This window comes from Balaenoptera acutorostrata, chromosome 14 (genome assembly GCF_949987535.1).
Source record: "Balaenoptera acutorostrata chromosome 14, mBalAcu1.1, whole genome shotgun sequence".
In the NCBI taxonomy this organism is placed as follows: domain Eukaryota; kingdom Metazoa; phylum Chordata; class Mammalia; order Artiodactyla; family Balaenopteridae; genus Balaenoptera; species Balaenoptera acutorostrata.
In genome coordinates, this window is record NC_080077.1 from 10,918,079 (window position 1) to 10,990,167 (window position 72,089).

Sequence of the window (72,089 nt, forward strand, 5' to 3'; positions counted from 1 at the left end):
GTTTTGTAAATGTTCCATGTGTTCATGAAAACATGATAGAGTCTTTTTGTGGTGTGTGGTTCTCATTACACCCATTAGATCAAATTTCTATATTCTAACTAATTTCCCTCTATGATTATAAATTTATCAATTTGTCCATTTAATTTTGCCAATTTCTGCTTTATATATTTTAAAGCTATGATAAGTACAGTAATTTCATGTTTGCTATATTCTTGTTGGATTGTGTTTTTTATTATTATATACTGTCCTAATTTAGTTGTATTAGTGCTTTTTGGACCTTAAATCTATTTGTCTTATATTAATCTTGCTATGCCAACTTTGTTTTGTCTAGTATTTGAAGGCCATATCTTTTTTTAGCCCTTCATTTTCATTCTTCTGTGTGGTTTTGTTCTAGATATGTCTCTTGCAAGCAGCATATGGTTGGATTAAAAAATCAATATGATTACCTCTTTAACTGATGAGCTTAATCTATTTACAGTCATTATGATTACTTGTATATTTGAACTTATTTCCACCATCTTATTTTGTGTTTCCTGTTTACTGTCTTTTTCCTTTGCCTCCCCTCTTCCTTCCCTGATTTTTGTTATATAGATACAGTTTTTAATATTTCATTTTCTTCAGACGATTTGGAAACTGCACAGTACATTTTTAGTGTTTGGAGGTTACTCTTAATCTTAAAGGTAGTTACTTAACCATCCTTTAAAAAAATAAAAAGAAGTCTGTAGTTATTTGGTATTTCCTTCTCCCAGTGACAACGAGGGTGTTAACACATGTACTTAACAATTGTTGTTGGCTGTTATGGTAGTTTAGAGTTATTATTTGCTATTTTTTATAGTCAATATTTAATTAAATTATTAACTTTTAACAAAGTTCTCTGTTTGTCTCAAGCTCCACATCTTCTGTGTTCTCTTTTTTCTTGCTGAATTCCTGTTTAAAAAAAAAAAAACAAGGTCCTTGGCTGGTACATTCCCTCAGTCTTTATATGCCTTGAAGTGTCTTTATGTTGTCTTTACTCAAATGATAATTTGGATGAGTATCAATTTCTTGGTTGTCAATTTCTTGGTTTCCCTCAACATGTTGAAGATACCATTTTGCTGCCTTTGCCATCTACTTTTAGAAAAAAGTCTAAATTTGTTTCCTTAGTTAAGTGGTGAATCTCCCCAGTAGCTAAGTTGACAATTTTGAATAGTGAAATAGGTTGGATTTGCAAAGTAAGCCCCGCTAGGGTCCACCACAGTTCCCCCCTGAGTATCTTGTCCTTGGCACCTTGTTAACAGATCTTTCCAGCAAGTGCCAAGATGGATTGTCACAGGAATGTGTGAGACTCAAAGAGTTGGTCATGTATATCCATAATTTTTTCCCCCAAATAAACTTCTATTTAAAAATATTTAGAACACTGCACACATACACATTGGATACATTTATATATTCATAATAGAGGAAAATAGGAACTGGAACAAGATATGAAGAAATACCTTTGTGAGCAGAGTTGTTATAGGGAAAACATTAGAAAGGATTTAGAAGCACTGACTGTTAATTCTGGTTCTACCTGCATGACTCTGGGCAGGTCACTGAATATCTCTGTCTCTCTGTCTCTCTTCCTCCCCCTCTCTTTCTCTCTATGTTCATTTATAAAGAGAAAGTGTGGGACCAGATGAATGGTTTTCAAGCTATGTTCTATGCAGTCAGTGTGTGGCTTGTTGATTTCGTTGGGGCCAGGTGGATGAGTGCTGGTCCTTCCGTTCTTCCCTGGATTGTTCTCCTTTTCTTTTCCATTAGTGACCTGTCATGCTCTCCTGCAAAAGATTTCTTCTGAAGAAAGTATTCTGGTAGCCAAAATAATCAAATCACTAAACCATGTAATCTGAAAGCCCACATCTAGCTCTATGACCGTTTTCACACAGGTACATAAGCATGACCACTAACCCATCTTGTGCATTATTAATTACTGCTTGACTTAGTCAAGGTTAAACTCCAATTTTAAACTTTTATCCACCTGCAGAGTTTCCAGACATCATAAAGCAATTATTATGTCAATTTTTCTAGAGCTTCACATGCTTCTGGAGTTTTAGTATGAAAGCCTTGAAGATACTTTACTCGGGTTTTATTAGAGCCAAAGTGACAGCCCATACTTCTTTGATCCCATCTTCACACAGGAGTTAAGGGGCACCTGCCTTATTCCTTCTCCAGTAAGTTCTTCCCAGGGGCTTGATTTGCTGCTCTCTTTTTACCCTGTGGTCAGCAATGGAAGCCCTACAATATGAGCTGAGGGAAGTCATGGCTTTTCCTTCCCTGTTCCTCTCCCTTCTTTGTGCCTTCTACTTAGGACATTTTACCTGGATGATTAAGTTGTAGACCCAGGAGATTTTTACTTTCTTCCATTGTGATTCATAGAGTATTAGCTTCCAATGATGTATCTCAAGGCTTCGTTCCTAGGGTTTTCCAAATTTCTGCTTGGAAAATCTATATAAAAAATAGATGATTATGTATACAGACTTTAAAAAAGGATTCAACTTTTTCATCGTGCTTAAGGTAACAGTTTTTGCGCATAATTCTTTTTTATACCAAGAAAGATAATCTTTCTTCTAGTCTGGATGATCTTGACTTGGTGTGAGGTGCCAATGCTACCCTGGCACCTTCCATTTGTAGAACCCAAAGTTGCAAGTTGCTGCCATTTAGAGAAAGCAGTTGAAGGAAAGGATGTGGTAAAAGTTAAGAAGTGCTGGAGTGCTTCCCTTGCTTGTGTGCATATTTAAAATAAAATATTTCACTACTTCTAAAAATTCAGAAGATGTCCCAGTACCAAGATTTTTGTTGTTTATAAACCCTCTATAGTATGAATAGATAGGATTCATTTGCATTATAAATATTTCTTCATCATATGGATTAGTATTTACAGTCTAGTCCTTGAAAATTCTCAACAGTAAAGTTTCATGTGTACAACTAACTTTTATTCAAATAGGTGATGTGTTTTATAAATGGATATGGCAACTTTTATGGATTTCTTCTATGTTTACTTCAAGTGGTCAAGTTCTTAACTTTTCTGGGTTAATTCTTCTTTCCTTCCTTGATAATTAAATATATACCAATTTCCTCTCTTTGTGGGTTTGCTGTGTCCCTTTTCATGGGATATATTGGATTTAGAAGTCTTTCTTAAAACTTCCTCTGGTGTCATAATCCAGTGCTGAGATGAGCTATCTGTCACATCAGCTCCAAGATTTCACTGCAGTCCATCTGGAATGCAATACGTTTCTTAACTGTAATCAAGGAACATTCCACATGTTTGCAGAAGCGTGGAAATACAAGAGAAAAACAAGCAAGCAGATCTCTCAATGTAGTCTAATCAGACCTTCCTGTTCGTGTTATTGCTGTGGTTTAGCCTACATACAGAACTTATTTTTCTGTTTGGGTCTCTATTCTGGAAATTCTTTTTTTGTACTGTTTAATTTTGGAAATAGTATTGAACTAGCAGCAGGTGGTAACAATGTATATTTTGCTTGGTGTTTTTACATAGAAAAGGAAATAATAACATCATATTTGGGAATATAATTTAAAAACAGAATTTTAGTTTAAATCTAAATTAATAATCCTTCCCCTAAGGGGGTGTTTATAATTATCAATAGCATAGATTCTATTCAAGTATTGGGGCAGAGTGAGTTCTTCAATATCTATGTATACTCTGGTGTTGTCATATCCCTCAAACAGTTAATCAAGGAATGTAAATCGATTTTAATATTATCCAAATCAGGACATAAGCTTGGAGATACTCCAAATATGCTATAGAACACTTTCTACCCACAGGCATCTTGGGGAACACTCATGCCCCTAGTGTTGTTTTATGTGAATATATAGCCTCATTTGGCATAACTGTGGGGAAATGGGTCCCCTTCAACCTTTTGGTGTGACAATTAGTCAATATATCTCAAAATCCTTGAAGTTCATATCTTTTGAATTACTTCATGGAATATATCATAAGGCATTGTGCAATACTTATGTTCAAGAATGTCATTACAGAGCCATTTAAAAATAACAATAAATTGAAAAAAACCCTCTGTTATGGACTGAATGTTTGTGTCCTCCCAAAATTCATACACTGAATTTTCGTGGAGGTGGAGCCCTCATGAATGGGATTAGTGCCCTTATAAAAGGGACCCCAGAGAGCTCTCTCATTTTCTCTGCCATGTGAGGACACAATGAGAAAATGGCCGTCTTCAGCCCAGAAGAGGGATCTCACCAGAACCAGATGATGCTAGCACTCTGATATCCAAGCCTCCAGAACTGTGAGACATGAATTTCCGTTGTTTATAAGCCACACAGCCTATGGAGGCCCCTTTGATGGGGTTGACTGGAGGAGAGCGGTGGCATAAAAGGAGGCAAAATTTCTTTTCACTCTTCTCTATATTATACAAATTTTATCTAATAAACAAGTAGAGACAGCGTTTAGTTTAACAATATTTAGATGTAGGCCAACTTAAAATTATTTGCTGACATAAGTATAGGGAACAAACAGAGCAGGAAAAAGAAAATTCAGCAAGGAAAGAGGTATCAAAGAATGCATGTAATTTGCTGTGATTACTTTTTTTGGTGTTAATGGATAGACAATTTTTTGAAAAAGAAAATCAGATCATATAATACAGGTTGATGAGCAACCTGTTTTTAATTTACTGTAAAATAGATCATGAGTATTTTCTCAAGTCACCAAATATGCTTGTAAAACATACTTTTATAGCTGTATAGTATCTTGTTCTATGTTATACAATATTTTATTTAATTAATTATTAGTCACTGAGGTTATTTTCAATTTGTTCTCTATTATAAAGAGATAGCAATGACCACTATTAGAGCTCTCTCTTTGAATGTATCTGTAATAATTTACTTAAGATGAATTATTGGAAATGGAATTGTTCTTCCACAAGTACTTAGTCTCTTTTCCTTCGCTTGAATTCTTTCACATTATATTAATATTGGGGTCCTGCTTTTACTCTTACTATTATTATTTTACTTTGCCTGTTACTTCTTTCTCTATTCTTTGACTTTTTTGGAGGACATTTTGCTTTATGTTACCTTCTCTCTTTCCTTCTTCCTTCCTTTCTCTTTTCTCTTTCTCTCTCTTCATCTTCCTTAACCTGCCAATTCTCAGCTCATTAGAGAGTTTAATCCATTAAAATTTATTATTATATGCAATGTATTTTATTTTCTGTTACTTTGTGCTCCCTTTGCTGCTTTCTTTGATTTTTATATTTTGGACATGAACTATGTTTTCATTTCTTGAAAAGTTTTGGAAGGTTCATATCTTTCTAGTTCATGCTTAGCACAATGCCTGACATCAGAGCAAACACAGAAACAGATTCTGCTTATAGTTCTACTAGTGTTTTCTGTTTCTATTGAAGTTTTCAGAAGCGTTATCTGACCTGTTCCTGTAAGTGTCATAGTCAAAGGTGAAGCATCCTCTTCTGCTTGTCTCCTCCCCTTCAAGACAAGGTGTACATTAGCCTTTTCTCCTTTTATCTCTGTAAGCTTTTGTTCCACTTATTTTATTATGTTCTAAGCATTATGATTCCTCTTTTTGGTATTACTCTTTATTGTACATAGAAGCCTATTTTATTTGTACTCTATTAGTGAAGAAGAATTTTCTAAAAATTTTCAGAATTCTGTAGTAGATCATTTTCAAAGCATTACTCTTCTGCTGAGTGTCTTGGGTGTGGATGTTTTCTTTCTTTACTCATCTTCCAATGGTATCCAAACCCTGTTTTTGTCCACAGACAGGAGCCTGGATGGTGCTGGGTCTCCTCTTTGCCTTCATGAGTGATATTTGAACCCTCTTTTCAGAGCCATACCTAAAGGGATGGCTGTGCATCTCTCAGTCTGATTTTCAGTGGGCAACAGACTTCCATGCACAGCACCTCTGCTCTGCCCAGGGGGATTTTTCTCCTCCACTTTACTCCTGCTCTTAGGCATTCAACTTAGCAGGTAGAAGCAGTAATTACAAGAAGGCACTACCAAACCTCTTTATATACCTGCCCTTGTCTATGCTATTTGATAGCTGAGACATTGCCTACCAGAGTGCACTGTGTCACAGGTGCACTCATTGATTCTTACTCATTGGTTTTCTGGGAATCTGGAAAGAATGAAGGGAGTGTGTGTGTGTGTGTGTGTGTGTGTGTGTGTGTAAGGCAGAAGAGAGAGAGTTGTGCTGTAGTTCAATAACCCTCAAAGTTATCAGTGCCAATTAGTTAATACAGTTTAGAAATGGGGGCAGTGAGATGATGAAGGGGAAAGGAGTCACTTACCATATAAAAGTCTTTATCTATGTGTAGCCATATCCATAGCATACCATGGTAATGGATGTTTATTTTAAATTTATTGAGTTTTTCTTCTCTCACAAGGGATTAATCTCCAAAATATACAAACAGCTCATGCAGCTCAATATCAAAAAAACAAACAACCCAATCCAAAAATGGGCGGAAGACCTAAATAGTCATTTCTCCAAAGAAGACATACAGATGGCCAAGAGGCACATGAAAAGATCGTCAGCATCACTAATTATTAGAGAAATGCAGATCAAAACTAAAATGAGGTATCACCTCACACTGGTTAGAATGGCCATTATCAAAAAATCTACAAACAATAAGTGCTGGAGAGGGTGTAGAGAAAAGGGAACCCTCTTGCACTGTTGGTGGGAATATAAACTGATACAGCCACTATGGAGAACAGTATGGAGGTTCCTTAAAAAAATGAAAATAGAACTACCATATGACCCAGCAATCCCACTACTGGGCATATACCCTGAGAAAACCATAATTCAAAAAGACACATGCACCCCACTGTTCATCACAGCACTATTTACAATAGCCAGGACATGGAAGCAACCTAAATGTCCATCGACAGATGAATGGATAAAGATGTGGTACATGTATACAATAGAATATTACTCAGCCATAAAAAGGAACGAAATTGGGTCATTTGTAGACACGTGGATGGACCTAGAGTCTGTCATACAGAGTGAAGTAAGTCGAAAGAGAAAAACAAATATGGTATATTAACGTATGTATGTGGAATCTAGAAAAATGGCACAGATGAACCCATTTGCAGGGCAGGAATAGAGACGCAGAAGTAGAGAAAGGACATGTGGACGTGGGAAGGGGGGGAAGGAGGGTAGGGTGAATTGGGAGATTGGGATTGACGTATGTACACTACCATGTGTAAAGTAGATAGCTAGTGGGAACCTGCTGTATAGTGCAGGGAGCTCAGCTTGGTGTTCTGTGGTGACCTAGATGGGTAAGATATGGGGGGTTGGTTGGAGGGAGGTCCAGGAGGGAGGGGATATATACATATAGCTGATTCCCTTCGTTGTACCGCAGAAACTAATACAACATTGTAAAGCAACTATACCCCAATTAAAAAAAAAAGACAGGTTTAATTATATTTCATGTAATCTCTAATTGGCGGGAACATTTATGAATCCTTTTAGAAAGATCTCCCCCCAAAATGTTAAAATATGTTAGCATTTAATGAATTACTCTCCAGGTCTCCTTAATGACTGATTCCTCAGTCTTCTGATCACTGAGATTTAAAACAAATTCCCATTATGATGATTTTTTTAAAAATTAATTAATTAATTAATTAATTAATTATTTTTGGCTGTGTTGGGTCTTTGTTTCTGTGCGAGGGCTTTCTCTAGTTGCGCAAGCGGGGGCCACTCTTCATCGCGGTGCGCAGGCCTCTCACTGTCGCGGCCTCTCTTGTTGCGGAGCACAGGCTCCAGACGCGCAGGCTCAGTAGTTGTGGCTCACGGCCCCAGTTGCTCCGCGGCATGTGGGATCTTCCCAGACCAGGGCTCGAACCCGTGTCCCCTGCATTGGCAGGCAGGTTCTCAACCACTGCGCCACCAGGGAAGCCCTATGATGATTTTTTCCATAGATTTTCTGCACCACTTTTCCTCTGCCAGAACATGACCAATTGGTTTTGATAATAGAGTCTGTGGTTTTGAGGATCAAGTTTAGATGTCCACTGATAGGAGGAGCCATTGTATAAAATCCCTCATCCAAAAGAAATCATGGTATCTTAGATGCTTCCTCCAAACACAGCGTATTAGTTTCTTGTAGCTGCTGTAACAAAGTACCACAAATTGGGTGGCTGAAAACAACAGAAACTTATTCACTCACAGTTCTGGAGGCCAGAAGTCCAAAATCAAGGTGTTGGCATGGCCACACTCTCCCTGGAGGCTCTAGAGGAGGATTCACTCTGTGCCTTGTCTTGATTCTGGTGGCTGCATGGCTGCATAACTCCAGTCTCCTCCTCCATGGTCACACTGCCTCCTCTTCTTCTGTCTCTGCGTAATCTCCCTCTGCCTCACTCTTATGAGGACATCTGTCACTGAATTTAGGGCCCACCCAGATAATGCAGGATGATCTCATCTCACGATCCTCATCTTAATTACATCATCAAAGACCCTTTTTCCAAATAAGGTCCCATTCACAGGTTCCAGGGATTAAGACATAGGCATATTTTTTCTCGGGGGTGGGGAGGCACCATTCAGCCCACTACAATTAATTCTCTATACCTAAACCCCACAAGTATCTTTTTTATTAAGCAAATATTAAAGCAAGACCAAGGCTTGAGTTTTCATGGAGATGGAGACAAAGGTTGTACATAGGTCAACTCCTATTTTTTTTTTCGCCAGTGTTTAAAGTCAGTAAGCACCTCAGCAGGTCCATTCATTGTGACAGTGAGTGAGTTGTGATTGTTTTTTCCACCCTCCTCTTTTGCCAGGGTACTCAACCAAAATGCAGGCAGCAGGAGAGTCTGGGGACACTTAACTCTGTTGTCTGGCCCTTCAGTGAGCGTTTGTTGTGTGTGGCAAGAGGACATGGAATCGCAGAGCGTTAGTCATGGAGAAAAAGAAATGCTTCTGATTTTGAGAGGAGAAGCTAAAAGTGGAGGGAGTGAGTGAGAACCATGGGGCAGGGCCAGACCTGTCGGGGGCTTCTGGGAATGCAGAGAAGATGAAGGGATGATGGGGAGGTGACTAAGGAGGAAAGGAGTCTTACATAAAGAAGATTTCAGAAATGACTCAGTCTGCCATCCAGGGGAGCTGGGGAGGGAAGTTGGCAAGTCAGGAATATTCCGTATTCCCTCATGCCTACGCAGTCCCCCAACACCCTGCCCCAAACTCCAGGAGGCAGGAAACAGGTGAAGATCAAGGAGAATAACCTGCATTTTAAAGCAGCTTTCTCCAAGGACCTCAAAGTAATTGTTGATTTTAAAAAGCATTTATCTTGCAGAGTTAGCTACTGTTTTATTTTCAACTTGTGAGACCTCAGCTCACAAATGCCAGGGTTACACAGGAAATTAATTTGAAGGTCCCCTGCTCACCTGGGAACATTTTTCACCATCACATCACCTGATCTATCTTGGCAACCCTGACCTCTGGCCCCTGGGGTTCCTGGAAGGGGATGTTCTGAAGGTCAACTCCAGGAATCAGGAGCTGCCGGAAAGAAGACCTCACGCATTTAGACCAGAAAAGGCTCATTTTTTTTTAACCTGCACAATCTACATTGGCTTCCTTTTTGCTGTTAAAAGAAGAAAAGGATAAGGAGTGGGAACTAACATTTATTAGGCTCTTCCGATGTGCCAGGCAGTTTGCATAGTTTCTCTCCTTTACTCTTCTCAAGTGATGGAAATATTTACTACTACTGTTTTGATAGATTTGGAAAAAAAGTTTCTGAGACCTGAAGTCACACGACTGAAGGCCCTTTAACAAGGCCTGGGACCGGGGTTTGATCCTGATGTAGCGGAAACTCTTGCTCACGTCTCTCCAGGATCTGCTTTCCTGCTTTCCCCCCATCAGCTCGCTTCACGCTCCCCTTTTCCAACCCTGCTGCGGCCAGCCTGAGGGTTTTCCTTTTTCTTGAACACACCACCCCAGTTCCAGCTTTAGTTCCTCTGCTCGCCTTCTTTCTGGAATGTTTTCCCTCTGATCGTGGTCTGACTTTTTTTTCCTAGTTTTCAGCTCTGAGTCCAATGTGTTCTACTCAGGGGAGCCTTCCCTGACGACCCCACCTAAGCTGCCGTCACCCACAGGCATCTCACTCCATTTCATTTTCTTCATACGCCAAACACTGACGTTTGGTGTGTGTCCATCCACTAGAAGGTCAACTCTATGAGGGCAGAATCTTAATAGTCTCCCTCATTCACTGGCTGGGCACACTTCTTGAATGAATATGTATATTTCCATATATATTTGTTGAATGAATGAATACGCGAATGAATATGTTATTTTTCTAGTGACATTTCCTAGGCATTTTGGTACCATTTCCCTCTGTAGTCAATGTGGTCCAACTTTAATGTTAATTGTGATGCAGGTTTTTTAAGACCTGAGAAGTTGTCTCCAGCATGGTCTAGGTAGTGTCTACATGTCCAAAGTAAAGCAGAAGAATAAGTACTATACCCAATTGGAAAAAAAAAGTTGAGATTGGGCAATATAAAAACCAATCCTTGATTTTTGAATTTTTGTCCCTGTCTGAATTAGTACAGATATCTACATTTAGGCTAAAGAAACTACATAGGTTATGGGAGACCTATCTTATGTAATGGGGGCATGTGAGAGAATAATCTGTTGGTTTTAGTTGACTATAAACCCAGTAGCAGTCACCCGTGGAGCCCAGGTGTGATATTAAGAGTTGTAACCTCTTCATGGCTCTCAGCACTATAGCAAGAAAAACGTCCCAAACTGAGCTCATTATGTTTCCCCTCCAGCCTTCCCAGTCTTAGTGATGGCACCTACTTTGCTACCTAAGCCATATACTGAGCGGGGGAGGGGTCAGGCTACACTCCCCACTTTCCCTTCAAGTCCCAAAGTAAAGAAGTCCTGTTGAGGCCACTTCTGGCTTATCTCTTCAGCTCTATCTCTTGTTAGTAACTCTTCCCACCTGCCAACCCCATGGTCATATCCATAGTGCATCGTGCTATTTCACAATTCTGTGCCTTTGCTCATACACTGTGTAGAATGTCTTCTCACTCAGTCCACCCCTCAACACCCCCTCAATTTTCAATACTCTGATCAAGTGTCATTGTCCCATTGAAACACTTTCCTCTTCCTTTCCACCAGTAGAATTAGCCCTTCCTATCTGTGAGCATCTGGTATACCTTATACACACTTAATTCATCTTTTTCTGTAGTGCCTAGCATACTACCTTATTCAAAGTCCTCCATGCCTGTTCCCTGGATGAAGACTGAGATCTATAGGAAGGTTGGCTCGCTTTCCCCTGTAGCTAAATCTATAGAGTGGTGAGATGTTTGACATTGCGTCCCTTAAGTCTGTATGGTTGAGAAGTAGGAAAGCCTGGGATTTAGAAATCCACAATGGATGCTCTACAAAGTGTGTCATGGATAATCTTTACATGAATAATTGATAGTTGACTGTAGCGTCATCAATTAGTAATGGAGGTCAGTCTTGTTTCATTAGAATGTAACTTCCTGGAGGTACAGCTTTTGTTTATTTATGTCCTAATTTTGTAAAAGTACAGTGTCAAAAATAGTGTGGGTGTTCAAAAAGTTGAAAATCAATTAATCAAGTCTATCAGGTTCCAGAGTGACCAAAGGAGAGGCTGATATTCAGGAAACCCATTTGCTCTCATTAATAAAACAATCTTATCCATATTAAAGTAACAGTAGATGGAGGATAGGAAAAGGATCTATTAGTGTGGTCCAGCTGGGGACCTCTAAGATCATTCCTTCCTTCACGGAGCTCATGAATAATAAAATAAATTGGTATGACACCAGGGAATAAGCTGTAAAGTGTCACAAAATGCCAGGAACAAAAATCCATCCAAAGTGCTCTTTTTCTTCCTGAGGAAAAACCTAAAAGAACTTTTCTGATTACCTGACAGTCCATTTAATCCCCAGGAAACATTCCTTTGTTATAGTTTCAAGGAGAATTACTTGAAATAATCCTTTGTACAATGTGCCTGGTTCTATTTTAGTTTTAAATCGTGTCCCCTTTCTTTTTGAATTTGTTAAAAAAAAGACATCTAATCAATGCCCAAGTGGAAGTGGTATGGCCAAGTGTGAGTTTCTTTCTCTCCTGGATGACGTTACCTTTTGTGTAGAGGTCCTTTTAACAGAGACTTAAAAGACTTCAGGAGCTGAGAAAGAATAATAAAAAAAAAATCTTGAATGTTACAATTAAACTGTACAGACTTAACCATCTCTCTTGAGTGTTATTGAAGAGGAGCAAGCTTTTTGACCAGCTCCATGTACTAAGCTCACAGTGACCCAGATTTTAAGGGACTTGGGCATTTCTTGGATAAGTACCTACGAGAATTCATTTGTAGCATGTGGTCAAGGGTGGGGACACAGCCCTGCCAATAGTTAGGCCTGGTCTACTGATAATCATTTGAAAAGTGGGATTAAAAAAAAGAAAAGGAGAGGGAAGGAAAGGAGTCTTACAGATATCCTGTACGCCTTTTAGACTTCCCCATAGTTTGGCTTGGAAATGCATCAAAGCAAAAGAATGAAGAGAGAAAAATATCAGGGGGATTTTAATTTAGGAAATAAGGCAATATTTAAGTTCACACGTGTGGACTCTATTTGGGAGACAAAGTTAAGACTCTTCGGGTGAGCTTGCTGGCGGGGTCCCCCTCCCTCATTCTAGAGTACCATGGATAGGAATTTATTCATTGTAAGGTCCTCACTAGGAGTTATCCTGTGTTTTTCTGATTTAAACATTTTCTTCTCTCCCTCAGGGTCCTCCTTCCTCTTTCCATTCTCCAAGGTAGAGGTGAGGGAAGTTGTGTAATTCCCGATGCACTTCTAACATTTCCAAAACTCATCCCATCCAATGGCTCAATCCAAACTCAAAATGCAAAATTAATGACTAGTTAACATGGATGCAGTAACTCAGTTCACAGCTCAGGCGCTTTATTTTTTTGTCTTGCTAAAGTGTTTTGCTTTCTTCTTCCTCTAGAGACAAGAGTTTCTTTTTGATCTTTAAGTAGTAACATAAGGTTAAACCACAGAGTGATTTTTTTCTTTCAAGAATGAAGAGTGTTCCAATAATTTTGAGGTAGCCAGTTGCGAGGAAGATTCATGAAAAAATTAAGGTGGAAACTTTGTTCACTCTTTCACCCGTTGAGGGGTTTTCAAATTTTTCTTAGAGCTCTTTTCCTTTTACTTAATTTTAGGGGAAAATTGTAGATTCCATGAATGCGTTTTAAAACAAATGTTTAGTTAAAAATAATATCCAATTTGGCCTTAACTAGAGCATGGCAGAAATAACCAAAGGCAGTTAATGTGGGATGAAGTAAATGCTTATGTCAAGTTGGCAGCACATTATCTTCATGTCTTTTACAAGGAGGACTTCACTTGCAGAAATGGCTCTTGACAAAGTTAAGTGGTCCTATATATTGTTTGGGAAATTGCCCTTATTTTGTGTTCTTCTTGTTCCAGTAATGGAACCCATGAGCAGTAGATAATTGTAGTGGCCTCATCTATCAAATAATATTAGAAGTCAACAGCTATAATCTGAGCCACTTGCTTTACACAGCTTTTCTCTATATTTTCTGCTCAAATTGTCAGTTGTTACCTGTAAGTGTCCCCATTCCCTGTGGTTGATAGAAGCAAAAAGATGTAAGTGAATCAGGAGGTAAGCCATGTGCAGGCTTGGGCCCAGGCTCTGCGGCCAGCTTACCACAGCAGATGATAACAGCTCCCTGAATAGGGAAAAATCATGGTTCTTTGTACTGTATCATATGTTACTATTACTGGTGCAGAGGCTGGGAGAAAGGGGTTTTTTTAGAGATAGTCTAGGCAGTTAAAAACTGAGTTTTAAGGGGGTCAGAAAGGAACCTCTCATTACTGGAGGGTAAATCCATGTAGCATTTCAGCATTCTGAACTACTTTTGTTCATCTCTCACACCCCTGTGCTAAAAGCAAAGTTGCTCAAAAAAGGAGTTGTGCAAGCTTAGTGGTGGATACTTAGGGTAGTTACTAAGTTATTCCATAAACTCATCTGTAGGTATAAAATATTTCACGATAGAAAGGAAGATGTTAGTTTTGCAGGAATAGTCATTATAAACATCTTTGAGTTGCTTCCTCTATCAATGAAAAATCAGAAAAATACCAGAAGAATTAAGTAAAATCATGAATGCACTTCACTCGATGGTGGACAGTTTTTATGCATATAAACTACTGTTATATACATACCTAAATTATAGGATTTATATAAAAAAATAATAGTATATATATAAATAATAGTATATATCAATAATATATATATATTTATATAGATATAGATATAGTAGGATCACGTTGTGTCTACTGTGTAGTATTCTGTGTTTTCCCACTTAATATATGGTTAGCATAGTCTATGCTCGTAAGTATTCATTTACTGCACTGTATTTGATGGCTGCATTATATTCCATTCCATGCATTCCTTATTATTGGACACTTAGGGTATTTTCAGAACTTCACTATTATAAACAATGAATATCCTTGCAGCTAAGACCTCATCAACATCTATGATAACTTCTTTAAGTGAAATTATTAGAATGTTATTAGGATTTCTAGAAGGATAATGCATGGGTTAAACGGTTTGTACAAAAAGAGGGCAAACCAATTTCTATTATTACAAGCAGTATGTGCAACGTCCTGAGTTGCTTTTTTCCGCAGTATTGACTATGTACAAAGGCTTTATAGATATTTTATCGTGGCGGGGAGGTGCTCAGTGGAAGAGGGGCGCACGGGTGCCACGTGCCCTGACGTGGCGGCCATCGGTCATCAGGCACAGCTCCAGAGAGAAGGATGAACTGCACCGAGACGGAGGGTCTTGAGCAGGGAGCGGGGGCACCCGTATTTGGGGAGTGACACAGTCAAAGGCACAAGGATGGCATTAAGGTGCAGAACTAAGCAGATCAGCCCCATCAGAGACTGGCAAATGTGCCTGCCCAGTAAAGTGGGCCCTGCTGTTTCAGCGCCAACAACCCCTCCCTTTTCTGAACTCCTACAGAATGTAAGTTTATATCATCCACTTTAACACGGAAAAACCACCTATTCCCTCATATTGTTCTGTCATTGGATATTTGTTATCCTTGCTTTCCCAATGGATTGAAATGTCTCTGGGGGCAAGTACCTGGTGTGGTCAGAGCAGAGAGGGTCTGAAAACTGCCCCATGGGCCGCACTGTCCTTTCTGCCCCCTGAGTGCTAATAGTTCTGCTTGTATCGTTTTCTTGCTTTTATATATGATTTTCTTTTACAGAGAGTTCTGCGATTATTAAACATACACCTCCCTCCACTTTACTTTTTAAACCACTGGGTTGATTTAAAGACTTAACCCAAATGATCAAACCAGTGATTCAGTTTTCTATTTTTAGTGGAGTTATTATTTTGAGGCATTTCGTTGACCATCAGTTTCCCAACTTGACTACTGTATCCCCCAATCACGAAGTGTTCTGGGGCAGGTTTGTCATTACAACAGTTACAATGGGTGCTCAGAAAATAGGAATGGAGAATCGGCATTTTATGCAGCTTTTTTCTAGTGCGGGGGAGGGTGAAAAAAACCACTGATGGCTCTCTGTGGAGCTCAGTGAAAAGATATTTGCTTGAACAGGAAGTTTCTGTACTGGGGACACTGGCCCAGCAGCAGCTGTGCTTTTCAGCCTTTGCTGCAGAATCACCTTTCTGGCTAGTGGAGAGGCTGAGAATGTTTCTATTTCCATTACTGAATAATGACCCAGGGCCAGGACCATGGTCACTTTCCTACCTAGAGCCAATATTTCAGCCCTGACGCCCTGAGACACGGTCATTTGCATTCCTAACATATGATCATTTTCATATACAGTATTTCAACAAAATGTTTACATAGTGCAACAGTTGTTCATGACACAAATGAGGAAAAAAAGGTGATAATGTATATAAGTGTGTGATGACGAGTTCCCAGTTGCCGTTAGAGGTGTGCCATGTGACTCTACCCATGCGCGCTGCCTGAAGGAAGAACAGAGCAGTAGAAATTCCAAATGGTGCTGCCACGCTTGAAGTTGCAGCAGTACTGGTGGATGATAGAATGTGCTCTTGAGATGCAAAGCTGTGGGTGGCTGACCTGGAATTTTGAAAAGATCCTCTGATACTTGAAATCATTTCAGGGTTAAACGGAAAATGTGAGCTAGGATTATCTGAATCCTCCTTTACCTGGATAATGTATAAAGAAAGATGAAGTGGAGAATAAACCTGTATGTGAGTGTGTCACTATTAGAGCATCATTCTCCAGAGTGTGTTTAAATTGCCGGAGAGCAGTTTGACCATTTGCTTCTTTAAGTAAGCTGCTATGGGTTTGAATTTTATAATTTTCATAATAAATAGAGATTATTAAGGGATGCCCCTGTTTTGAAATACTTATGTTAATTTACCAGTCTCTAAGAAATTTGGTATAAGGACAAACAAATTCATATATATACTGAACATAAAGATAGAAACAGCTTATTCAGGGACTCCTCCAACATCTGTTATTACATTCTCACAACAACAGTTCAAGGTACTTATAATTAATCTCATTTTACAGATGAATAAACAGAGGCCCAGAGAGGTTAAATGAAAAAGCTAATAAGTGGTAAAGGTGTGAATCAAACCAGGTCGCTCTGATCTCCAAGTCAATGTGCTCAGCCACTCAGCTACACCAAATACTTTGCTAGAACTCTCTTCGTGTTTCTGAAACAGAAACTTATCTGACCTGTAGAGCTTAAAAATGACTGTGTTGATTACAGACAGCGATATTTAATTCCACTTGATTTCATTCCTTTAAGGGAAAAAAAATCATCCATTTGCAGCTGATTGCTTCGCCCTTTGTGCATCTATTTTGTGTGTGAAGGTTTATAGCAATATATTGACTTTCTCCATTATCTAAATTTTATGCACCTAATGATATTTATTAGTATGCCTAGTGACCTCCTTTAAAAATTTTGCAATAAGGATGCACCCCAAACAACTCGTCTAAGCAGCTTTTAGTTGGTAAAATGCCTTCAGTGACAAAGCTAAAGCCATATATACTCATTTATGTGAATGCTATTCTTGCAATTACTGTTGGAGTGATAGTTTCTCTGAGGTTTTGAATGATGCAACTTGTTCAAGTTTAATGCCATCTATTATGAACTCTGCTGCATGCTGTTAATAGCTGGAAGGCATTGATTTTGTTTTCTGCTCTCTTATCTCTAGCCCATACATTTTGCTTGCATTATTGACTGTTCTGATCATTTCATGCACCATGTCTTTAGAAGATGTATAAATCAATGTCAGCCATGAAACTTAAGTTGTTTATTAGGCTGCCATGTAGGTTTACACCTTCATGAAAATCATCTAATGTGGTCCGTGTCAGATGTTTCAAACAATTGTTGACCAGTCTGATGAAAGAGGACGGCCTTGGAACATGTCACCCCTGGAATAGGAAAGTTCATTCAATTATTTATTTGGGTCACATGTTATACTTGACTGGATGCACTTTTTAATGATGTTAATTAACTTCTTCAGGGTGCTAAATTAGTTTAGGACTGCTATGATTATAGCATGACATAAATTGGACTCTATTCTAAGAGATGCATTTGAGTTTTGCACAGCAAAAGAATATTTTGTATTGGATTAGTGTAAATGAAACCGCATTGCTTACATTTGAGCATACTTGATAGAAGACTCATACAGACTTCAGATCAATTTCACACTTAAATCACAGAGTCAGAAAACAAGTGCAGGAGCTTGAGAGCCTGTCCATCATTTTATAACAATTACTGAGTTCTTTATCCAGGACCCAAAGAGCATTGAATTGCACTTCTAATCCAATAAAAAGTGTTTTTCATAATTAAGGCAATTATGAAATGCCCTACAAAATCCATTCTTAAGAATCAGCTTCTAAATGCTTCCTGTGCATAAAGCAAATTTTGGATTAGTTTAGACTTTATTTTCTTCCCTAATTTTTACAGTGCTTTTGATTCCTGTCCTTGTTTAGGATTTTGCAGAGCATTTTTCAAATACTGAGATCAGTCCTCCTCTTGGTATGGGAGGTGAAGAGTTGCACAGGGTGGCATTGCTCATGGCCGATTTCTGGGATAGCTGTGAATCCAGTAGTATTGGTTGGCTAGTACTTCCACTCATGTGGTGGGAGGTGGGTTTGGGAAAGTCTCCTTCAGCAGTCAGTCACTTGGACCTGGCCATGATCTCAAAACCTTGCCAACTGGTTAAAAATTAAATTCAACTGCAAACAAGACGAAAAGACAACCCTCAGAATGGGAGAAAATATTTGCAAACGAATCAACGGACAAAGGATTAATCTCCAAGATATATAAACAACTCATGCAGCTCAATATTAAAAAAACAAACAACCCTATCAAAAAATGGACAGAAGACCTAAATAGGCATTTCTCCAAAGAAGGCATACAGATGGGCAAGAAGCACATGAAAAGCTGCTCAACATCACTAATTATTAGAGAAATGCAAATCAAAACTACAATGAGGTATCACCTCACACCAGTTAGAATGGGCATCATCAGAAAATCTACAAACAACAAATGCTGGAGAGGGTGTGGAGAAAAGGGAACCCTCTTGCACTGTTGGTGGGATTGTAAATTGATACAGCCACTATGGAGAACAGTATGGAGGTTCCTTAAAAAACTAAAAATAGAATTACCATATGACCCAGCAATCCCACTACTGGGCATATACCCAGAGAAAACCATAATTCAGAAAGACACATGCACCCCAATGTTCATTTCAGCACTATTTACAATAGCCAGGTCACGGAAGCAACCTAAATGCCCATCGACAGATGAATGGATGAAGAAGATGTGGTACATATATACAATGGAATATTACTCAGCCATAAAAAGGAACAAAATTGGGTCATTTGTAGAGACGTGGATGGATCTAGAGACTGTCATACAGAGTGAAGTAAGTCAGAAAGAGGAAAACAAATATTGTATATTAACACATATATGTGGAACCTAGAAAAATGGTACAGATGAACCAGTTTGCAGGGCAGAAATAGAGACACAGATGTAGAGAGGAAACGTATGGACACCAAGGGGGGAAAGTGGTGGGGGTGGGGGTGGGGGTGGTGTGATGAACTGGGAGATTGGGATTGACATGTATACACTGATGTGTATAAAATGGATGACTAATAAGAACCTGCTGTATAAAAAAATAAAAAAAATATTAAATTCAGAAAAATGACAATCAAATTGTCTCTAAGAATGTATCGCTTGGATTTTTTTTGATTCAATTCATAACCAAATATAAATACAAGGAAATTTTATTATTATTATTACTTGGCCACGCTGTGTGGCTCATGGGATCTTAGTTCCCCGACCAAGGATTGAACCCTGGCCCTCGGCAGTGAGAGCACGGAGTCCTAGCCACTGGACCGCCAGGAATTCCCAGGAAATTTATTCTTTAAATTATACATTTATGTGAGGGATGCCCTGGAGAGGCTTGAATTGTACCCCGTAAATATATGTCCACCATGAACCTCAGAATGTAACTTTTTGGAAAAATGTACTCTTTGCAGAGATAAGGATCTTAAGATGAGATCGTTCTGGATTAGGGTAGGTCCTGAATCCAAGGATAAGTCCTGAGAATAAGAGAAGGAAAGAGAAGGGGATGGAAGGGAAGGCATGGGAAGGTAAGAGAAGAAGACGGGTAACAGAAGCACAGAGAGATGAAGGCCATGTGGAGATAGAGTCAGAGATTGGAACCGCGCAGCCCAAGCTGAGGAACACGGGGGTTGCCAGCCGCCAACGGAAGCCAGGGGAAAGGCATGAGGGAGATTCTCGTGCAGAGCCTCTAGCGAGAACCAGCCCTCTGACACCTTGATTTTGGACTTGTAGCCTCTAGAACTGGGAGAAAATAAATTTCTGTTGTTTTAAGTCGGCAGGTTTGCGGTACTTTGTTAATGGCGGCCCTAGGACTCTAAGACATGCTCCCAGCCACTTCTGTCTGATATGCAGGTGTTGCTTGCTTCCTCCTCCCCATTCAGGAGTCTTCTCACCATGCCCCCTGCACTAGAATGCCCTTTGCTCCCACTCCTGACCGCTAAGGGCCCCCGTGCTTCCAAGGCCCGTTCATAAGCCCCTCATCCACTTGACTCCGATAGCTCCCTTTTCTCTGAACGTCCATAGCAAACGTGTCTATATCCAGTGCAGAGCTGCCCACGCCCGCCTTGTATTATGCTGCACGTATATGCTTCCTCCCTTGATGTTTGGAAACATGCCTTGTTCAGCTTTAAATATGCTAGAATGCTTAGCACAGACCTTCATCTATAGTCGGGCTTCAAAATATGTTGAATCTAGTTGCATGGCATCCTTTGCCATGAGACAAATTCTGTTTTTGTTTCACAATTTGGGTATGAAATTGTGTATGCAGAAAAAATTGAAGCCATGGGAGAAGTAATTTCAACAAAGCCAAAATTTGATGATTCTAAAAGCAAGCGTTGTGAGAGCTGCTTATATTTCAATATGTTTTTGAATGAAAATATGTTGTTCAATGGATAATTCCAAGTCCAAATATTTTCCTGGGGAATATGATGTTGAATCATACTTACAGTTGGGGATACTTAATTCACTGTGTTAATCAGTATGCATTTTACTTCTCTATTTTTAGTCATATTAGTTACTCAAATATTCTTCTGAAATATATTATACCTGCATAATAAAAATATTGCTCAAAAACTCTTCATTCAGGACTTTAAAAGCACCTTGTTCACATCTAGTCGATTTCCTTTCATTTTGTTTAGCAGTTTAAACAAGATAATGTGTTGGAAAGTACTTTCAGAACTACCATATGCAACACATATTAATTATGGGGTTTGAAAAGTAGTCTTCAACTCTGAACTGCCGAATTCAGATAAGCAGTCAACAACGTTTAACCTTGGTTCAGATCATCTTTTTGCATCCCATCTCTGTTTGGTAATACTTTCTGGATTTAAGCCCTTTCATGCCATGCCTGTGTGTAGGTAGTGTTGCTTCTACTCCCTCTTGATGTCAGATCTTGGTGGGGAGCCGTGTGGTCAAGTGGAACAAGCAAGGTCTTTGGCTTGAGGGAGATTTAGATATGAATGCTGGGTCACATTTTAGCTAACTGTACGTCTGTCACCAAATCATTTAGCTCAGTTGAGCCACAATTTTATCATCTGTAAACATGACTAATAGTATCTACATCATAGCACTGTCATTTGGGTTAAATTGGATAAAATAATATCTGTAAAGTGTTTAGACTAGGTTTTGGCATATTCAGGGTGCTCAACAAATAAATGGTAGGCATGATTTTGTTGTAGATGATTAAGAATTAAACCATCTGAATTTAATTCATTCCACAAATATATACTGTTGTAGGACTTGAGAATGCAACAGAGATAAGTCACAGTGTCTGCCTTTGCTGATAGGAGCCAGATATTTAAATAGGCTGAGGGTGGTCTGAGAGATAGTCTGAATGATATGATGGGTACATGTTATCACCCAGGCCATTCAAAGTTCAACTCAACTCTTTCTGGTTAAACATGGCAGAAAGTCCACACATATTTACCTCCTTTCCCTCCCCAAATCCAATTAAAATGGCAGCAAAGGAATAAAAATGGGTAAACCTACAAACATGAAAAGAAGATGAATGGAGACACCAGCAAATAAGAGACTATTTCCAGAAGGCTGGAGCTGCAGCTGAGTGAGCAGAGTAGAGGAAAGGACAATCCCAAGGGTCCTCACAGGGGAGACCGTGAGGAGCAAGCAACCCAGCACTTGGAGAGGGTGACCACGTTGAGGCCCTAGGGACTGTGGGTGGCAGGGAGTGGCGAGGCACCAGGCTGAAAACAGGAGAAGGGATGGGCAGAAAGTCTGTATATACAGTGGTTGGATTCCTTGTGTCCTGCCCCATCCTGTGCATCCAGTTGACTACTTCCACAAGCAGGAGATGAGAGGTTTATATTTTGGATAAGTGAAACCAGAGAGGATTAGAATTTATTGACAACTAGGCACAGGGAAGGGCAAGGATGAAGTGAATGTCTGTAACTGACCTCTAGGTCCCTTCCCCTACTCTGCTACTAACAGGCTGGAAGTCAGGCATTTTATCCTAACCTCCTCTGCCCCCACCCGCTAAACACACACACATAAATCCAACCAGGGCAGAAGATAGGTTCTTCTGTGGAGAAACAATATGACCATAAAGAAAAGACCTTTACATATTGACATTGTAGTTAGTCTAATGAAAAGATTATATTAACAGCCCATCACACTATAGTGAAAACTGCTACTCAGCAAGCCCAATCCAGTCAACTAGAGCTTCCACTTAGATTTTAGGGCTTCAGTCTTAAATAAAAGTAGACAGCCAAGAATCACTACTCATTTGAGACAGATGATCTGTGAAATGAGAGAGACTGAAACAAAGTGAAAAAAAGGAACTTTAGAGGAAATAGATGCAAGGCAGGGAACTGATAAAAACATCTAGAAAACTAAAATTAAATTTAATTCAGGAGAGAGGGAGAGATACTGCATATATGAAGAAAGACTAGGAGACTGTGGAAAAGGAGTAACCAGAGAGGATGAAATGCTATTGGAAATTAAAAATATGAAAGCCGAAATAAAATCGCAATAGAATGATTGGAAGATAAACTTGAGGAATTCTCCCCCAAACAGAGCAGAACAAAACAAAGCACCCAAAAAATTAAGAGATGGAAAGTAAGAGAGAAAAGACAATAATTGGAGGATTAATCCAAGAGTTCTAACATGCCACTAATAAGAGTTTTAAAAGTAGAGAAGAGGGAAAGTGGAGGTGAGAGAAATATGAATGAACTAATACTAGAAAATTTTCTACAACTGTAGAACATGAATCTTTCAACTGAAAGAGCCTATTGAGTATCCAGCATAATGAATGAATAAAGAATGAATGAAGGCATTTCATTATGACATACCAGGGTACAGGGGAAAGGAGAAGATCCTGAAAGTTTCCAGAGTAAAAAAACCGTATTGGGAATCAGAATGGCATTGGATTTCTTAACAAGAACACTGGATGCAAGAAAACCTGCAAAATTCTGAGAAGAAATAATTATCAAATAGAATTCTGTACCTAGCCAAACTGTCTGTCATGTGTGAAGGTACAATAAGAGAATTTCCTGATGTGAAAGAACTAAAACATGTATTTCTTATTAAATATGTATTTTATATATGGCATATATATTTAAACATAAAGAGATACATTTAAAGGATACTGTGCTCTAGCAAGTGAGAGCAGAAACCATGAAAGAAGATGATTGGGGGCCCAAGAACAAGGCCACAAGAAAGTGGGGGAAACAAGTCTCAGGATGACAGAGAACCTACAGATCAGTCAGTTCATTACCAGTACCTTTGTAGTCGGCTTTGTATTCCGCCAGGTACGAACCTTTTCCTTCTCCTTCCGAATACTACCAATAGCTTTTGTGTTTAGCATTCCCTAGCTTTTCTTTATAATTTTACCATGTGCTTATATTTCCAAACAGTGTATCATCAGGAGGACAGAAAGGTCTGCATGGAAGGGTGTTAGGAAAAAAATAGCAATGATGGCTTGTATGATAATTTTGAGCTTTTGGCAAATAATAGAGAGGTGAATTTTTTAGAGCTGATGAAATGTGAAAAAGATTGATAGACACTTAGAAAACTAAGCAAATGAAAAACAAGGAAACTACTAACTACTGTCTCTTATTTTTCCTACTTGGTTATGAGCTGTTGGAGGGAAATGACCATGCGTTTCCACATCTGTCTACCTGGTCCCTCACCTTTTGTGGGCATGCAATAAATGTGCATGAGTGGATAGAATGAAAACTGTTAATGACGACATTGTCAAACCCACAGATAAACAAGCCTCCTTTATGTATCAATCTGTGTATGAAATTATTCCTATAATTTGGTGGTAGTGAAGCTTGTTTCTCCTAAAAAATGGTCATGCTATATTTTGTCAGACAACAAATATTAATACTTATTAATTTATTGCCTTCCTCTCGTTTTTGTATTCAACTAGAAACTTACTGTCTTCTAGAAACTCAATCCACAATTAGGGTGTCTTGTTTCCTTGATATTTTGGTGGCTTCCTGTGGTCCATATTTTCTTGGTGCATATCTGTGGGAACTTTATCAGATCTATGTTGAAGCTGGTGTCCTGTCCTTCTTAGATGATTTATATTTTCTTTAGCCAGATGCTTGGAGGGCATGGCCAACCTGGGATCCCTTTAAAATAAAAGTGTTAGTTTTCCAGAATGCCAGATTGTATAATTTTGAAATCCAAGCTCACCTGAGGTGGGTTTCTTTGTGGTTAAAAATTTGCAGGGAAGATTTTTTTCCAGCTTTGAAGTTCAAGACATAATCTTCCTTGTGATCTCCTAGAGATTGGAGGACTTATTTTTGGTTTACTTATGTTGAGGTTACAGCCCTTTGACGTTGTATCTTTGTGTGGGGTGGAGTGTGTATCTCCTATTTTGTGTTCCGTCTTAGGCTTTGTGTAATGTTCCCAGTACCCGGAGGCCTTGAAGACCAAGTTCAAGTTCATCTGGTTTGACTAATGACATCAGGTGAAAGGCAGTTTTGGGGCTCTGCTGTTCATTCAGAGTCTGGCTTTGACCTGGATTTTGGCTTCTGAGTATTCCTTATTTTCTTTTCTTTTTTTTTTTTTTTTAAAGTATTTATTTATTTATTTATGGCTGTGTTGGGTGGGTCTTCGTTTCTGTGCGAGGGCTTTCTCCAGCTGTGGCAAGCGGGGGCCACTCTTCATTGCAGTGCGCGGGCCTGTCACTATCGCGGCCCCTCTTGTTGCGGAGCACAGGCTCCAGACGCGCAGGCTCAGTAATTGTGGCTCACGGGCCCACTTGCTCCGTGGTATGTGGGATCTTCCCAGACCAGGGCTCGAACACGTGTCCCCTGCATTGGCAGGCAGACTCCCAACCACTGCGCCACCAGGGAAGCCCTCCTTATTTTCTTATCAACTCATTGATGCAGGTTAAAAGATAGATTTTGGATTTCATTAAGTATTTTTAGTTGTTTGTAGCAAACAGTTTGGCTAGAGTATCTAGTTCACCATACTCCTGGAAACTGAAGGCAGAAACTCTTTTCAAATATATCAAGGGATATTCTTACAATATACCAATCATCAATTCATCCTTTATAGAGAATTGAACAAAAGAAAATGAGTCTAAATTACAATGAGTCCAGTTAAAAGTTCTATGACTAAAAGGCTGATTGGACACTGGTCAAGTCAAGTAACTAAGAGCACTTTGAATATCTCTGGATATTTAAAAAACACAAAGCAAAACAAAACAGTACGTACTGTCATTTATCTTGTCTGGTGAAGTGTTCCTTTGCCCGAGGCAGGAGGCTGGAAAAGATGACCTCTTAATGCCCTTGAGTTCTGTCATTTTATTATATTTTCGAAAAATAGAGCTAGACTTTCAGAAGAGTTTTTCACTGTGAGTTTGTGAAGTGATATTATGAAACTGGTCTAGTTTCTATCTGTCAATTTCAACTTCCTGCAGTGAAATTTCCAGGTACTGAGTTTTACTCTGCAGGACACAAATTTCTTTTTCTTGTGATTTGTCTTTTTTCTTAGGCTTTCCAAATCATATACAAAAATGTGTAAGGAATGGTTCCCTCCATCTGCATCCATAGGGATTCCCTTTGACTTCTCCGTAGATAAGATAGACTAAGCATCAGAAATAACGAAATCAATTTTCCATTAATAGTTGGTAATGTAGTGAATACAAAGATTAAGGGAAGGGGAAATACTTTTAGTATTCAGAAAGATTTTGTCATTGTCAAGAGTCACCAGGGTCTTTTGTGAGAGGACTGACATAGAAATGTGCTCATCAGGGGTTATTCATTGATGTAGAATTTGATGTCTGATACCTTGTTGGTCCCCAAAGTTTACCACTGTATGACAGACAGTGACTGTCCCTTTCAGTCCGGTCTTATTAGGACAAGATATAGCCATTGTGATGATGCTACATTTTTCTCAGTAGATTTTTTAACTCTGGAGTTTTGATTTTAGAAAAAAAATGCCATCACAGGCAACTTTCTTTCTTTCTTTTTAATCTTTTTTTTTTTAATTTTATGGTAGCCACATACTATTTTATAACTGAAAAAAAAAAAAAAACCAAGAGAATTAGTTAAAAAGAAAAGGTGGTGCTAATTCAGACCTTACTTTTTGGGGAAAGAGGAAGGCTAGATTGTGGATCCATGCATTCAATGATCAAACTTACAGGTTAGTTTGGCATTTTCTGTTTGTTTTATGTAGTTTCCTCCGTTCAGGGGAAAGCATCACTCTGGGCCTATTGAGCAATTTTACTTGCTCATTCCTTAAGATTCCTGAATACAAGATGAGCAAGTTTAAATCACAGATGACTCTGAATCTTTAGGGAATCTAGCTGCCTTTCATTCTTTTCAGATGTGGAGTCTGAGCGGTTTAAAGAGGTGTGGCGTGTGCACGGCAGGGGCTCCACGTAGTTGTGGACACCACGTGGCAGACGGTCCTGAACTGGCACTGTGGTCCTCCAGGCTGGCCCTGGGCCCCTTCAGACTGCTCACCTCATCTGTAAAACCTTTTGAATCCACATGCCTCCTTCATGGTTATTTATTTTTACTTACAAATGATATGTAGGTATTGCTACGTAAGGTGTTTTATTTATTGTAAGACACAGACAAAAATATAAATTACCATCGGATGAGGGAACAAAAGAAACGTAAAGAGAAGGCGTAGTATATCTTCCCACGCTCTACTGGATGAATGCCGTCCCCACCCTGTGTGTACCTCACTTTGGAGGACACCAATAAAGGATATTGAAAGACCTAAAAACGATCTAAGAATGACTTCTGATGTAAAAGAAACGTAAAGAGAAGGCATAGTATATCTTCCCACGCTCTACTGGATGAATGCCGTCCCCACCCTGTGTGTACCTCACTTTGGAGGACACCAATAAAGGATATTGAAAGACCTAAAAACGATCTAAGAATGACTTCTGATGTAAAAGAAACGTAAAGAGAAGGCATAGTATATCTTCCCACGCTCTACTGGATGAATGCCGTCCCCACCCTGTGTGTACCTCACTTTGGAGGACGCCAATAAAGGATATTGAAAGACCTAAAAACGATCTAAGAATGACTTCTGATGTAAAAGAAACAAACAGGGAATTTTCTGGGAAAGTGTGGCCTGCTGCTACTGTAAACAGAGGAATGTCTGAATAGTATTTGTCAGCCTCTAGTTCTTTTGGGTTACCATGTTAGGTTGATAGCAAACACTATTAGAAAAGGGGGGAAATAATGAGATACCTAAATTATGATAAAAGGAAAATAAGAATCTCCCTAATTAATTTTGCTCATCTTTAGAGATCACAGGAAAGGAAATGAAAGGTGGTGGGAGTATGTAAAGGGAAAATCTTGCAAATTCTTCAAATGCGAATGAGATTCTGTGATAAAACCTCACTTTCTGGTAAGCATCTTAATGGATCCTTTAATTAGCTTTCTGGAAAGTTCACTGATGATATGCTGGAATAATGATCCCCTGTGCTCTAAGTGTCTAGTCATTAACTCGCAAGGTGACTGAACATACTAATGCATTTGCCTTTTAGACAGTTTAAGCCCATGTTCCTATAATAAAGGTCTTGCCTTTGTTTGGCTCAGTCATGGAAAGGCGTTTGTGGGCTGGGTTCTCTCAGAAAGGGCAAGGACAGTGAGCCAGACCCACCTTCTCCTGGTCCCCATGTAACTCTAGCTCCTGAAAGGGGATTCTTGGGGCGGATCTTTCTGGAACTGTTCTCAGGCTCCCTGCCACTTCTGTGCAAACGTTTTGGCTCAGCATTTATAGACATCCTCTAGATCTGGAATCCATTCTCCATTCATTAGAGAATTAATTACATTTTGTCACCTTTATCAGTAGCATCTTTTTGAGCATGCATCTCTCGTCTACATGTATTTATTTTTACTTCTAAATGGTGCATTACTTTTCCATTTTATTTTGAAGGCATGCTTTCTATACTTCACAATTGCAGGTCAGGCCAGGCGAGGGGTAGGTTAGGCAAGGTGAGTGGGTAGAAACTGGGAAGGTGCTTCTGCTCCCAGATGAGCCAGCGACTTGGCTTTGCACCAAGCCAATAACAAACTGGGCTTGGATCACATTTTACGGTCCCAGCCTGGTTTGGTCCCAGCATGCTAGTACATGCTGGTGTATGCAGCCTTTTGCATTGCATAACTTCCTCTTGTGCCCCTGGCTGAAAGTAGCTAAACTGCATATAATTTATTCAGCATAAATTATTGCTAACCTTAGCTGGAGTAACACATGCTTTTGATCCTCTTTAGATATGGAGCCAATGGGGAATTGTCTGGCTACAAAGATTTCCCTATATCTTTCAGTTAAATCAAATTCCAAATCTTGAGGACATCTGATATTCCTCAAGGACATTAAATCTATAAAAGTGGTGCCTGAATCATATGCTAAAAAAATATAATTCGCAGTTTGTTTTGTTAGTGTGAGCTATCAGTAACATTTTAAACATCTAATTACATTTTTCACTTAATAATTCATTCTTGTATAATTAGAGACTTAAGTTATGCAACACACTTAGGTTTTTAAAATGTGGACGTCTTCCTTAAGTGTTTTACACCAATGTCTATGAGATGAAACATAGCAACAAATGCATATTATTAAAAATTTAATGCTCTAACTACACAAATTTTGTTTTTTGGCCTGGCACACAGCGTCTAGGCAGTGTTGGTGAGGTGTGTTTTGAGTGATAATAAAAGCTCCAGCTTACCCAAACTATATATTCTTTACCAGGCTGTTTCAGGGGAATCTTCCCACTTTACTTGCTTTTAACTTCCCTCCATGTAGACACACCTTACCCAAAAAGTATGACTGTTTAGGTCAGCAAGCAACTTTATCACGGGATTTTGCACAGACCAGTTGGAAGTGTGTGTGTGTGTGTGTGTGTGTGTGTGTGTGTGTGTGTGTGTGTGTGTGTGTCTGTCTGTCTGTCTGTCTGTCTGTCCCGTCAGAAAGCAGCATCCCTGGTCCATCTCCTATGGCTTGACATTACACTCATCTAGAATGGAAGCCTGGAAGCAAGTACTGGCCACCAGTCACTCTGCTGAGTTGGTGAATGTTGATCCTAATCATGTAGGAAAAAAAAACTGTCCAGTTTTTAAATTGAAAGTGTCATACTTCAGTGTGGTAAAAACAATTCAAACAGTGCAAAAGGGCATATAATGAAAGTACATAGATCTTTCCACCAGATCCCAATCTCTAGTTCTGCTTCCCATGGGTAACCACTCTTCCCACATTCTTGGAAATCTTATCTGAAATAGTCTGTGCACATACCAGTTTTATATGTATGTTTCTTCTTATTTAAAAAACACCCACGGGGTGTCATATCTGTACGGTTTGGCTCCTCACTCATTCCACTTATCAGTCTACCTCCGTGAGGTGCCAAATCAATCATACATCCTTTCCACGTCCGTACAGCCCTCTACTCTTTGGATGAGCCGCACTTTATTTAACTCATCCCTTATTGCTGGACATTTGGCCGCTGTTACAAACGGGTCTGTGTATATGTTTTTGGGCTCGGGGGTGAATAGATCTAGAGCATAAGTTACCTGAAGCAGATTTGTTTGGTCCGAGGGGATGTATGTCTTAATTTTCATAGATGTTGAAAAACTGCCTCTTCCGGAGAACGCACAGTATAAGACTGTAACAAAAGTAGACTCGTCATTTCAGAGGGATCCATCCAGACCCCGGCGTCTCTCCAAATCTCAGAAGAACAGCAGCTGAGGAGGAGAGGCCTGGACAGGCAAGCCTTCTATCTCTCGTGTCAACCTTGTAGCACATGTGATTTAAACTCACGTAAAATGCTTCGCATGTATCATCTTCTTAAATCCTCAACACACACCGACGAAGCAGATATTTTTATCCTGTTACAAATCACTACATGAGGCCGATATTTGGGATCAGTCAAAAATAAATGAAAACGCGAACGTTTGACATGTGCTTGCCCAGCATCTCTTTGTAATTGAAACCCTGCACGTCGCTTACACAGACTATTCTAGGATCACTGTAAAGCGTAGGTAAATTCCATCGTTATGTGTCCCTATAATACTGAAAATGAAACGACTTAGAAGCAGCACACTTGCATTTTAGTGCTATTTGAGGACTTGATAGACACAAGCATGTTCAAGTCCAAGCTGTTTAGGTGACAGTTCAGGCTCAATAAAAATCTGTGACCTGTTCAATTTTCCTTTATTTCAAGATGGCAAAGCATGTTTCACAAAGAAGAGCAAAATTCTTGATTAATTCCAAAATCTGTAAAAAGGAGGTGTCCAACAGCACTTCCTATTTATTTGTTGAGTTATTAGGGACATTTCGTATTGAATTAAAATAAGTGAATATTGAAAAATCTTAAAGTGCACTGTGTAATGATGAAAGTAAGAAAAATCCAGTTGTGCATGGATGTGTACCCTCTTATCAGACTGGTAAGAGGATAGGAAGTGTTTAATGGAAATATTTCACAACCTTGTAAAATTTTCTTCTTGGAGACTCCAGAAGCACCCCTCCAATGACACAAGAGGCATCTATTACTTTCCTTACTTATCATCATAGCCACGTGGGTTACAGGCACTGTCTGTTCATTACTGCTTTGTGTCTTTGTATGTTCCCTTTATGCCTGCGGGCATGAGGTTGGTTAACCCTGTAGGCTCTGACTGGTCAATGACTGTCTAGCTGGCTTTGTAGAGGTAGCGCTTTGTTTTCTACTGGTTAAGGAGGATGGACTTGGAAGGCAGAACATGTGGATTTGAATCATGGCCAATTATTATCTGTGTGTCTCTGGGCTTCAGTCTCCTCATCTGTAAAATGGGATCTTGATATTAACTACCTCATAGGGTTGTGGTGAGAACCAATTGAATTCATCATGGAAAGCTCTTAAAATAGCTCAAGGCCCATCAGTTAAAACAGGTCTTTACAAAAGCCACCGATTATTATTATTAAGCCCCTTTCACATTAAAGCATTGTACTTAACACTGTGAAGTAAATAAAAATTTAAAAAGTGGGAAGTCCTTGTCATTTAGGGACTCTCAGTCTAATTTGGTACACATATGTTACAAGACAATAAGGAAAGTAGAGAATAATTGCTGAGTGGGTGGCTTCTTGGAGGAAGTTGGATTTAACCTAAATAAAAAAAGACTCAGGTCTTTCACAGTGGGGAAAGGCATCTGAACAGAAGCAATTGCTTGGGCACATGTAACTCATACATTTATCTAATATTTATTGACTATCTATTATTGTGTGTTGGCAATGTGTTAGGTGATGGTGATCTAGTGAAAAAAAGTAGGTCCCTGCCTGCATGGAGCTTCTCCTTGAGACAAACAAACTTTCTGAGAGATGTGCTCGTGCCTCCCTCAGAAAGGAGGTCCAGGAAGAAGAGAGGCATACCACATTTGGTTTTGCGTATTATCGTATATAACTCTGTGATATAATGGTTGATATATGTAAAAAGTGGAATAAGGATCACAATTTGACATACAAAACAGATCGCAGTGGAACTGGTAAATTTTAGAAATGATTTCAAACTCTTTCCAAGGAGAGACTAAAAATTTCATGTATTTTTTAAAAGCATATGCCTTTTAATATTGAAAAGGATTTTAACCTAGACTGATTTTGTGTTAAAAGCTCAAATCACATTTGAAATGATTTGTGTTAGGACATGCTTTCTTCTTCCATTTACATCATTCATTCACCAAATACTATTGGATCTATTCTGTGACTGGTCTTGTGCTGGGCGGGCAGCGGGGAGCAGCTCTGAGGTCAACAGAATCCTTGTCCTCATGAGGCTTATGTGTTCTTGGGCTGAGTTAAAATAAAACGAAATTATCAAATAAACAAAGAAACCACCACATGTAGTAGACTCAGAACTTATGTATTCTTCCTGAATGAATTAGTTGGATTCTCAAAAGGTTAGTATGGAGCGTTTGGAATGACCAGTGCTTGGTATAAGGAGTGGGATAAGATCGGTGGTTCATGTTGGGAGTAGAGTATGATTGTTGGTTAGTATGGAGGGTAGGCTCTAACCTATGGTTCTTATGGGGAGTGGGGTGTACCACCAGCAAAGGCAAGGAGGGGAGGTTTTCTTCCCCTCCAGATTGTTCACACCACTTTGTATTATAGGGTGGCAAGGAGGGTAGAGAAAGAAAGAGTTTTATGCTATGTTGTCAGCATCCCAATTTGATGGTGCTCAGTGAATTTCCTACCCAAAAGCCTTTGAGCCTGTTCCCAGGATGCTAGCCCACTGAGTATTTCTAAGGGGTGGTTGGAGCTTCTTGCTACCTTTAAAAGAACTAGAAATAGAACCTGTCTGAGATGTTTGGTCCTGGGAGGAACTCTTAGTCTTAGAAGGATTCAGAACTGGCTGGCATCAACAGTTTGTCCTTGATGCAGGGCCAAATGTGGTTTCTGTGGCTGGGTGTGAGAGGTCCCTAAACCCCTTTGTCTTGTGGTTAGGGAACTGTTTTCATACCTCAGATTTTACCTTAATTGTGGCTGATCGACAGTATAGGCATAAGACCCAGGTGGGCTTTTGACTGCCATGGGTAAAAATCAAGGAGCACAAAGCCAGAAGGAAACCCACTTGTGAAGTGGAAAATATTCACCACCAGGATGGAAGAATGATCTGGGAGAAACTTATTTAAAGTTCTTTCAGATTCTTGGTGCTTTTCAAGGCAGAAATATATGTTTCCTGGTTCAGTGAATGCCCATCCGATGAATACATCATTAACTAAAAGCTAAATGTAAATTAGTGGTGATGACGTTTCGTATATAGACCTCATGGCAATCCTGGTGTGACCAGCCCTCTGTGACATACAGGGGTGCCCTGGACAGCAGCACCCTGCAGTTTTCTCAAACATGCAGCAGAAGCCTCTGAAAATGTGCCTTTATAATCAGCAGTTTATGGTTGCTTACATTTGAAATAGAAATGTTTTCAGGCTGCAAGAAGCAGGCTTGGGCATGCCAGTGACCTATTTTGCAATGCCCAGCTCACATCCAAGACCCTCTCAGGAATTGTGAGCACTGTGTGTGGAGCGAGAGACTGAAAACATGAAACAATCCCAGAAATAATTTAAAGTTTCAGATAAAGTATAACATAATTTGGTGTTTCTTTGAAGATGAAAGTTGTTAAAGGTCTTTATTGCAATACGTTGTGCTTTTTAAAAGTAGTTTGAAAAAACAAGTGAAGGATTCTAGCTTTTTCGTCTGATTACTTATCTGACCCTGGGAAGTAGGTGGGCTGCAGGCGTAGAAGCACAGGCAGGTCGAGGTGGGGAGTTCAGGCACATGGCAGTGTTGCTTGGGTCGTGAATTCTTGATTTTGCTAACCTGATGGGGCTGTATTTGTGGTTGAAGTATTCTGAGACTTCCTGGGAAATACAGACGCAACAGTCCCAATGTGTGAATCCTACATGTCTACTCAGAGTCAGTAAACAAAGATGCATAAGATGTATTCAAGGAAATCCTGAGATACATTGTCTTAGTGCTTATGTAGGTAAATGGGAGAGATGAGAGACTAAAAAGCTATTCCCAGCAAGGCACATGGAGAAGCTCCAAGTAGGAGGAGGCAAGGAGTCCTGTCATCCTCCACTTCAGGTCTAGGAAATGGCCCTGGCTCTCATTCCTACCCTTCTGCTAAGATGTCATCTCTAATGCATGAATTGGTTCTTTTGGTGATTTTACCCCCCTTCACATGGGGGTAAAATCACCAAAATGCAAAATCAGCTTCGCTCAAATGAGATTTTTTTTTGTCACAAGGTAACTAAGCTCTACACTACCAAGGAACACCAGGTGACAGTGCAAATGCCATGCAGGTGGTTATAATAACCCACAGAGGAACACACAATACACAACACACACCTCACCCTCTCTCAAGTGCCCCAGTTCACATTTATACATTTTCCCGTGAGTGTGTATCATGCCATTCTCCTGAGCTTGCATGTTTTGTTGATAAAAATTGTTTAATACAGCAATCGAAACAGGAATAAGAGTTCTTGTTATAAAAATTCCAGTGATGAGCAAAAAAGGAAGATCTTACGTATTGAGGAGAAACTGAAAATAATGAAATGCTTTAAAATATATAAGAATGAGAGAGTAGGTAGTAGGTCTAAAGGAGTCCTCATCAGAGACAATGCTAGTGAGAGAGAGAAAAAGAGAGAGAGGTGAAAGGTGAGCTGAGCACATCATGGACCTCGTGGTGGCTGTGCTGGTTGTTAAGCTGTTGCTCTCATTCCAGACCTACCCCTTATGCTCTGCTTTGTGAAGCAAACCCTATTTCTACTTCACCCTTTGGCAGCTGCTTCTTGTTGGGATGTGTCATGTCCATGGAGGTGCTAGAGGGAGAACCTTGAACCTGGAGGAGCAGCGGTTGGTTCCAGTTTCCAGTCTTTTCCTGCACTCCTGGAACCTGACCGATTTTACCAGCTCAGAGGTACCAGTGCCAGGTGGCAGGTTCCTCCTGATCAGAGATCTGAGTTCCAGCTCTGTGGCGTCCCTCCTCTAAGTGCCTGAGGCATACCACCAGCCAGGTACCACTACTTCCTTTAAGATGACCAACCATGCTGGTTTCCCTAGGACTCTTCTGATTTTAGCCCGGAAAGTCTGTGTCCCAGAGAAACCTCTTCCCAGAAGTCTGGTTTGGTCATGTGATACTCCTCCTGGGCTCTGCTTCATTTCTTTGTCTTTTTCCATCTCCCCAGGAGTGGCAGGTGCTTCCTGAAGTTGCCCCAGAGTTTTAATCAATCTCCTATATTAAATTCTCACTCCTAAAATAACTTGTGTGTCAGTTATCAGCTACTTTAAGTGGGTTTTAGAAACACCTCCAGTGAACTGAAGGTGATGACTTAATGCCAAATACAGCAGACTAGAACTTTGTGTAATGAAAAGAGGAAACTGGCAAAAAACTAAAACCTGGATTTCTAATTTAAGTTGAAGTAGAAGAAAAACATATAGAATGATGAGCCATAGCTATCCATCTCTGGTGTCACAGCACTTCATCCTAAAAATTAGGATGTCATTTCTTCCACCTCTTCTTCATAATTCAGAAGCCACAACATTTCACACACCTACTTCCAGGAAACAAAATTCATGCTATTTGTCGAGGTAATGTGCCAAATCCTGCGTTATTTTCTTTAATTTATTAAGAATTCAAGATGTTTACAACTGTGGCGACATTTTAATAGGGCTATTGTTTTTCCTTCTTCCTGTTTTTCTACTTTGTAGTATATTACTTAGAAAACAGAAAAGGCTTGGGGCGTCTGGCCCAGCCCCATTGTTCCACAGCCCCGTGCCTTCTTCTGGGGGCACCAGAAGAGGACCCTGCGACAGGAACTCAAGTGCAAGTCGTTTAATTGAGAGGAGAAGGAAATGCTGGAAGGAAGTGGGGGAAGTGAGACAGGAGGAGAAGATAGCCAACAAAGGGTGTGTGAGGCCAGTTACAGCTGTGGCAGCTGGAACTTAATACTTCTGTGGAAACCTAAGGATTTCTAAGAACATGCGCTCCTGATTTATCCCACCTGAGGGGCAGGGGAACTGGGGCACTAATACCCCAACTCCTGTTAGAAATTGGTTAGAGCTGCTGCTGGGAGGCATTAATTCTCCAGCATTCCTAGTCCTCCATGCAGACAGGCAAAGAGGGCTTCAGAGGCCAGAGAGACCTCAGCCAAAGGAATGCAGTCATGTGAACAGCTTGTGATAAGTCTGGTCCACATGCTATAAAGCGATGAGGGTGCAGGTATATGGTTGAAGCACTAATAGCATCTGCTATATTTTATTTTTATTGCATGAAATTCCATAACATGAAGAGAGTTAGGAACACATATTCATTGTTATAGGAGAAATGACTGTAATTTGATTTGTCAACCCATTATCAGTTCCTAGGGCTTGGGAACCTATAATTCTTGTGTTGAGGGATTCATTTCTGGTAGATGCTAGAGCACCCCGGGACATATTTAAAATCAGGGGCAATATTGGAAATAGAACACTGGCTTTCCCAAATATATCTTGCAAAATTTGCAAATACTGAACAATGGAGGTTTTTAAAAGGGTATGAGAGTTCCAAGAAATATTAAGCAATAAGACAACTTGTTATCTTTGTTCAGATGGGGAACTCAAGGAGAGAGAGGGAAGGGGAGGAAATGGAGAAATTGGACGTGAGGGAGGAGCAGGTGTGCCAACCCAAATTAAGATGGAGTGGGCAGAGTAGAATGGATAAGGAGGTGGCCTGTGAGTCAGGAAAGACTAGTAAAGAATAACCTATGTTTTCACTAAATATTAAATCATAACTGATTTACACAAATGAAAGAAACTCAAAAGGCCACCTTCTGCCTTTTGGGAAGGAGTGGTGGATTTTTGCATACTAATTTATAGGGAAGAACAGGTGCCAGTAGGGATGAGGGAAGAGTCCTTGCAGTGTGAGTGAGGACAGAGATCCACAGGCAGGCTGACACTTGTGGATTGTCTCCCCTGTGCCTGAATTTCTATACCAGATTTTGTGGGCTCAGGCAGCGTGATGTACAAGATATTGTGGTGGAACCTCTGAGGGTGCAGCTGCAGTTTGGCTAGGTGCCAAAAACAGTACCCACGCCACCCAGCTTCTCCCCTTGGAGTAAGTCATTCATAAGAATACAATTTCTGATGAGACCCAGCTGTTGTTTTCTTTCAGTCTGAATTCAAGTGGGGACACCTTTTATTCCTGTGTCCCTGGTTGGACTTCAGAAACATAACAAGGAGGGAATCAGCATACTTGTTCTCCAGGGAGGGTTTGGTACCATCACAAGGTGATGACTTTTGTTATGGTCTTTGGTATCCTCTAAATTAGCTCTTCTATCTCCCAGGTCAACATAAACAAAAGTATCACATCCTCTGTCTTCTATGGCAAATCTAAGAGAAACTATTTGGGGACATGTTTCGATGAGAACGTTTATAGCTGAGTAATATTTTTAGTGATGAACTTTTCATAGTGGAGGGAAAAATACTTCCATGTTTGCAGGCATTACCCAGAAAGTGTGATTTGACTTGTTTCTTTTTATTTATTATCTAGAGTTTCCAGGTGACAAATTTCAGGTCTTTAGGTTTAAGCAGATTTTATTTAACTGTGTCTCCAGATAAAATTCAAAAACAGTTATAAAAGAAAATGAATTGAATTGAAAACCTGGTACGATGCTGACAATGACTTAGGATGTATAAAACTCAGAAAAAAGAAAAGATGACAAAAGTACCTTCTTCAGAGACAGAGCACATTTGTTTGGAGCGTGTTATAGTGTAATGACATAAACATAAGCTTCGATTAGTAATGATCAGGAGCTGGAATAATTGTGCTTAGGCTCATTTGAGCATTACTAATTCAGGACAGTTCTGTTTGTACGGAATTATTTGCATTTATGTTTTTCCTGAGTTAAAAAAGAATACCCCCGGGTCTTGCACAGAGCTTGGGGAATTAAACATACAGCTCTCATTAACAAGCCTGTGAATTGTACAGTCTGCTTCATTCTCTAAACACTTTGCAGGAAGTGCTCTGTCTGCCAGTGTGCTGGATACAACTGTGTTTTCCAGATTGGAAAGCTTAGCGGAGTGACATAGCACTGAGAAACAAGCCACCATATGGGAGGTCTGTCACCCAAAAGGTGGCTTTGGAGCCAGACGTTTTCTTGGGACAGGGCCAAACAAGAAAGATCAAGCAGGTGAGGGATGACCGGTGCTGTGATTAAGCTTACCATTTTGAGTTTTCTTTGAGGGAACCTTTCATTATGGATATAGGATCTCAGAATGCTTGGGTTCCCTTAATGTGAGAATATGGTAGCTGCGAAATGTCAGGAAAGGAACCCAATCGGCCGCAAAGGCAATGCCATAGTTAAAAGTATGGCCTTCGATGTCAGATTTCGGTGCTTGCTCACCAGCTGATTGACCTTGGGGATGCTATTTAGCCTTTCAAATTTTGGTTTCCATCACTGCAAAATGAGTATAAAAATATTACGTACCTCCTGGGGTTGCAATGAAGAATCAACATAAAAAATGCCTAATGCATAGTAATCACTCAAGAATTTTTTTTTTTCACTCTGGATCCCAGGGATCAATCCGTTTGGAAGCCATTTCATCAGCACTTGTACTTGCTGCAAATCAATGGGCAGATTGCCTGGATTTGGGGTTGAAGGCAATTTAATTCCAGGTCTCTACTGTTTGCTTTGTCTTGCTCTGAATTCAGGCCGTAAAACGTAAGTTGGCATCAGCAGCCAGCTGTTCCCACCTCCATCGGAATGCCAATATCCTCTCATCTATTGACACAAGAAGAAAGTAAATATGGGAATGTCCTCGGAATTTTCTTTACACTAAACATGTAATTAGCCACTTACCCATGATGAGTAAAATTTAATTTCAGCTAAGGGAAAAGGAATGCTGATTAGATTTATTTTATTATCTGTTTACTTTCTGGGAAGAGGGCAGCTGGATAAAATACCTTCTTGAGCTGTACTTTTCACATCCTGCCGTGCTTACCAAAGAAATACGAGAAAGCTTGCAGGAACCACACATGTAAATGCAAATTATAATTTTATTGGCATTTTCCTTCTTTTTATTTGTTAGAGTGACAGTGAGTATGGCTCTGAAGCTACAGTCTGCCCAAATGTAGAGGGAAGAAGGGCTGGAGGAGGGTCTGGAAGAGAGGCAGAGGCGAGGATGCACAGGACCAGCCTCAGACAATGCTGTTTGGAAGGGTCCCTCCCCTCTGCTTTCTCTGTTCTCTATTTCCCTGACTTTGCTTCCCTTTGGCAGCTTAGAGGCCCAGCCTGGGTCACTTTCCTAGGCCAGGACTCCTGGCTGCCCCCAAATTACTGCTCCTCCAGCCCTTATTTCATCAATACCCTGTTTCCAAAGGGCCTGGCTTTCAACTAACAGTTTTAAGGAAATAAGTAAATTCCTACGAAGTGTTTTGTAAATGATAGCAACTTCACGCATTTTCTTGCTAATGTGGTATTTTTATAAAGTGGACACTTCGAGGTGTCAGTGTTTTAACCTTAAAAGATGAATCAGAAGTGGTGGAATTTCAGAAGGACCTTCTAATCGCCCCTCAAATCCTATCACAAACTCAGCCCCAGCCTTGCCTTTGCCTGGGAGGACACCTGTTGGGTGGGCTACAGTGCTGCAGTGCTTAAAGGGACCCGCCTATGGAGCTTAGGGCTAAAGGTAACTGGGAGACATACTTTGGCAGCATAAGGAAGAATTTTTACCCCAATCTGTTAGGACTAGGAAGCTTTGTGAGGTAGTGAGTTCCAAGTCTTTGGAAGCATTTAAGTAAAGCTTAGAAAGATACCTGGGAGAAACATTGTGGAGAGGATTGAGATATTATGCATACCAGTCAAGGTGGAGCCAGGGAGCCAAAAACAACTCTAGCTAGTCTAGCCAGGGGGCATTTCATCCAGGGAATTGGTAACCTTGGCCAACAAGGCAATCAGAGATTAGAATGAAAAGCAAACATCACCCCTAGGACTGGAGGGACAAAGGGAAAAGCTGGTGTTTCAGGGCCCAGAAACTGGGGCCACTCAGGCCAGTGCTCAGCCCACGTCGGGGCTTCCCTGAGGGAGCTGGGGCCGTGGAGAGAGGTGCTGTCCGGGCTGGAGCCTCAGAGGAGACACAGCCTCTGCCAGGGACCTCCTGCTGACATGGCAAGTGAGGAGCAGGACGCCAGCCTTTCCCTTCCTCCTGCCTTCTGGCGTCCAGCCAGTGCTTCCCATTGGCCAAACCCAGATGGGAGCCTGTTGCGCGGGAACGTGGACCACGGTGGAGCCTGGGGCATGGGGTCTGAGGGCAACCTCCCCGCTGGTCTGCACAGGGGGCCTTCGGGCTAGATGAACTCTAAGCTTCCTTTCAAATGTAACAAACAAAAACTAAACCTCTCCAATTCTACTGTTTTAAGACACTCCTGCTAGCAAGTATCAGCCAGTTCCTAGGAAAAGAGATCAGTGAACATCTAGAGAGCTAGCCTATGAATTCCACCCCCTTGTTTCAGGGACATTTATTCATTGCTCACCATCTGGTACCACATGAACTACACTTGATAGAATATTCTTATTCCATATTTTTTCAGGCAACAGTGTAAAGGTGGGGATTGTGGACGACTTCTCTGTTCTTCTTGTCTTTCTGGTTTCCTGGTCATAGTGTTAGAGTGAAAAGGTTTTGATCATTGCATTTTTTATTCTTTACTAAAGTATTATTTTCCTTACTTTTGGAGGATTTGGGGAAGGGCCGTCATAATAGCACACTCTAAATGCCTTCACCCAGCACTTCCAGTACCAGTTGTTCAGGCCCCTCCTTGGGATCACATTGGGTTGGTAATTGGGGGTGAATGGGGAGCATCCGTGGGGTGTCTGGGTCTCATTCTGACCCTGTTAAGATGCCCCAGCCCCTCTCCTTCTCACAATTTCAGCTGTTTCCCTGAAACTGGGTGTCTAGGTGCTCTTTCTTATAGATGCAGTCAGCCCGCCTTGGCTTTGCTGCAGCCCGGCATGATGTTCTTTGGGTCTAACAACCTACTAGAGATGAACGCATTTCTTCCTTTTAAAGTGGTGGCAGTGGGCAGGCTTTCAGAACGGGAGTGTGCTTTGCAGAGCTGCCATGAATCTGCCCATGGCTGTGACTTTGAAAAGAAGGGTGTTTAATCTTGAAAGTCATTGAGGATGGGAACGGTGTGCTGGGGACGTTGCCCGATGCGCTGCTTCCCTGGCCCCGCGTGGCCACTCTCTCCGCTCAGCTCATCCCCTCTGCTCCTGGGCTCCGGAAATCAGGGTCAAGAGGTGAAGGTACAGAACTGGAGGTGACTGAGTTGAAGTCACGCGGTCAGTGAAAAGGTGATGCCTTTCTATGGTTATAGCTTGAATGGGCATCAGAAGCAATATTTGTATTACTTTTGGAAAGAGGCTTACTGCCTCAGACTTAGAGAACGGTGCTGCTGAACACATGGAAGATGCCCAGAAAACATTGAGCAATGGGCTTTGTCACCTCCCCTAAAGATACTGAATTTGTTATTTTGTTATTTGCTGTTACTTCCTGGCATGGTCAGGGTTGGATTTTAAATGTATCATCCTGTGCCGTTAAATGTTAAGGGATGAAGCTGCAGGTATATTCACATGCTTCTCTCAACCCTACCTCTCCAGCTTACTTTTTGAAAAGCAGAGCATAAAGAGCTTGTTTGGACAAGTATTATGGTTATTAATAAATATTTCGATAGCCCCATCTACTTTCATAGGCCTGAACAGTAAAGAAAATTGTGCCAAAAGAAAAAAGAGAACAGAATCTCCTCACCTTGGGAGCAGAAAACTTCCTCTTGTTTGCAGTTGCCACCTGTCTGGATGGCTACATTTTGACAGCAGCTCGTCTTGTTTCCATTACTTAAACAAGGGCTGCACCTGCATCTACCTCTGGGAGGTGACAAGATGCTTCCTACCCAGTCTTTGCTAGGCCAAGAGGGAAGGAAAGCTTGAAGCTAGGGGTCAAAGTTCCTGTCTTAAAAAGTATCAATTCCTTTTGGTTCAAACACTGAGTAAATAATATTGATAGTAGCTCCCCACCTATTAAATATTAACGCAGGTGAGGTGTTTCAAGTAAGTGACTTTTCTATAGTTACTATCAACATCTTTCCAAAGATATGCTACACACTTACTTGCCTTTCAACACAAAGGATATGGAACATATCTCAACCTTTTCTAAATAATTTATTGTAATCAATGTGGTTGTCATTCAGTCTAGATGCTGTATTTCAGGGTGATAATCACTGGGACTTGTGTTTGCTGTATTCTTTTACTCTGTCTACTTCCATAGGTAATTCCTTCTTTCTTTGAGCGAATATTTATGGAGCACTTACCATGTTTGAGGCAGTGTGTGGATACAAAGATATATGCAAAATAATCTCTGCTGTCGGGAACTGCTGAGTTTGGCCAGGGAAGCAGACACATACATTATGATCTACATTTAATTCAGTGGCACAGGTGGGCAAATGTGATGGGAAGGTCTCACATAGGAGGGAATACTTGGCTTGGGTCTTGAAGGATGAGTAGGTGGTTGATGACCAGAGACCCTAGGAAAGGGCATCTCAGGTCCTGAGCCCAGCATGTGTAGGTGGCTGTGAAAGTATATTGCCTGAATGGGAAAAGCATAGTGTGTCTGCAGGGGTGGGCGTGCATGAGACTCTGGGAGATGAGAAACTATCCCTTACCCCCAGGACTCTATTTTGTGTTTTCATCTCTGCTGTCACTTTGCCTGCTTGCACCTTCTTCTCCCTCCTACCATTATAGTACTTTGTCTTTTGTGGGCTGTGAAACCAGATACTCAAGCTTATCAGTGTTTAAAGTAAGAATAATAAGTTTCCAAGGGACAGCTTCCTCTGTGAACAGAGTGTAAGGGCTTTGGTGCATCTATTTCGGCCGTTCAGAGGTTCCTGGCTCTCATTTGCATATTGGATGATGGAGGATGCCAGAGAGGTGTGACCCAAAAAATGAGGTTTCTCTCTAGTTGCTTTTCTTAAGGCCAAACAGAGACAGAAAGAGTTAACATGGATCTCACTCATGATGGAGGATGAATGAGTCAGCATTTGCAAAGCATTTGGCTATCTTTCTACACAGGGTGCTGTTGGATACAAGGACATCATTGTCAGAAATTCTAAGAATGATGGATGGTGGCAAATCTCTTTAAATAACCTGCATCAGCTCCCATCAACATTTTTCTAAGGTACCAGCTCTGTGCTTTGATTCTGGGATAACGCCCTGCTCACTGCAGATTTGAGAACTTGATAGGTATCAAAGCATGAGAGAAAATAATGTCATAAAAATAACCAACATCAATAGAGCAGGGAGTAAGAATCACCTCCATTCTGTGGGCTGCAGCAAGCAAGGGACACAAAAAGAAATGATTGACATCAGCGTATAAACATACGCCCTGATGAGACCTGGCCATTCAGTTCAGTGGGAAAGTTATAGCCCACGACCACAAGAATGAATGTAGGCTTAAAAGTGAAACACTTTGGGGACATAAATCCCCCCAACCCTGCAACCCCCAGTGCCTGAGGAACCATATGGTCAGTTTACTGACCCCATGCCTGTCTCTTCCTGCTACAGCTCTGGAGTCCAGGTTCAAACAAGGTCGAATATTTGGCTTCCTGGCAGGGACCATTCTTTCTACAGACCTATTAAATGGAGTCCAGGTGCAGGCATACTTTGCAACATGCCCTCCTCCCATGGCCTTAACCTTTGCTGGAGCTCTCCTGAAGATCCCAGCTTATATGATGCCACTTGCTAAACAGGAGTGGTGTTGCCACTTGAGCTGGAGCCAAGCACAGCAACCTTACTGAGGCAGAGTGTAGCTCAGGATTGTTCTGAAGTTTTCTTTAGAAAACAGTCATTTCACTGATACCTACTATATACAAAGCATTGCGCTAGGTACTATTGAGGAATTAAAAATAAAAAGACAGGGTTATTTATTTATTTACTTTTAAAATAAATAAATTTATTTATTTTTGGCTGTGTTGGGTCTTCGTTGTTGCACACAGGCTTTCTCTAGTTGTGGTGAGTGGGGGCTGCTCTTTGTTGCGGTGTGCGGGCTTCTCATTGCGGTGGCTTCTCTTGTTGCGGAGCACGGGCTCTAGGCGTGTGGGCTTCAGTAGTTGTGGCTCGTGGGCTCTAGAGCACAGGCTCAGTAGTTGTGGCTCACGGGCTTAGTTGCTCCGCAGCATATGGGATCTTCCCGGACCAGGGCTCGAACCCATGTCCCCTGCATTGGCAGGCGGATTCTTAACCACTGCACCACCAGGGAAGTCTCAAGGCAGGGTTATTTTTAAAGAGGGTTTTATAGTCCTGTTGGTAAGAAAATACATAAATACAAAGATCAACATATCAATTCATGGGTTCTGGTTGAATGGAGATTGGATTTATCTGACAAAGCTTGCTGGGAGCACATTCTTATCTCTAACGGAGGAGGAGGCAGTAGGGCCAGCTTTGTGGGCACACGACCTAGACAGTCACACATAGCCCTAAACTTAGAAGGGCCCCTTGCTTGCTTTACTGCTCTGCAGTTAGCATGTTAAATTCTTAATGAGTTTTGAGCAAGGGGTTCCATATTTCACCTTTGCTATGGGCCCTACAAATTATGTAGTTGGTCCTGGGAGGGGGGATGTCTGTGTCGTGGCTTGCTTAGAAAAACAAAGCAGTATCTTGTAGAGGAGCAGCTAACAGATTGGCTTGGTTGAGCTGAAGAGCCCAAGTGCAGGAGGTGTGGGAAAGGGAAGAGTCCCTTGAGGGAAGATGAGACACTTAATGGAAGCCAACACTTCCTTTTTATGCATTTGCACATAACTTGTATTAGCCTACGATATCCCAAGGGATGGACAGGTTTAGAATAGGCCTGAGTGTGCCATTTCCCTTCTGGCCCCATCAAAGATGTTGTGTGGGCCAATCCATCCCACTGTTCCATCCCTACTTGCACTTAGGTGTTCAGAACCAGGCTCTGTGTGGCTTTCCCTGAGAGACATTCATGCCAGCAATACTGGAAACCCCTTTGCCCACCTTCACCAGTCTTTTACCAGGAAGAGTTAGGTAGATCAAAATTCATTCCATTCAACTTATGAGGTGTGAGAATCAAATCACTGTGTTCCAAGATGTCTAACTGAGATTGAAATTCATCTGGTTAAATCCCAAATAAACTGACTCCCCTAAACTCTCCCCCAAGTTCACTCTCAGGTTAGCCTCTGATCACGGTTAATGTTCTGGGGCAGGGTCAGGAGAGGCAGGGAAGGGGACTCTCTAAGCCCCAAGCGCATGTGATTATTTGGAGGTAAGCGAAGGAGTGAATTGATTCATTATTCTAAGTCACTTTTTTGGGGGGAGCTGTGTGCTGGGAGGATTGCACTTGGCACTGAAGATCATGAAATATGAGCTGGAGAGCAAACCTCTGGTGTTGTTGCCTGTGTGTCCTCGGGCAAGCTCCTTAGTTACCAGCTCGTTTCTCTGTCCCCTTCCTCTGCCATACTGAGATGGTCTGAGGGCCAGCTGTGAATTACACGGCATTCTTGAAAAGCAATTCATCATATAAACTTAAGGTATTTTCATTAGCTGTGTCAGATCTTCTGAGGGTCAGCTGTGAATTACATGGCATTCTTGGAAAGCAATTCATCATATAAACTTAAGATATTTTCATTAGCTGTGTCAGATCTTTGAGAGGATTTCATAGAGCCAGGCTAACATCTCAAAACATGCAAGTGTTAATTGCGTCAGATTCCCTAGCCATTGTTGAGAAAAAAATCCATCACCTTAATTCTCTTTGTCCATTTCCTTCTCTTCCTCTTGTTCATTCTCCTCACATCAATTCAACTTACATCTTGGGGAATCTCACAATTAATCCTAAGTGGTGGTTACTCATGGGTATCATGCAGCATTTTACAAGGGGAGAGCAAGGCTTAGTGACAGGAATGATTGAGGCTGGCTGGAATGGTTTGTTCCATGGCATTAAGTCCTGCTCTGGTCACTACTAAATCTGTCCTCTGCCTGTGGGAAATTGCCTGGTGGTGTAAGGGGATTTTTGTAAGTAGTCAGAAAGTGTAAACTGATGGAACTCTTAAATTAACCAGGTCGTTTTCTTATCACACTTTATACTTAGACATAATTAAACCCACAGCAAATGCCTAGAAGGGTTCACATGATAGAACATTCCCAAGTCCTCAGGGGTTGGGTTACAGAGGTGCCATCTTTATTGTCAGGTGGGTCATTAACTCAGGAGGCATCCAAGTGGTGGAACGAATCATCTCTTTGAGTGGTGAACTTGGTGAACAGGGCATGTCTAAGGAAGGTGTTATGTGCTTGCTGGAAGCCTATTTAAGAAACTTTGTCTTTCCTTCTCATTACTAGAATCAACTGAGATATTTGTTGAGAATTTACGAGAAATGACCACAAATCACAGGAAATGTAGCATTAATTGTGATAGTGCATTATATCTATAAAGAAAAAGGAATGGTTTGAAAAAAAGATATAAATTGTGAGGAAATATAGTGATACTGTAAAAATGGGATTCCCTGTAGCACTTTACCGAGTAGACCCTTCACCCTGTAGGAAGGCTGCAGTAGCCTCGAAACACTGGCTCCAGTTGATGGAGGGTGGTGGCCGTATTGATGTTCTTCACAGTGAATGGCCCTTCTAATGACTCCTAGACCAAAATGTCTTCTCAGCTGAGTTCACTTTGTTCCCACCTGCCCGTAACTTTGTAGTCCCTGCTTTGATGGTACAAGGATCTGGGGCTTCTCCTCAAGATTGTCTGTAGAGAATCTACTTTTGGCAGCTTCCTGTCTTCACCTGGGCAATGGCATTGGTTGTGGTTGTGGAAGCCATGGTTGTTTGTGATCATATAGTTATGTCTCTGCTCATTTGTTCACTGTTCATTTTTCCTTGCTCATCTGTAAGCTCGGTGACTGTAGAAACCATGTTTGTTTTGTTACCAGTTTGAGTACCTAGAAACTCAGGCTCAATGTGGACACTGTTATCTCTTACTGCTAGTGTTTCCATGTGGGATTTCTTTCTTGTCATTTCTTGGGAACTTTACATGTTTTTCTGAATCATGTATCCCAAGAAAAATCAGTCATAAAATCAGGAAAATTGGAGAAAATAACATACTGTTTTAAGAATTAACACAACACAACATAGAGACTATTACTGGTTCTAAGGAATCCACTGATGTCAAGTAGAAAGCAAAAGCAGAAAACAGTGATACTTGGAGTCAAATATAAAGATCAACACTTACGGGAACTGGGACAGGGACAGATAGGAGAGAATTGGTCACAATCTAATTAGCCATGCTGTGGTCATAAGTGTGGGTTTGTGGCTCTATTTCTAATGGTGAATCCTTCTTGAAAATAAAATACATACGAATAGGTTTATATGCACAGTATATTTTATACAAATCCTGTGAGTGATGCTGCAAGAAATAACATGTGTTAGAAGCAAAATAAGCCCTTAAATTGGCTATTTAGACACATGATTTTGTTAGTGCTTGCTAGGAGATCTAAATATTACATTGATTTGAATACTACCCAAGACTGTTTGCTGGCATTTTCCACTGTCTGAATATTCTCTATAGGCTATAGCTCTTTGAAAATACTACTAAATTTAGTATTTCTTATTTATTAAAACTTTTTAAACTATCCATAATAATGAATAAAATTATAAAGAATATTTGAAGTATTAAAAATAGCTTATAATTTCAGGAATTTTCAAGAATTCTCAGGAATTCAAAACTCCCATTCCTAAATTGCAAAGATTACTATCTGCCATGATTTTGGAAACACAAAGCTACATAACAAACCACCCCACAATCTAGTTGTTTAAAATAACACCAATTATTATCTATCCCAGTTCTCAGGGTTGACTGAGATCAGCCAGATGGTACTTCTACATCTCCTGTTGTTGGCGGGAGCTGCAGTCATTTGGGGGCTGTTGAGGCTGGAACTTCTGAGATGACTTACTTACAAGGCTGGCAGTTGATGACTGTCAGTCGGGAGCTGAGCTGTGGCTTTTGGCCCTATTCCCACCGTTCTCTTCTAGGTGTCCTCTTCATTTGGCGTGAGCTTTTAGAGTGTAGGAGCTCGGTTCTGAGAGGGTGTGTCCCAAGATCAAGCTTTCTAAGAAGGAAGGAAGAGTTGCAAATTCCCTTAAAACTTGGGAGCCCTGGATTGTCACTTATGCTGCCTTCTATTAGTGAAAGCAATCACAGAACTATGCCACATTCAAGGGGAGGAAGCATAAACTCTTATCTCCTGATGTGAGGAAGGGCATATATGTACCGGGAGGGGAGGAGTTTTGGGGCCATCTTTGGAGATCCTACCGCAGTCTGTCGTCTGATTACAACCATTTATGTCAATTTCACCCTCTTAAGATCTGCCGAAGTCTTGTCTCTGCTCTCTTTACGTCTGCAGAGGCTGGAATGTCCAAGATGTCTTCTTGACTCACATGCTGATGTTGCAGTGAGTAAGGCTTGAGTGCAGTCATGTGTATGGGTCTTTGGTTCTACCTCTCCACTGGCTCCTCAGTTCGCTCCATGAGGTCTCAGGGCCTCTCCTTCTCTACATGATGTCTCCGCCGGGGTAGGTGGACTTCTTACATGGCAGCTCAGGACTCCCAAGAGAGCATTCAAAGAGGACAAACCTAGTGGAGCCTCTGCTTATGTCATAATTGCACATGTCCTATTGGCCCCAGCCAGCCACAGGGCTAAGCCCAGAATCAATATGTGAGGACTACACAAAGGTGGGAGGAATGGCTCACTGTGGACCACCAAACTAATAGTCTGCCTTGGATGCTCGCTGAGTGTATGAATGAGTGAATACACGGATGAATACCCTGTCACTAGTTCATTCACTTCCAAATCCAATTTTGGACAAACAGGATCTTTCCCTAAAGGGGGTCTAGCTTCAGTCCCACCTGCACCATTCATCTCACTGCTCCTGGCATCTGACTAGACCTATGGTCCCTGGACCTGCCCATGGACACCTGGTGGCCCTTCCCTTGATCTCCACCCTCTACAGATTTACCCATACCTTTCAGGAAATCACGTATCTCCATCCCCTACTCCTGAGGCTTTCTTTTTAGCTCATTTTTGCTTCCTTTAGTTTAGATTTTTCTGAATTGTCAGGACCTCTGAAAGCTCCTACAGTAGTTTAATCATCACCTGCTTTATCACTAGCTACCTCACCCTTGCCTCTCAAGTTGTAGTTCACCTCTACCCAGGGGCATTAGCTTCTAAAATCATAAACACACACACACTGCATAACATTTTAATTTTAGATTTTTAAAATTGAATTGATGCTATTTAACTGACAGCCATTTTTATTTTTTGTAGACAGTAACCCAATTAAACTTTATATTATACACACCTATACACATACACATGCGTACACACCCCTAAACCCAGAATTCTTTTTCTCTTCTTCCCCCAAACTGCTCTCTCCAGAAGAGCCAGCCCAATGCTTCATTTCTGTCTTTGAGCCTTGGCTGTATTGAAGCTTCTTTGCTGTATTTAAACTTCGGCTGGTCTTCTATAGATCAAGAGCCAATTCAAGGTATGGATTTGCTCTCTGGGACATGAAATCCCAAGGGATGAACTGGTATCACCCACATCATTTCAATTGTAATAAGAATCTTTATCATGCAAGGGGCTTGGTTCCTGGACTCTCTGACTTTTAAAAATATTTTTGCAAGCTTAAATAAGGTCAACAAATCATGAATGGAGGAGACTGTTTAAGAATTATAACCAAGCAATAATGATGACATTAGGCAGGGAAATGCAGATGAGCATCAGTTTTCTTTTATCTCCTCCAGGAAAATCCTTTTAAGAGAAATTTGGAGCTTTGTTACCCTGGAAAACATAGCTGCTTATAGGGAGAGATGAGATCATGTTTTTCTATTGCACTGAGGAAACTTAATTATTAGAAATTCCAGACTTTCTAGGGGACTCTGACTCATGTTTTGAGACCACATTTTATTCAGCAAACCATAACATTCACATGACCAGCTCTCTCTCATCTGAAGCACCCAACACAACATTATGCTTGCAAATGTTTAAGCATTTTTCTTAGAGTAGATTTCTGTGTGAGTCCCTGCCTTATTTCTTTTACCTCCTACCCACCTCGTCTGCCTCGCAGATGGAAGCAGAAAGTGCACATTAATATTCGTCACTCCCCCAGCTGGTGGGTGGCAGAATAAAGTCACACTCTCTAGTCAAGGATTGAAAGTTTTTATCACAACTTTGGTTCTCCCTCATGCTCACCGACCTAAGTCTCCTTATCCCCCGCCCCCCTCCCCGCCCTGCCCGCCCCCCGCAAATCTCAGATCCCACAGGCTTTGGGTGAACCCTGGACACTGATTCATCTCTCTAAGTGGTTACCTCATTCACTTACTTGCTCATCTGTTTAACAGATATGTGTTGAGTATCTCCTATGTCTCTGACAGTGTTCTAAGCACAGGAAATAGAGAAGTGAACAAAACAGATAAAATCCCTGTCCTCATGCAGTTAACAACAGGGGGAATTCATACTGCAAACAAGATAATTAATTTTAATATATAATTTGTTACAAACATTATGTAATATAATGTTAGCATCAATAATTAGTTGGGGATGAGGGCGATGAGAAGAGTGCAACAGGGAATGGGAAAAGGAGTGTCAGGAGCAAGGGTTGCAATTTTATTTAAAAACTTTTTCAACTTTATTGAGGTATAATTGACAAATGTAATTGTATACATTTAAAGTGTACAGCATGATGATTTGAGATACATTGTGGAATGATTACTAAGCTCAAGATAATTAACACATTTATCACCTCACATAATTAACTCTTTTTTTTTTTTTTGGTGGTGTGAATGCTTAAGTTCTGCACTCAACAACTTTCAAGTATACAATACTGTATTATTAAGCATAGTCACCATGCTGTACATTAGAATCTCAGAATTTACTCTTCTTAGAACTGAAAGTTTGTATCCTTTGACCAAAGTCTCCCCATTTCCCCCTCTTGCCAGCCCCTGGGAACCACCATTCTATTTTCTATTTCTATGAAATTGGCTTTTTAAAAAATAGATTCTACATATAAGTGATATCCTACAGTATTTCTCTGTCTCTGTCTGGCTTATTTCACTTAGCATAATGCCCTCCAGTCCATCCATGTTGTTACAAATGGCAGGATTTTCTTCCTTTTTATGGTCGAGTAATATCCCACCACATATATATTTCACATTTTCTTTATCCATTCATCCACTGAAGGACATTTAGGTTGTTTTCATATCTTGGCTGTGTAATGCTGCAGTGAACATGGGAGTGCAGGTATCTCTTTGAGATACTGATTTCATTTCCTCTGGATATATATCCAGAAGCGGGACTGCTGGATCATGTGGTAGTTCTATTTTTAATTTATTGAGGAACCACCATGCTATATTCCATAATGGCTGGGCCAGTTCACATTCCTAACAACAGTGTAGAAAGGTTCCCTCTTCTCCATATCCACACCAACATTTGTTATCTCTTGTCTTTTTAATAATAGCCATCTTATTAAAGGTGTGAGGTGATACCTCATTATGGTTTTGGTTTGCATTTCCTTGATAATTAGTGATGTAAAGCACCTTTTCATGTACATATTGGCCATTTGTATGTCTTCTTTGGAAACATGTCTAACCAGGTCCTTTGTCTATTTTTTAATTGGATTATTTGCTTTTTTGCTATTGAGTTGTATGAGTTCTTTATAATTTCAATATTAACCTCTTATCAGAAAATTGACTTTTCAATTTATTGATTGTTTTCTCTGCTCTGCATAAGCTCTTTAGTTTGATGTATGATTTTTTTGCTTTTGTTACCTGTGCTTTTGGTATTGTATCCAGGACATCATAGCCAAGACCAATGTCAAAAAGCTTTTCCTTTATGTTTTCTTCCAGGAGTTTTATGGTTTCAGGTCTTACGTTTAAGTTGTTAACCCACTTTGAGTTAATTTTTGTGAGTGGTATAAGATAAGGGTCTGATTTCATTCTTTTGCCTGCAGATATCCAGTTTTCTCAGCACCATTTATCGAAGAGACTATCCTTTTCCCTTGTGTGTTCTTGGTACCCTTGTCAAATATTAGTGGATTGCATATGGGGTTTTTTTTTCCAGGCTCTGTCTTCTGTTCCATTGGTCTGTGTGCCTGTTTTTATGCCAGTACCATTCTGGGTTTTTTTTAACATCTTTATTGGAGTATAATTGCTTTACAATGGTGTGTTAGTTTCTGCTTTATAACAAAGTTGATTACTGTAACTCTGTAATTAGTTTTAAATCAGGAAATGTAATTCTTCAGCTTTCCTCTTCTTTCTCAAGATTTCTTTGGCTATCTGGGTCTTTTAGGGTTCCATACAAATTTTAGGATAATTTTTTCTATTTTTGTGAAAAATACCATTGGGATTTTGATAGGGATTGCATTGAATCTGTAGATCACTTTGTATAGAATGGACTTTCCAGAATATTAATTCTTCCAATTCAAGAACATGGGATACCTTTCCATTTATTTGTGTCTTCAATTTCTTTCATCAGTGTTTTATAGTTTTCAGTGCACAGGTCTTTCACCTCCTTGGTTAAATTTATAACTAAATATTTTATTGTTTTTGATGCTATTGTAAATTGGATTTCTTTCTTAATTTCTCTTTCAGACAGTTTATTAGTTATATATAGTATATATAGCATATACATCATATATGTATGATTTAATCTTGGTAAGTTGTATGTTTCTAGGAATTATTCATTTCTTTGAAATTATTTAATTTGTTGACATATAATTGTTCATAATATTCTTTTTGGTTCTTTGTATTTCTCGGGTATCAGTTGTAATGTCTCGTCTTTTTAAAATAATTTTATTAATTTGAGTCATCTCTCTTTTTTCTTAGTCTAACTAAAGGTTTGTCAATTTTGTTTATCTTCGCAAAAAACCAACTCTTAGTTTGTTGACCAAAAGATTGTCTTTCTAGTCTCTGTTTCATTTACTTCTGCTCTAATCTTTATTATTTCCTGTTTTTGTTAACTTTAGACTCAGTTTATTCTTTTTCTAGTTCCTAGAGACATAAGGGTAAGTTATTTTAGATCTTTCTTTTAATGTAGGTGTTTATCATTATAAACTTCCCTCTTAGAACTGCTTTTGCTGCATCCTCTAAGTTTTGGTATGTTGTGTTTCCACTTTTGTTTGTCCCAAGATATTTTTTTGATTTCCCCTTTGATTTCCTTTTTGACCCATTAGTTTTTCAGTAGTTTGTTGTTTAATTTCCCCGTATCTGTGAGTTTTCCAGCTTTTCCCCCATATTGATTTCTAGTTTCATACTATTGTGATTGGAAAAGATACTTGATATGCTATCAGTTTTCTTAATTTTTTGAAATTTGTTTTGTGACCTAAGATATGATCTATCCTGGAGAATGTTGTGTGTGTGCTTGAGAAGAATGTGTATTCTGCCACTCTTGTATGAAATGGTCTGTGTATGTCTGTTAGGTTCATTTGACCTAAAGTGTAGTTCAAGTCCATTATTTCCATATTGATTTTCTGTCAGGATGATTTATGCATTGCTGAAAGAGGAGTAGTGAAGTCCCCTACTATTATTATATCACTATTTCTGCCTTCAGAAATATTAATAATTGTTAAATATATTTAAGTTCCCTGATATGGGTGCATATATATTTACAATCATTATATCTTCTTAATGAATTGATCCCTTTATCAGTATATAAATAAGAGACCCTTTTTGTCTCTTATTACACTTTTGACTTAAAGTCTATTTTGTCTAAGTGTAGCTACTTCTGCTCTATTTTGGTTTCCTTTTGCATGGAATATGTTTTCCCATCTTTTCACTTCCAGCCTATGAGTGTCCTTAAAGCTTAAGTACCTCTTAGGTAACATATAGTTGGGTTTTGTTTTTTTAATCCATTCAGTCACTCTATGTCTTTTAATTTAAACCATTTATATTTAGAGTAATTATTGATAGTTAAGGACTTACTAATGCCGTTTTTTAAATTGCTTTCTGATTAATTTGTGGTTCCTTTGTTCCTTTCTTCTTTTGCTATTTTTCTTTGTGAACTGATTATTTTTTATAGTGATATGCTTTGATTTTTTTCTCTTTGTCATTTGTGTATCTATATAGGTTTTTGCTTTGTGGTTACCATGAGGTTTTTGTAATACTTATAAGTTTATTTAAAACTGATAACAACTTAGCTTCAATTGCACAAAAACATTCTACACATTTACATGGCCCCCTGACATCTGATGTTGTTGATGTCACAATTTACATCTTTTTATATTGTATATCCATTAACAAAATGTTGTAGCTATATTTATTTTTAACACTTTTGTCTTTTAACCTATATGCTAGAGTTCAAAGTGATTTACACACTACCATTGCAGTTTAGAGTATTTTGAATTTGACTATATATATATATATATATATATAAAACCTTTACTAGTGAATTTTATACTTTCATATGTTTTCATGTTACTAATTAGCATCCTTATTAGCTGATTCGCAACAGCTTGAAGAACTCTCTTTAGCATTTCTTGTAATGCAAATCTAGTGGTGATACATTTCCTCAGCTTTTGTTTGTCTGGGAAAGTCTTTGTCTCTTCTTCATTTCTGAAGGATAACTTTGCTGGGTAAAGTATCCTTCCTTGGCAGTTTTCTTTATCTTTTGAGCACTTTGAATATATCATCCCACTATCTCCTTGCAGATAAGAAATCTGCCGATAGCTTTATTGGGGTTCCCTTGTATTTGATGACCCCTTTTTTTCCTTGTTGCTTTCAAAATTCTCATTGTCTTTTGATTTTAGAGAGTTTGATTATAATGTGACTTGGTGAAGATCTCTTTGGCTTGAATCTGTTTGGGCTGCTCTGGGCTGGGGGATGGGGTGATGCAGATAAAATGCTTCCTGTGGTTTTCTGTGTGGCCATCCTCAGTTTCTGAGTTCTGCAGAGTTTCTGCTGCTTCTTTGTTATAGTCCAGAGCTTTCCCGGAGCTATTTTCATCAGTTTGTAGTTGTTTACTTACTGTTTTGGGGAGGGAGACAAAATGTTGGGATCTTCTAGTCCTCCGTGTTGCTGATGTCACCTCCTGCAATTTTATTTTATTTTTATTAATTAATTAATTATTTATTTATTTTTGGTTACATTGGGTCTTTGTTGCTGTGCGTGGGCTTTCTCTAGTTGCAGTGAGAGGGGGCTACTCTTCACTGCGGTGCGTGGGCCTCTCATTGTGGTGGCCTCTCCTGTTGTGGAGCATGGCCTCTAGGTGCGTGGGCTTCAGTAGTTGTGGCACATGGGCTCAGCAGTTGTGGCTTGCGGGCTCTAGAGTGCAGGCTCAGTAGTTGTGGTGCACGGGCCTAGTTGCTCCACGGCGCATGGGTTCCTCCTGGACCAGGGCTCAAACCCATGTCCCCTGCATTGGCAGGCGGGTTCCTAACCACTGTGCCACCAGGGAAGCCCTGCAATTTTAAATAGGGTGGTCTGGGGAGGCCTCACTGAGAAGGTGAAGTAGAGCAAGCCACGTGGCTCTATTTTAGGAAGAGAAAAAAGCAAGTGCCAGTGTCCTGAGATGGAAGGCATGCCTGATGTGTAGCTTAAACATGAGGAGACTAGCATGACAGGAGCTGAGTGAGCAAGGGTGAGAGTAGCAGAAGGTGAGGTCAAAACTGACAGGAGACCAAATTGTGTAGGGCCTTGAAGGACCTTGTAGATTCTGGATTTTACTCTGAGTGAGATGGAAAGTCATTGGAAGGTTTTGCTTACAGGAGCACTCTGACTTTGCTTTTAAAAGTACCACTCTGGTTTCTGGGTTGTGAATAGACTATAGGGGGCTAAGAGTGAAAGTGGGAGACTCATTCAGAGTCTGTTGCAGTACTCTAAGAGAAAGACAATGCTGGTTCACAGAAGAGGTGGGAAAAAGTAGATGGAGAAAATGGGAGAAAGAGAAGAGTCAAGGTCACTGAATGGTGTCAGCCTGAGTGACAGGAAGGATACAAGTGCCACTCAGTAAGCTGGGAAGGTTTTCGAGGAGCAGGTGGAGGGAGTTATCTGGTTATTTGAGTTTTTGACCTGTTCAGCTGAGATGGCTATTAGATACCCAGCACAGATATGTGGCATGCCTCTGGATCGGTGAGTCTGGGGTGCAAGGGAGACACCATGACTGGAAATATAAATCCTATCTTCTTTTACAGATGTGGCCCCAAATCTCAGTCCATTTGTATGAAGATCTTCTGGCCTCCCAGAGACCCTCCTTCCCAGCCTGATTTCCCTGACTCTGTTGCCTCTGGGACCCTGCTTGTGTCCTTGTCACACTCTCTATTCACTGTGGACCTAATTCCTAGTTCAAAGTCTTCTGCGCCCCCCATCCCCGCCCCTGTGATGATTCTTGGCAACCTTAGCATCTAGGTGGATGGTCTGCACCACATCCTGGCCTCTCAGTTCCCTGACCTTCTCATCTGCAGTGTTTTTCTTTTTTCTACATCGGTTAGCCACCCACTCCCATGGCCACATCTTAGATTTCTGTGCCAAAATAACTTAAGAAATCCCTCAAATATCTGAAATGCTAATGCCCACGCTCCTACCAAAGGCTTTTATCCTTTTAGTTAACTGTTTAAGGAATCCCCACTATAATCATTCCTTGGCCTCCTTGTAGTCAATTGGACACCCTAATTTCTCAGTGTTCATTAATTCCCTCCCAGCTTCCTTCATTTTTTGTCCAGCTTAGGTTCCTTCTTCGATCAGTATTACTGTCTTGCAGACATCTGCTTCTTTTTGGCTATCGTACTCTCTTTTCAGAACTCATCATCTAAAGCACTTTAACAACACCAGAGAGCCTTCAAAATTATCCATGCCTGAGCCCCACTGCAGGTGAACTGAATCAGTCTCTGGAGGAGGAGCCCAGGAATCAGTATTTTTTTTAAAAGCTCCCTGGTTGTTCTAACATTCATTTGGGGCTGACAACCGCTGCCCCAGTGAACCCAGCTGTGTGCCTTGTTCTGCCCGCGTCTGAGCCGCTGAGCCTCGTTGGAGGAAACCACAGCTGAGCAGACTGAGTTCCTCTTAAATTCTTGATCTCAGACCTTGGGAGCGTTTCCAGTACTGCCTGGCCATCTGGCCACACGTCTCTGTAAGCTCCCTGCGCCCTCCTCTGAGATGGCTGTTTTATACTTTTCTCTCTTCTCAAATCTTCTCTCTTTCCTCCTCTCCCCAGTCACACTCAGCTGATGACTCCACCTCATCCTTCATTGGAAAAGTGGAAACCATCAGATGGGGACTCCTCAATCTCCCCGTTTTTCCCCTTCCATGTGCTGGGTGTGGTCACTTTAATTCATACTTATACCTCGTTTGTTTTCTTCTTATTGTCTCTCTCCCATAAGACTGTGAACTCTGAGGGGTCATGTTGGTTATTTACCAATGTAAATGATACCCAGCACAGGGCCCAGAGAGAAGACACTCCAGTATTTGCTGCATGAATACATAAGGCAAATCTTGATCATGTGAGTTAATACAAAGATGTAGATCATACTTGCAGCTGTTTTTGTGGCTAGACAGAGGTTAGACATCATTCCAGTCCAGCAGTCCTGCTTTGCCCAGACGGAAGCAGGTCACATGACTTCCTCTTGACCACGCAGATGGTGGGTTGCAGAGGTGGGCCCAGAACTCTTACCTAGCCCAGTCCATAAGGTCAACTACAATGAGCGTTTGAGCCAAACTCCATTTGCCCATTGATATTTGGCTTTGGGATGCGGGGTCTTGTTTTTAGGGCAGAAGATGGTGATGTTGGGTTCAGGCCAGTGTCGGAATAGGCTTGTGTTTCCTCAGCATGGACTGACAGAGTTGGCGTTGGCCTCAGGAAGGAGTTGCTGTGGAACAAGGCCAGCTTGCAGAGCACAGCACTGAATTGTTCTCACCTATGCACCTGATACTTTCGTTTTTAAAAACCTCTTATTAAAAGCACTTTGCTAAAAATAAAGTTTCTAGGATACTGAGTGACTTTAAGGAAAAAGTACCTATAAGGACTTACATTGTGCTTGTCACTGTATAATCACAGACGTTTTGACAAAGGTACCATTTAAGCAAGAAATAGTGAAAAGAGAAACAAAGGTATCTTCTTCTTTTACATTAAATTGGTTAAAAAAAAAAAACAAATCCCAGATTGACTCATGCAAACATTATTCCGAAAGAGAGTGTTTCTCTTGTGTGATTTGGCCAACTGGTCTGACAGTCCCCAGATGTGGACTTGCTGTGTAGTGATAGCTTTTGTCAGAAGCTTGAAGAACTTAGTTGGAGGAGTGCTCAATCTTTAATAGGTAAAGGGGACCTTCCTGCATGCACTAAACATTGGAGAGGACCATTATGAAGTAGCAGGTCTGTTTATCCAATTCCAAACTGAGTGACTGTCCTCATGGTGGTCGAACTGTGGCCCTTCTAGGGTGACCAACCATCCCAGCTTCCCTGAGATTGATGGGTCTCCCGAGATGCAGGACTTTCAGTGCCAAGTTGGGAGAGTTCTGGGAAAGCTGAAGTGGTTGGTCACCCTCAACACTGGTAAATGTTGGGGGATGACTCTTTTCTCTCCATGATAAGAAAATCCTTTCCTTAGTTCTGTCCATAGACAAGGGAGCCACGAATCCAGACTCTGCTCTGGACCTGCCCAGTATTAATTGATCTTCCTTTGGAAACTGAAATCGGTTGCAGATGCTCTGGCTCTGAAACAGCGTTTGATATCCTACCACCAGAAAGCCCCAGCTACTCTTTTAGCTCTTATCCTGGATTTTCTATAGACCTGGACCCATGAAAGGCCTTTCCCTAATGTGAAGATTACTGCAATTTTATGTGGTCCAAGTTATTGTAACCCACTCTCCCCATCACTCCCTGCCCAGCTTGGAGTTAGAAGACCAGTAATCCAGGTTAGTTTGCTACTGTCAATGTGATGATGGGGAAGTCACCTAAATGCTCTGGTTCTTCATTTCTACCTCTGTAAATGAAGGTGTGGTATTTCCCACATTTAAAGTGCAGCCTATAATATCTGGGGACTCCAAGATTCTCTGTGAGAATGGATAGTAAATAGGATAAAAAATTCTCCAATATATATTTCCAAAATCCATATTATAAAATTAGGTTGTCAAGTTCCTGTCTATTAATCTTTTCGTACTTGCTTGCCACATCCTGACATTGGGAATAGTTGCCAAAATAAATCAAAATCTCACTGTTTGAAACATGCATTAGTGATATTAGATGAGAAGAATTTTCCAGACAGTTTTGAACTCTTGCTATGATGTGATTTATGCTGAAGTGTTTGGAAAGTTGGCCTGAAGTTTGGCAAATGATCACAAATTGCCTGGAATTATTTAGCTCTGTATGATTGTTTAATTTTTATGAGTGTGTGCCTTGCTTCCTCAATTAAATTGTAAGATTATGGGGGCCAAGAAGCAAGGGTTATGCTTCCAGAAATTCTCCACATTGCCTAGGACAGGACTCTGCACACATTGAGTGGGAAGGCTGTGTATATAGTCATTGAGCGAAAGCATTGTATTTCTCCAGGTATTGGCATTTGTGTTGGTTGGTGGATGGCCCGTCAGTAGAGTGGCCTTGGAGAGTGAATTATGTGTGGAAATAGCTCTAGGTTATGTGAAGAACATCCATTCATTCATTAGGTTGTAATTAACCCTACAGGTTCCCACTGTGGTGTTAACATTGAATAAAAACAGAGACAAGATAAAAAGCTCTTTCATGTTGACACGAACTTGAATAGGCCAGCTATTAACCACTGATGTTGAGCTCTATTTTGTCAAGATAATTTCATGCCTCACTTTGAGGTGAATCTAATGTTGGGAATATTTCCTCTTATGCTCAGCTTGTACACCCACCTTGGGGTATTAAGGCACCACACTAAGATAAGCTGTGGGAGAAAACTCAGCGTCATCATTTTTCTTATTTTTAAATACAAAATGAAACAGATCTTGTGCCAGTTAGTTCTGATAAAAACTTCTAACCTTTGTTGTCTTATATTTCTCATTTTTTTAAATGGAAAGACTTCTAATTATGGCTATGGAGACCTGAGGTATTTGTGTATATTATGTCATAGAAGTACACAGTGTAATTATTATTATTATCAATAAATCTTCTTATCAATGAATCTTAAAACAGTGGAATCATTGCATTCCTTTTTAGCAGGGAAATTGTACATTATATGCTAATGGCTACTACTATGAATCATTTTGACCTACTATGTCAGGGATGGAAATAGGTTTTTTCTTGACTGTCAGCTCTGATCTACTGGCAGTAATTGACAAGAGCACTGAGGTAAGGATTATGAAGCTACCTCTAGACCAGGAGTCAGCAAACATTTTTTGTAAATGACCATAGTAAATATTTCAGGCTTTTTGGACCATATGGTTCCTGTTGCAGCTATTCAACTTTGCTGTTGTAGCATAACGATAATAAGTAAACCCAAGGACATGGCTATGTTCCAATAAAACTTTATTTACAAAAATGGGTGGCAGTAAGATTTGGCCCATGGGCCATGGTTTGCTATATCCTGCTCCAGACTCAGAAAAGGTAATGGCCGATTAGTTTTGTCTGCTATGGGCATGAAAGCAAGAAGTAGTGTCACGGATACCCTTCCTTTCTTTTCTGTGAGTGCCCACGGCATTCAGTGAAAAAGAGTTCTGATCATAACTCTGGCTATTGATCAACATGCATAACCTAGATAGATCAATAGAGGTTTTAGATGAGAATCAGCCAGTTGCTCTCTACATAAATTAATACAGTCTGTAGTCACTTATCCACAATTCTAAAATTCCCAAAGCTCTGGAAATCCAAAGCTTTTTTATTTCAAGTGGCAGAATCTGAGCTGTCTCATTTGGCAGTAAAACCTAGCCGGAGCGGACATAAGGCTCTTTGTAATCTGTATTTATCCTGCTTAATGTGACAATTGATATGTCTTGCTGTTTGATTACAGGATGCCTTCCTAGACTCTGCTGGGAGGGTTACATACTGAAAGGTATATGTACCAAATTACCTTTCTGAAATCCAGAAATTTCTGAGTTCTAAAACCATTCGACACTGAGAATTTCTGATGAGGGACTGTGGACTTATAAACACAAACTCTCCGTTTTCTTTTATGGAAGGAAGAACATCTTGAAGAAATGCATGTCTGAATAACGACAATAAATTAGTCTAATCAAGCCGTCTGACCAATTGCTAGTTATAATTGTGTAATCAGCTTAATCACCTGTGTTAATGAAGAGTTAAGTTTCTGATTTTCAACCCAAGTAAATCCAGGAAAATCAACATTAATCTTTCCCATAATGACCTTTTCTCTACTCCTTTTATGTAAATGCATTTTGACAGACAGAGCTGTTTGGCACATCTGTCCATACAAAACTGTGCAGATCTTTGTGGTCAATAATTGGCTTCTACAATCTTGGGTTACCTCTGCAGGTGCAACCAAGTGTGGTATATTGCAGTGAAGGTCAAAGGGATGTATGAGCATGGAGTTGGATCAGATGTCAGGACTCATTAGAGACAGAAGTTAGAAGGACTAGACCTCAATCTTGCCCTTCCACTAGCTGTGTCATGTTTCTAGCTCATCCATAAAATGGGGCTATTGACACTAGGGTGGAATAGCACATCTCTCATTGTCTTTTTATATATCAATACCTGCCACCTTTTGTCTACCTTTATTCCAGGATTTACTATTTCCTGCTTTCCATTGGACCACAATTTCCTTGAGAGTAAGAAAACATCTTTTATCCCCTTGTATCTTCAGTCTTTAACACAGAAGTCAGTTATGTTTGTTGACCAACTGAATGCTCATAGATTCAAGGACTTAAAACTAAAGGGGATCTCAGATACCATCTTCTCAAAACTTTCTATTTTATAGATGAGGAAACTTCTATCTAGAGGTTTATTAGAGAGTCCCACGTGCTGGATACTATTCCCAAGCACTGTACTGACACTATTTTATTAATTCTACAACAGCTCTGGGAATTAGGTGCATCATCCAGTTTCACAATGAGGCAATTGATTCTCAGAAGGTTAAGTAACTTGATGAGAAGCAGTACAGATTACTCCAGGTTGAACCCAGGGTCTGTCTTAATTCAGTGTGTATTTTTTTCCATCATATTGTAGGATCGTGCCTGTCCCTAATGACTGATAGTTGCCCCTAGATCCTCCTAGGGTATTCTGTTCATTTTGATTCATATCCACTGGAGAATATTAAGATGAGTAAATATAATCCTTGCCCTGACACAGTTTACAGTCTGGAGGAGAAGCAGATGTTTGTAACCTGGATTACTGCTATAGCTTCTCCCCGCCTCCCACCTAGGCTTATTAGTATACAATTAACAAATAAAATTGTAGTATATTTAAAGCGTACAATGTGATAATTTGATATACATAGTGAAATAACTACCACAATTAAATTAATTAACATATATATCTGTCACCTCACATACTTACCTTTTTTTTTGGTGAAATCTCGTAGCAACTTTCAAAGGTACAATACAGGATTATTAACTATAGTCACCATGCTGTACATTAGATCCTCAGAACTTATTCTTCTTATAACTGAAGGTTTGTACCCTTTGACCAGCATCTTGCCATTTCCCCCACCTCCGGCTCCTGGCAACCACCATTCTTCTGTTTCTGTGAGTTCAACTTTTTTTTTTTTTAGATTCCACATACAAGTGATATCATACAGTATTTGTCTTTCTCTGTCTGGCTTATTTCACTTACCATAATGCCCTCCAGCATCATCCATGGCAGAATTTTCTTCTTTTTATGGCTGAATAATATTTCATTATATATATGTATATATACAAACTATATGTTATACTATATATATATACACTATTTGTTATACTCTCTCTCTCTATATATATATGACATTTCTTTATCCAGTCATTGTAATGAATAGTTAGGTTGTTTCTGGATCTTGGCTATTGTGAAAAATGCTGCAATGTACATAGGGGTGCAGATATCTCTTTGAGACAATTATTTCATTTCCTTTGGATATATATCCAGAAGTAGGATTGTTCTATTTTTAATTTTTTGAGGAACTTGCATACTGTTTTCCACAATGGCTGTACCAATTTACATTCCCACTAGCAGTGTGCAAGTGTTCCCTTTTCTCCACATCCTCGCCAACACTTGTATCTCTTATCTTTTTGATAATAGTCATTCTAACAGGTGTGAGGTTATACGTCATTGTGGTTTTGATTTGCATTTCCCTGATGATTAGTGATGTTGAGCATCTTTTCATGTACCTGTTGGCCATTTGTATATCTTCTTTGGAAAAATGTCTATTCAGTTCCCTTGTCCATTTTTAATTGGGTTATTTTTTTTATATTGAATTATAAGAGTTTCTTATATATTTTGGATATTAACCCCTTATCAGATATGGTTTGCACATATTTTCCCCCATTCTGCAGCTTGCCTCTTCACTTTGTTGATTATTTCCTTTGCTCTGCAGAAATTTTTTTAAGTTATAGTCCCACCCACTTGTTTATTTTTGCTTTTGTTGCCTGTGCTTTTGTTGTCAGATCCAAAAATGATTGCCAGGACTGGTGTCAAGTTGCTTTTCTCCTATGTTTTCTTCTAGGAGTTTTATGGTTTCAGGTCTTACATTTAAGCCTTTAATCCATTTTGAGTTTATTTTTGTGTATGGTGTAAGATAAGGTCCAATTTCATTCTTTTGCCTGTGGATATCGAGTTTTCTCAATACCATTTAATGGAGAGATTATCCTTTCCCCATTGCATATTCTTGGTGCCTTTGCTGAAAATTAGTTGACCGTACATATGTGGGTTTATTTATAGGCTCTCTATTATGTTCCATTGATCTAGGTGTCTGTCTTTACACCAATACCATACTGTTTTGGTTACTATAGCTTTGTAATATAGTTTGAAATCAGGATGTGTAAGGCCTCCAGTTTTGCTCTTCTGCTCAAGATTGCTTTAACTATTCTGGGTCTTTTGTGGTTCCATATAAATTTTAGGATTTTTTTTCTATTTCTGTGAAAAGTGCCATTAAAAGTTTGATAAGGGATAGCATTGAATCTGTAAATCACTTTGGTTTGCCATAACTTCTTAACTAGTATATTTGCTTTTCCCCTCATCCCCTTATAGCCTTTACTCTGTATAGCACCAGAGTAATTCTGTTGATTTATAAGAAGATCAAGTCCCTTCTCTGCTCTAAGCCTTCTGATGACTTCTGACTGAACTTAGTATAAAAGCCAGAGTCCTTTCAGTGGCCAATAAAGCCCTTTGCAGGCTGGCTGCCATTATTTCTCTGACATAATCTCTTGCCTCTCTCCCTTTGCCCATTCCATTCCAACCACATTGGTCTTCCTGCTCTACCTTGAACATGTCAGGCATGCTCCTACCTCAGGACCTTTGCATTTGCTATTCTTCAGGCTTGGAAGACTCTTTCTCAGATATCCTTGCATGGTTTTCTCTTTTATCTTCTTTAGTGAGATTTTTCACTGTTCAACCTATTAAAAATTGCAATCCCTCCTACTCTTCATTTGCCTGGTACGTAATAGGCACTCATATTTTTTGAATATTGAATAAAATATATTATTTGGTGGAATGTAACTGGTACTTTGAAGATGTCTAACTGAAGTGTTATAGGAACCCAGGAATCCTTTCTCCTTAACCACATGGGATTTGTAATTCCTCTATTTGGTGAGGATCAAATTTCTCATCAATCATGAAAAGGTTGGACTCAACCACACAAAGATACAAAGACATTATGCTGGAATTAATTGAAAAATCTATTCTTTAAAATAATTATAGGATTGGATGCATTCCAGTTTTCCAAATACAAGGAACTGGTAAAATTATGGGATATCTGGTGAATGGAAAATGATACAATTAAATAAAATAAATTGTCTTGTAAAAGACTAATGACATGGACTTATTTTATATTATTAAGAAAAATAAAAAATCAAGTTATAAAATAGTGTAAAATGATTCCATTTTTGTATGTGTATTTCAAGTAAAGTTTAAAATTATTTTCATGAGTTTTTTTTTTAATTTCCATGAGTTCTTAACCTGTTTTGTTCCATGAAGTCTCATGAAGTCTATGAATTCCTTCTAAAATTAATGTTTTTAAATGCATAAAAATAGGATAACAAAAGAAACTATATTTAAATGTACTTATCAAGATGTTAAAAGACAATTTCTTTTAACATCTTTATTGGAGTATAATTGCTTTACAATGGTGTGTTAGTTTCTGCTTTATAACAAAGTGAATCAGCTATATATATACATATATCCCCATATCTCCTCCCTCTTGTGTCTCCCTCCCACCCTCCCTATCCCACCCCTCTAGGTGGTCACAAAGCACTGAGCTGATCTCCCTGTGCTATGTGACTGCTTCCCACTAGCTATCTATTTTACATTTGGTAGTGTATATATGTCCAATGCCACTCTCTCACTTTGTCCCAGTTTACCCTTCCCCCTCCCCATGTACTCAAGTCCATTCTCTACATCTGCGTCTTTATTCCTGTCCTGCCCCTAGGTTCTTCAGAACCATTTTTTTTTTTTAGATTCCATATATATGTGTTAGCATACGGTATTTATTTTTCTCTTTCTGACTTACTTCACTCTGTATCACAGTCTCTAGGTCCATCCACCTCACTACAAATAACTCAATTTCGTTTCTTTTCATGGCTGAGTAATATTCCATTGTATATATGTGCCACATCTTCTTTATCCATTCATCTGTTGATGGACACTTAGGTTACTTCCATGTCCTGACTCGTGTAAATGGAGCTTCAGTGAACATTGTGGTACATGACTCTTTTTGAATTATGGTTTTCTCAGGGTATATGCCCAGTAGTGGGATTGCTATGTCATATGGTAGTTCTATTTTTAGTTTTTTAAGGAACCTCCATACTGTTCTCCATAGTGGCTGTATCAATTTACATTCCCACCAACAGTGCAAGAGGGTTCCCTTTTCTCCACACCCTCTCCAGCATTTATTGTTTGTAGATTTTTTGATGATGGCCATTCTGACCAGTGTGAGGTGATACCTCATTGTAGTTTTGATTTGCATTTCTCTAATGATTAGTGATGTTGAGCATCCTTTCATGTGTTTGTTGGCAATCTGTATATCTTCTTTGGAGAAATGTCTATTTAGGTCTTCTGCCCATTTTTGGATTGGGTTGTTTGTTTTTTTTGATCTTGAGCTGCTTGTAAATTTTGGAGGTTAATTAATCCTTTGTCAGTTGCTTCATTTGCAAATAATTTCTCCCATTCTGAGGGTTGTCTTTTCATCTTGTTTATGGTTTCCTTTGTTGTGCAAAAGCTTTTAAGTTTCATTAGGTCCCATTTGTTTATTTTTGTTTTTATTTCCATTTCTCTAGGAGGTGGGTCAAAACAGATCTTGCTGTGATTTATGTCATAGAGTGTTCTGCCTATGTTTTCCTCTAAGGGTTTTATAGTGTCTGGCCTTAACATTTAGGTCTTTAATCCATTTTGAGTTTATTTTTGTGTATGGTGTTAGGGAGTGTTCTAATTTCATTCTTTTACATGTAGCTGTCCAGTTTTCCCAGCACCACTTATTGAAGAGGCAAGACAAAATTTTGATGTAACTATATATGTGCTTTTTAATTATCACACTGAATAATAAGACACTTAAATATAGCCATGCTAAAGTTAAATTTTACCTTTTAGTGACAAATCAGTGTGAAAGCTGTGGTAGCTTAGCTTGAATAAGAATGTTAAATTGTGAGATGGTCTTTACCAAGGCAACACTCATTCATGTTGAACATCCAGTCAATTTTGATTTCTTTGTGATCGTTACAAGTAGTGAAAATCTAAATTTGCAAAGATCTACCATTGTTAGTGGAACGAATTGCTTCCATAACTTTTTTTTACTGGATGACAGTAGGCTCTGTCAAGGAACATAAGAATTCTTCAAACCATTTTTTTCTAGATCTTTAATTTTTTTAATATATTATTTAGATTTTTAAACACTGCAGTATAATTTACATACAACGAGAAGCACAGATCTTAAGGTAGAGTTCAATGAGTTTTGACTAATGCATAATCCTATTTCCTCCCCCCTCAAACATTTTCTGATTTCTATCACTATAGCTTACTTTTTGCTTATTTTGAAACTTTATACAAATATAGTCATGTAGTATGTACTTTCTTGTATCCGCCTTCTTTTGCTTATTTTATTGTTTTTGATCAATATCTATTTAATTGTGTATATTAGTTGTTCATTCATTTTTATTCCCAAGTAGTATTTCATTTTAAACAAATGATTTATCCATTCTCTTTTGATAGAATTTTTGGTTATTTCCAGGTCTTGACTATTATGAATAAAGCTGCTATTATCATTCTTGTATGTCTTTTTGTGGACATACATTTTACTTTCACTTGGGTAGATATCTAGGAATGGAATTTCTGGGTCACAGGGTAAATTTATGTTTAACTATATTAGAAACTACCAGTTTGGCAATTTGTGTTTTTTACTTTTTTCTTGCTCTTGTTTTTGTTGTTCAGTCTCGCTAAGGGTTATTCAACTGTACTAATATTTTTAAGGGAAAAAACTTTTGACTGTGTTAATTTTTTTTTGTTATTTGTCTGTTTTTCATTTTATTTATTTCTGCCCTGATCTTTATGATTTTCTCCTTCTACTTCAAGTTTAAATTACTCATTGCTTTCTAGCTTCTTAAGGTGAAAATCTAGATAATTAATTTTAAACTTTTCTTCATTTATCATATAAACATTTAAAGCTATAATTTTTCCTCTAAGCACTGCTTTAGTTACATCTCACCCATTTTGATGTATTAGCTATACGTTATTATTCAATTTAAAATATTTTCTAATTTCCCTTGTGATTTCTTCTTCAATTAATAGGTTGTTTAGAAGTATGATTCACTATTTCCAAATATCTGGAGAATTTCTAGATTTTTAAAATTGATTTCAAATTAATTGTATTATAGTCAGAGAACATACTTTGTATAATTTCAGTCTTTTGAAAGGTATTGATATTTGTTTTTCCCTTTATTCTTTGTTTCTTTTTTGCTCTCTTTCTTGCTTTTTTAAAGTTAATCTAATATTTTTATTTACCATTTTATGTCTTCTATTAGTTTTTTTAGCTATATCACTGTAATCAGTTTCCTATTGCATCTACAACAAATTACCATAAACTTAGTAACTTAAAACAATACAAATTTACTATTTTATAGTGCTAGAAGTCAGAAGTCTAAAATGAGTCTCACAGGGCAAAAATCAAGTTGTCAGCAGGATGGCTGCATTTCTTTTTCAGACTTGAGGGGAGAATCCATTTCTTTGCTTTTCCAGCTTTTTGTGGCTGCCCATATTCTCTGGCTCATTGCCTCTTTCCATCTTCAAAACCAGCAATTACACCACTCTGACCTCTGATTCCATGATCACATCTGCTTTTCTGACATTTTTCACTTATTAGGACCTTTGTGATTACATTGGGTTTACCTAGACAAAACATGATAATCTCCCTATCACAAGATCTTTAATTGAATCACATCTGCAGAGTTCCCCTTTCCATGTGACATAACATATTCACAGGTTCTGGGGATTAGGGCCTGGACATCTTTGGTATGTGTGTGGGGGGGTCATTATTTTACCTACCACAATAGGGGAATATTATCTGGGAACTCCTTATTGGCAGGAATTTTATTAGTAGTAGTATTTATTTATTAGTATTTGTTTTATTTATTAGTATTTGCTGTAGAGTTTATAATATGCAACCTTAATTTATCCTGGTTTAACCTGAATTAACATTTAACCACTTTATATGTGATGATGTGTTATATAAGAACCTTACAACTATATAGTTCTTTTATACACTCCCATCCTTTGTGCTATTGTTGTCGTGCATTTTATTTCTATGTATGTTATGAATCCCCAGATGGATTCCTATTAATTTTTTCTTTAGTCAATTTTCCATTAAAGGAATTAAGAAATAAAAAGAGTCTTTTATATTTATCCACATATTTACAATTTCTGGCATTCTTCATTCCTTCGGGTAAATCTGAGTTTCTGTTTTATACAGTTTTCCTATAGCCTGAAGAAATTCCTTTAATCCTAATGTGAAGGTCTCCTGTTAACCAAATATTTTAGGTTTTATCCTAAAATGTCTTTATTTCACTTTCATTTTAAAACAATATTTATGCTGCATGTAGAATTCTAGTTTAAGGGTTTGTTCTCCTTTGCCATTTTAAAGATATCATTTTATTGTCTTCTGGCTTATGTGTCTGATGAGAACACTACACTCATTCTTTTTGTTCTTTGTATGTAATGTGTCTTTTTTCTTTGTCTGCATTGGGATTTTCACTTATTTTTTATTTTCAGCAATTTTGGATATGAGGTATGTATGTGTGGATTTTTTGGTGTGTGTATGCTTGGGTTTCATTGAATTTTTTGGTTCTGTGCATTTGGAATTTGGAAAAATTTGGAAAAACATTTTGCCATTATTTCTTAAAATGTTTTGGTCACAATTTTGTCTCATCACATTCTTAGATAACAATTACACATATGTTAGACTACTTGATATTTTCTCACAGGTTACTGAGGCTCTGTTCATTTTATTTAGTCTATTTTCAATCTGTGCTTCAGTTTTCTTGGTTTCTATTGATCTGTCTTCAAGTTCATAAATATTTTCCTCATTTTCCAATCTGCTTCTAAGTCCATTCAATGAATATTTTATAACATTTTATTTTTCAACTCTAGAAATTTCATTTGGTTGTTTCAAATAGATACCATTTTTCAGTTTAGAGTCCCCATCTGTTCAATTATTTCTTCATATTTTCTTTTAAATCTCTGAACATATTTAGAAAAAACTGTTTCAAAATTTTTGTCTGCTAATTCAAATAGCTATATCATCTCTGAGACTGTTTATATTGATTTTTTCACCCTGGATTATGAGTCACATTTTCTTGCTTTTTCATATGTCTAGTATTTTTTGATTGTCTACTGGACATTGTAGATGTAAGCTGTTGGTAGTTTGGATTATGTTCTTTATGTTTAAAGGATATTAATTTTTATTGTGTCAAGTAGTTAATTAAGGAGCTCAGTTTAATCCAGAGTGGAACTACTCTTAAGGTGTGAATTTTCTTAGGTCTTATGGTTTTATAACCCAGGTATTCATCATGGGATCTCCACTTTGCTTGGTCAGTGTTCCATTTCCTAGCATGATGAAACTTTCAGAATATTAGTCAGACCTCCCAGTGGCTCCTTCATGCTGGGCTTCTTGGCACCTTTCCTTGAACATGCACAGCATAGTTTTTATCCATAAAACTATCATGGGGGCCCCATGCAGATTTCTGGGGATCCTTCACTGGCCAGCTTCTCCTGACTTGTAAATTCCAGCTGCCTCGGTAGCCCCAAACACTGATATTTGTTTCCTTTTCCCAGTGAAACCGCTAATCTCTTTTGGCTTCACTTCTGTGTGCTGCACTTTGGAAAGTTCTTGCATGTAGAAAACTGAGGGTGGATATGGAACTTACCTCATGTGTTTCCCTTTTCTCATGGATCACAGCCTTGTGATTTGTGTTGCCAGTGGTTGAAAATAATTGCTTCATACATTTTGTGAAGTTTAGTTATTGTTTACAGTGGTAGATAAGTCTGATACCTATTATTCCATCCTGGCCCAAACTGAGAGTCTTTTGTCAAAGCTATTTGAGTGTAATTTCAGTTACGAGAATGTGCTACTTCACTCCTTGCTGGCTAAAGCAGTACCAGGTACAGATTTGACAAATAGTAGGCCAGACCTATTGTATGTCATGTATCTATACACAGACATTATTATCACATGTTATTTAGTGACAGGTCTAATAATATAATTTCAAAGTATTGATGAGTATAAATGATGTCCTAAGACATATTCAGTAACTGTAATGTGATCCTTGTTGATAAGGTCACAAGCATTGTTCATATTACTGTGGTTTGTAGTTTCTATTTGACCTGGGTTCAAGTTCACTGATCTTTTCTTCTTCAGTGTTTAATCTGCTGTTAAAGATATTCAGTGAAATTTTCATTTCAGGTATTGTATTTTTCAGTTTTAGAAATACAAGTTTTTTTTTTTTAAAGTTTCCCTTTCTATTAAGATAACCTACCTGTTGCTACTACTGTGGTTTATTGTCTACTTTGATAATTAAAGGAAATGCAAAATTTGAGTGAGGATATAAAGATGTATTTTATTCCTATCCAAATTGGGTCACCTGGATCCCAAAATATTAGTACTGGTGACCCTTGTGTGATGATTATGGGAGATTCTTGTTTTCTTCTTTGCTCTTTTCTGTTTTTACTAATATTTTTTCAATGAGCATGTATTACTTTGTAATTGTAAAGACTATAGATAGCTTAACTATATTAACATTTAAATGGCATGTACATAAAATGTAATATTCTTTTCAATAAGATTATGTAAAGTTTTAAAAAATGTATTGCATAATGTTGAATTCATTATATTCCAGTTAAGGTAAAATGATTAAACAGACATGTTAAAATGATGGTAATTTTTCTTAAGGATGGAAAACAGAAAAAAGCAATATGATTAAGCATCATATCAATATTTATTACAACTGTTCTCTCAATTTTAACATATTTGATATTCTATAAATAAATCTATTTCATATATAGAAAAACCATTATTTTTTAAAATGATTTATATGAGTAGTGTAGTTGTAAATCCTTTATGATATATTTGTGCCTTATTAGTCTAATACATTTTAGTTTTCAGTGTTGGAATTCATTAATAATTATATCTTGTCATTGAGAGGAGATAGCTTTTTGATTATTCGTTACAGTTAACCGCATATATCTAACAAGATTATTTAAAGGTAGTTACTTCATGAAAGTAGGTTAAGATCTTGAAAAGTAAGTGTTTTTTCCTTCAGGATATTTATTAAATCACTATTATGTGAAGTATTAATAAGGTCATAAGCCAGTAATGATTAGCTTCCAAATTTTCATTTTAAGCAATTGTTACTTAATATAAAATAATCCTGCTTTCCTTTTGCTGTGTTTGTAATTCCCTTCGTCCTGGGCAGTGGTGTAGATAGAGTAGACACTGGAGGATGCAGAGTTTCTAAATAAACAGCAAACTCCATTTAAAAGATGACCTGTTTAAAAATTTAAAAACCACGAGACAGGTAAGTGTTAAATGAACCATCCAACAGGATTTCAATAAAAGCGCAAAATCCTTTCTTGCAAGTGCAGCCCTATTACAACTTGGGTCCTGGGGCAGCTTGTGGGATGCCAAAAGCCAGTCTGTGTTCTCCAAACATCACCTTACACAGGGGAAAAGGTGGTCATCCTCTGGGTCACACCTTTCCTGCGTGTGGCTCTCCTGTCCTGGGCAGTAGTATTATTTGTTCAGCATACATTGTAAGTGATGCAACCACCACCCAGACCCATTGGTACGTTTCTCTTACAATCTGGTGCACAAATTCATTTCTTGGTGTATGGAAGCGTCATTCCCTCTTCAGCCTG